The sequence below is a fragment of the Diceros bicornis genome, chromosome 8 (assembly GCF_020826845.1).
Source record: "Diceros bicornis minor isolate mBicDic1 chromosome 8, mDicBic1.mat.cur, whole genome shotgun sequence".
Classification (NCBI taxonomy): Eukaryota; Metazoa; Chordata; class Mammalia; order Perissodactyla; family Rhinocerotidae; genus Diceros; species Diceros bicornis.
In genome coordinates, this window is record NC_080747.1 from 82,247,193 (window position 1) to 82,308,140 (window position 60,948).

At 37.1% G+C, this 60,948-nt stretch overlaps 1 protein-coding gene across 1 annotated transcript; it reads left to right on the forward strand.

Moving 5' to 3' along the window:
- Positions 1–6,617: 6,617 nt before the first annotated feature.
- Positions 6,618–52,681, forward strand: C8H4orf17 (chromosome 8 C4orf17 homolog). Its single transcript, XM_058546467.1, has 9 exons — positions 6,618–6,738; positions 32,855–33,072; positions 38,703–38,903; positions 41,248–41,312; positions 45,944–46,087; positions 48,318–48,399; positions 49,577–49,766; positions 50,724–50,767; positions 52,266–52,681. The coding sequence occupies exons 2-9, from the start codon at positions 32,907–32,909 to the stop codon at positions 52,466–52,468; spliced, it is 1,095 nt and encodes a 364-aa protein (XP_058402450.1). The 5' UTR covers positions 6,618–6,738; positions 32,855–32,906; the 3' UTR covers positions 52,469–52,681.
- Positions 52,682–60,948: the final 8,267 nt, after the last annotated feature.

Genomic DNA, 60,948 nt, shown 5'->3' on the forward strand with positions numbered 1-60,948 from the left:
ATGTACATCTGTAGGCTATCTATTGGGCATTATTTTGGATTTTCACTGCCATTCTGTGATTTATTTGCCTGGATACGACCTTCTTCCATATTGGACACCTTTACTTGCCACGCCCCCTCCTCCTAAGTTTCCTGGGGACCCGGGGAATGCCTGCGATTGGACTTGATTGGTGGTGACCAGCCCGGCCAGGCTGCCACTTGGGCATCTGTACTATACACACCACCTCCCACCCCATCCCCCTGTCAGCTTCACCTTCATTCAGGTGAGGTGGGGAGCATGCAGGAACTTGGAAAATCCCCATCTCTTGCTGAGGGCAACACTGACCCTTTGTGAGTTTTTGAGAAGTAGGTCAATTTCAATGAAATTTACTAACATACAACTAATAGCTTACTTAAAAACAACATATTTAATTTGTAGTTTAGTGCGCCGACTCAAAAGATAATAGTGACAAGGCTTTAATTAAACAAATATTGTGCATATTTTAGTGGTTTGGTAAATTGTGATAGGTTATAGTACACAGAAGTTCATAGTAAAATATAAATGGGTAGTGTTATTCATTTTATTGGAAGACACAGGGATTCAAAAGCATACAGTTGTTCAGTAGGGAACTAGCACCTATTGTTGGAAGGCGGGGTACAGGGCAGGGTTTGTTGAGTTTCGTTTTTTTAATGGAGTTATGGGATGAAGAGATGATTTCTTTCATAGGTAATTGTGTTGGGCGAGAGATGGAAGGTTTGGAATCCCAAAAGAAAATCACGGTGAGATCTCTAAGCTATTTTCAGTGGGTAGGAATTGGCCGCAGTTGAAGGGTGAGCGGAATTGCAGCGCTGCAGTCAACTCTCCTCTCCAGCCCCCACCAGCAATGCAGAGCGCATGCTCCGGAACTTCAATTACAAAAGTTACTCTTACTTTTTTTTTTTCAAAAAACATTTATAGTGTGTTCACCATGTTCCAGATTTGTGCATTATCATATTTAATCCTAAAAATTTCTGAGGCTGGTAGTTTTATTATTTACAATAAACAGATAAGGGAACTGAAGCCTCTGCAGTGAAGTAATTAGGTCCCAAGTCACATAGGTTGGAGCTGGAACGTGAACCCAAGTCTGCCTGCCTCCCAAGCCCATGCTTTTTATCACTGTGTTTTACCATCTCTGTACTGCATAAATTGCCACCTAAGAAGTACCCAAGAAACCGTTTTTTTTGGAAACCACTTGCTTCTAATCCAAGTATGTGTTGTTCCTGTGTGCCCTCTCACAAGAAACAGAAATGACTCAGTGCATAGTGGGTTCAATAGACACCCAATAAGTTTTAGTTGAATTAATGAATAATGATTTTATAACAGCATATTTTGCAATGTGGTATACTTGAAAACTTTTTGGCTGCATATTAATAATTATACATCTCCAGATTTTAGAGTTATTCCTTAATAACCTTAAATGACTTTACTCTTAAGACATAGATCAGATCAGAAGCTACATAGACAACAAATGCAAACACTCTAAATGGCCATGCTTATTCTGTGAGATGTTTCTTTTTTTCCATCTTTCCTCCCTTCATAAATTGTCATTTTTATCAAATTATTTTCTGAATGCTGTAATGAAATGTGTGATGTCATTACGATTACAGATATCAATAGCATGATGTAATGCAACAAATCATTTTATTTAATATACTCAACAAAATATGCTATTTTCAGAGGCAAACACCAGTTAGAGAGGGCACACAGAGATAAAAGAACCTCGAGGTGACCAAGTAGGGGAAGCCCTGTTGGGGTCTGAGACTGCCAGTATGGGAAGAATTTTGGGATGTGGTAAATATGGCATTGACAGATGTGGTTAAACACGGGCTCAGGCTGAGTAGACATTTTGTATAGTCAGGATGGGGATAAGGATCTAGGAGTGAAAGGTTGAGTTATCTTGAATCCTCTTGAGAATATTTCAGATTTGGTTTAAATGGAGGAACAGGAAAAAAATTTAATTGTAATTGGTAAACAGTGCCATGTCAATTCAAACATTCTAGATCTTTTCCTTGAAAGACTTCATGCTCCTTGTCATCAAGGTTTTGAAAGCAGAAATACAATTTTACCGCTGTAATATAAAAATGGAGGCAGTATGCATAAGCTTCTGGAATAACATTTCATTAGCAATGCATTACTATACAGACAAAGTAAGGCCATCCTATTTTGCAAGCCTCTTTGCAGATGCTTTTTAAATAAACTAGTTCCGTATCTAATCTCAGATATGGCCCAATGCTGCAAATAATATTATTCTCATTTTACAGGTGAGGGAGCTGAGGTTCAGGGAGGTTAGGAAAACAGCCTATAACAAAGTAAGTGAAGAAGTTGGGATTTGAACCCAGGAGTTGAGTCCAAGTTTCCTGAATCCAGAGAGCTTTTTCTTTTTCTCCTACACAATCCTATCAAGTACTTCCTCGATAAAGATGATTGTTCAGACATTTATAAAATTATAAACCCAACATTTATTATTCTTGATCACTTTACCCTTTTGATTTCTTCATAGCACTTGTAAAATTTTATATTTGTATTTCTATGTGTCATATATATACATATACATCCCCCCTCTCCCCCAATATACACAATTGATCATTATTTGTGTGCTGGAGCAGAACCAAAGTTTCTTCCTGAGGAAAATTCTGGCCGCCCTTGACCATGTTCTTCCTGTGAGTCACCTCACTTCAGAGATGAGTTGCCTGCTGCCTGGACGTGAGTACCACAGAACTCTTTGGTTTTCACAGTTAGATATGTATCCTGCACCTGCTTGTCTGCCTTCATTGCACATGGACCTGCCCTCAGACAGCACAGCCAACATCAGGGAAAGCAGAAGAATCTCAAGGTAGACAGATAGACTTGTCATACCTTAGTTTTACAATACTTTCTTTTTTGGCCGATAACACTGCTACAATAATTGCAAAATTAATATTTCCTATAAGGACTAAAATGGGTACTGACTCCTATTCTTTGAGTCTTTCCTCCTCCCAGCACTCATCACTCAAAGATTTTTGAAGGTGTTCTTGCACATCAAATCAGCTATGGAAATTTTCAAAACAGGTGTCCTCAAGTTTGAATGCAGTTTAAAAATCCTTGGAGCTACGATTCAGGAAGATTTGCCTGGAAATGAAGACTTTTCTGCATTCTAGACTTAATTACCCCCTCCTTTTTTTCCTAGATGATAAGAGAAACATAAAAGGAACACCTCAAGGTGCTAAAGAAGTGAATGATTAGAAGGGTATCTAACCATCACTTATATAATTTTGTGGCCCATGAGAATACAAATATGTTCACCTAAAGATTTATTAGGCTTGGACTCCTTAATTTGAACATTCTATATTAGAAATACATAAATGTAGAAAAAATAGAAAAAGACTTTATTCAGGTATAAAATGGGAATAAAACGAGAACTAACTACTGTGATAATTTAGAAATAGAGTATCCATAGGTTAGAAATGTAGGAATAGAGATCACCTATGAAAACAAACTGATATATATTGTTATTTCAATTTCAGTTCAAATTCAAGCCCCTTCCTTTTCTTTTTATTCAATGAAGAGTATTATATTAACATGCACCTCTTTCCCTAATGATGCAAGTCAGTTCCTTCGTGAATTTGTTCCATGTGCAACACATGAGTTATCAACAGATCCAGATTAATCTTTTTGGCCATAAAATCAGACACAAGTTTAAGATTACCATCTTCTCTCTCAAAACCTAAAACAAGCAATATCAAAACAAAACGTGCCAAAATATGGAGATATTGTATTGGGTCATATTTTTACGTTACCAGAAGACTAGTTACTAACAAGTCTATTAAGATGTTTTTAGTTTTATAAATATTTAGTTATGTTAGAAAAATAATTTTAATTACATTTCTGTCTTTGTGTAAAATTTTCCTAGACAAACGGCGCTCAAACGTTAGTGGGCATTAAAATGTCCTGGGGTTAGGGTGTATCTTGCTTAAAAGTGCAGATTTCCAGGCTCTGTTCCCTGCAATTTTGACTCAGTAAGTCTGAGGGGTGGAGCCCAGTAAACTACATTTTTAAAGACTTTTACTTGAAGTATAATATGTAAACAGAAAAGTGCCCATATCATTGATAGATGGCTTAACGAGTTTTCACAAAGTGAACCCACATGTGTAAACAGAACCCAATTCAAGAAACAGAATGTTCCCAGTACCCAGAAGCCATGGTGTGCCCTTTCTCGCACTCACCCTTCGCAAAGATAACCATTATGCTCACTTCTGACTCCATAGCTTAGTTTTGTCTCTTTTTGTGTTTTATGTAAATGGAAGATCATACAATTTACATTCTTTTGATTCTGATTTCTCTCACTCGACATGTTTGTGAGATTCATCCATATTGTTGTGTGTAATCATAGATCATTCATTCTCATTGTTGTATAGTAGTCTACTATATGAGTATACCACAATTTTTGTATTCGTTCTATTTTTGTTGGGCATTTGGGTAGTTTCCAATTTCGGCTATTAAAACTGATATTGCTATGAACAGTGCTCTTTGAATTTTTTGGTATATATATATATATATATATATATATATATATGAATATATTTCTTTTGGAGATACACCTGGGAGTGGAGTTTTTGAGGCACAGAGGTACACATATATTCAGGTTTTGTAGATGTTACCAAACAGTTCTCCAAAGTGGTTATACCAATTTATACCCCACCAGCAAAGCATGAGAGACCATTACTCCACATCCTCACAACACTTGGTATTATCTATTTGCTTCATTTTAGCCATCCTGGTGATTGTATAAAAGAAGCTGTATTTTTAACATGCCCCCCTCCCACATAATTCTGATGTGTGGGGGGTGGTGTGGACCACACTTTGAAAAATATTGATCAATTTGTCACATATTAGATATGATTTGTTTCACTTACAACATTCTTTTTTCTCAAGACCAGTCTTGCGTTCTTCAGTTTACCATAATCCACAACACTCCATCTCATTTTATGCTCTACTCACTTCACTCATTTATTGCCATCTCAGCTCCCACAGGCATTTTAATGTCTACTCTTGAAGATTAATGAATCAATCAACAAACTATTAATTTAAAAGCAATTATGTGCAAGACACTATGCTAAGTGCTTCTTGATCTACAAAGAAGTAATATAAAAAGTCTCCTTCCTTAAGAAATTTATAATCTAGTTGGATAGACAAGATATCCATATGAAAAAGCAAATAGCATTAAAAAGAGGAAGTATTCAATGAGCAGCGACTATAGTAAGTGCTTATTTGCAATGTAATTTACTGAACCATTATTTCTAAACTGTCACGTAAAGGAGCTATTGTAACCTACCAGATGGCGAGAGGCCATGTGGCCAAGAACTGAGACACCCACCATCAGCCAGCACCAAGACCCTAGAAATACGCAGCACTGTTGGGTCTTCCAGCCCAGCCCAGCCTCTAGCTGAACATAGCCCCAGTTGAAACTAGCAGACCCTCCCAGTCAACCCACAGAATCATGAGAAAAAAATAACTTGTTCTTGTTTTAAGCCACAAAGTTTTGGGGTGGTTTGTTACGCAGCAGTAAATAACCGAAATACATGCTATCTACCACATCTGATGGTAAGTGCAGAAAGCAAACTGCATCACAGTATTGATAACATGATTCTGTTTTGGAGAAAAGGGCATATTTTTTATATGCATAAAGGAGTCAAATGTGTAGAAAAAGTAGAGGATACAACTATACTACTAATAGTGATTACATCTGGGGAAGAGAATACAATGGTAGCCAGGAGAGTCCTCTCCCTACACCAGCATCACCCAACAAAAATATAATGTGCAACAAAAGCAAGCCATACACGGAATCTCCAATTTTCTATAGCCGTATCATAAAAAGTAAAAAGGAACTGGTGACATTAATTTCAATAGTATGTTTGATCAAACCAGATATATACAAAAATATTACCATTTCAACATGTAATCAAGATAAAAAAGTATTAATCAGATATTGTACATTACACTTACAGCACATCTTAATTCGCACTAGCCATATTTCAAGTGTTCAATAGCCATACGTGGCTAGTGGCTACCACATTGGACAGCACACCTCTATAGTTTCTATATTCTCAATATCCACGAAAAATTTTTTTACAATGAAAATGGACTCCTATATTACTTTTCTAATTAAAAATGAATAAAAAGAATATCAAAAGTAAAAATGGTTTATGCTATTCAATCTGAAAATAAATTTAAAGGCTAGAAGAAAAAAATCAAAATCATCTGTCATCACTATATCCAGAAAAACCACTTTTAACATTTTGGAGAATGTTCTTACAGATCTTTCTCTATAAGGCATATATTACACGTAATATCACTCTTTATTGCAAGTGGTTTTATTTACCCAGTTGTAGGAGAATGCTGCATCTGTCTGTGTTACATGCCCTTGGGTGCCCTGCCTATAGAAAACTGATTATGAAACTTCTGAAGTTTGAGAGAAGATGACGAACTTGAGTCCCTGTGACTAGAAAAGATTTGGAAACTAAGCATTAAAATGTACCCTCTTTTGCTTTTCTCTTTGATTTTTAAGACATCCACAATGTTGTGAGCCTTGATTTTATGTTCCTCTTTGGACTGCTGATTGGTTATTTCCCTTCATTTAATTTTTAGGGATGTGATATTGGAGGGTTGTTTAAACCACTGTATTGACACGTCATGAGGATGGGAGTTGGTGATGAATTCTCTGAACGCTGAGTGCAGCTGAAGGTATGTGGGACTTAGACACTAAAATCTCTCCCTCACATTTCACTGTTTTGGCTTTGTTTGTTTTTTACTTTTTGTGAGGTAGAACAACAATCTGGTTTTTGGGGAGAGATCAATTATGTAGGTTCACATTTATACCAAACAATATTGTCTCCTTATCTCCTTATGTCCAAACATAGAGGCTTCCCATTTTTGTCCATAAAGGAGCAGCACTGGATCAAGTGAAATGTGTTCAAAAAGGAACTGTTCCTAGCATCACATATTTTCCATAACTCTTGTTTCAGGATTCCTGGTCAGAGAAGTTAGGGTAGAGAAGTTAAGGCAGAAAAGGAGAGAGAGAGATCCTTTCATATGAAGACAGTATTTAAATAGGTGGTCACATTTGATCCTGCTTAGCAATCTCTGGCAACCCCACCCCCAATAAAATGATCTCTTTCCATCAGAACTCATCCATTAAAATGATCCCTTTTCATCAGAAAATTACTTACAAATAAAATAAATGTTTGGGAGTGACATCAGCATCATGGTGGAGTGAGCTTTCTTGTAAATTCTCCCCCCATGAGATACAACAAAAAGGACATTCACATACCAACAAAGCACATGCACACAACACAAAAGGACATCAGAAAGACCCATGCAGCCACACATCTAAGAGTGGAGGTGCTGGAGCCCCCGGAAGAAGTGGGGAGAGGTAAGGAGAAATCCTCCCTCTCCCCATCAGATCGGTGACTCCGGTCTGCGTGGCTCCCAGAGAAGGAGGGAGAGGCGGCCCTCTGTGGGACAACTATAGCTCTCCAAGTTCTCTCAGCTTGTGGGAAACTCCCACATGGAGGAGTTGGGACTGTTGTGGGGTGCCGTCAACATCCAGGCACCCCAGGAGAGCAGATAGGGAGGGAAGAACCAGAAGTCCCCCAGGATCAGGCAGGCAAAAGGGAGAGCACCACCCATCCCACAGCCCAGCACTGCAGCTCAGTCAATCAGTGGGAGCAGTGGTGGAGCAGTCCCTGATCACACCGGGCTCAGATTACACAGCTCTTTACCCCCACCCGGTGGTGGCAGGTGAAAACTGCAGCCAGATATTTCCAGGATGAGGAAAAACAAACCAAATAGCAGCAAGCCGATGCAAAAATACATTAAATCACCAGACCATAAGGAAAATGACAAGCACCCAGAAATCAACCCTGAAGGCACAGAAATTCATAATCTAAATGACAGAGAATTCAGAATAGCTATCATAAAAAAGCTCAACGAATTACAGGAAAACACAGATAAACAATTCAATGAGACAAGGAGTTTCTTCACAAAAGAGATTGAAATCTATCTTTCTTTCTTTCTTTCTTTCTTTCTTTCTTTCTTTCTTTCTTTCTTTCTTTCTTTCTTTCTTTCTTTCTTTCTTTCTTTCTTTCTTTCTTTCTTTTCAGTATTGATGCAAATGAAGAACACAATGGAGGAGATAAAGGAGAATCTGGAATCTTTAAAGAACAGAGCTGACAATATGGAGGAAAGAATTAGCATTATAGAGGATAGGAATACAGATATGCTCCAGATGGAGGAGGAGAGAGAACTAAGGCTAAAAAGAAATGAAGAAAGTCTCCAAGAAATATCTTACTCAATTAGGAAATGTAACATAAGAATTATAGGTATTCATGAATGAGAAGAGAGGGAAAAAGGAACAGAGAGTCTATTCAAGGAAATAATAGCTGAGAACTTCCCAAATCTGGGGGAAGGAACAGGAAATACCAGTAAGTGAAGCCAATAGGTCACCTAAATATATCAACAGGGAAAGGTCCTCTCCAAGGCATATAGTAGTAAAGTTGGCAAAAGTCAATGACAAAGAAACAATATTAAGGGCAGCTAGACAAAAACAAAAAACAACATACAAAGCAATTCCCATCAGGCTGTCAGCATATTTCTCAACAGAAACTTTACAGGCTAGGAGAGACTGGAATGATATATTCAAAATCCTGAAAGACAAAAACTTTCAGCCAAGAATACTCTATCCAGTGAAAATATCTTTCAAATATGATGGAGAAATAATACTTTCCCAGACAAAAAAAAGCTAAGGGAGTTCATGGCCACGAGACCCCCACTACAAGGAATGCTCAAGAAGGCCCTCATGGCTGAAAAAAAGAAGAGAAAGGGAATACAAAGCTTGGAGAAAGGAGAAAAATAGGTAGAAAAAATAAGAAAAATAGTAGATCTTTATCAGAATAGGTTAGCAACCACTTAAATACCAAAATCAAAGATCAAAGGAAGGAAAATACCAAAAAGAAATACAACCTCATCACTTTAAACACACACCCACAACACAAGATGGAATAAGTTGTGGCAAGAATAACTTAGAAGGGGAAGAGGAAAGAGATTAAGTTGACTTAGTCTAGGGAAATAAGAGGCCATCAGATAATGGACTATCTCATCCATGAGATTTTTTAATACAAACCTCAAGGTAACCACTAAACAAATAATTAGAACAAAATCACATATGATAAAGAAGAGAAAACTAAAAGAGTCATAAGACACAACAACCAAACTGAATTGGTAGTCCGAAACACATGGGATGAGAAACAAAGGAAATGCAAAAGAACCAGAAAATAAGTGATAGCAACATTAAGCCCTCATATATCAATAATCACTCCAAATGTAAATAGATTGAACTCTCCAATCAAAAGACACAGAGTGGCGAGATGGATTAAAAAGCAAGACCCAACAATATGCTGCCTCCAGGAAACACATCTCAGTTCTAAAGGCAAACACAGGCTCAAAGTGAAAGGATGAAAGACAATACTCCAAGCTAATGGCAAACAAAAGAAAGCAGGTGTTGCCATACTCATATCATACAAAGTAGACTTCAAGATAAAACAGGTGTTGAGAGACAAAGAGGGGCAATATATAATGATAAAAGGGACACTCCACCAAGAAGACATAAATTATAAATATATATGCACCCAACATAGGAGCACCATAGTACATAAAGCAACTATTAACAAACCTAAAAGGAGATATTAACAACAACACAATAACAGTAGAGGATCTTAACACCCCACTTACATCAATGGGTATATCTTCCAGACAGAAAGTCAATAAGGAAATAATGGACTTAAATGAAAAACTAGACAAGATGGACTTAATAGACATATACAGAGCACTCCATCCAAAAACAACTGACTACACATTCTTCTCAAGCACGCATGGAACATTCTCAAGGAGAGACCATATGTTGGGAAACAAGGCAAGTCTCAATAAATTTAAGAAGATTGAAATCATAACAAGCATCTTTTCAGACCATAATGCTATGAAACTAGAAATCAACTACAAGAAAATAACTGGGAAAGTGGCAAAGACAGAGAGATTAAACAACATGCTACTGAACAACAAATGGATCGTTGATGAAATTAGAGGAGAAATCAAAAAATATCTGGCGACAAATGAAAATGAAAATATACCATACCAACTCACATGAGATGTAGCAAAAGTGGTCCTGAGAGGGAAACTCATAGCAATACAGGCCCACCTTAACAAACAAGAAAAAGCCCAAATAGCAACCTTAAATTATGCCTAACAGAACTAGAAAAAGAAGAACAAACAAAGCCCAAGGTCAGCAGAAGGTGAGAAATAACAAAAATTAGAGCAGAAATAAATGAAATTGAGACCAAAAAAAAAAAAAACAGTAGAAAGGATTAATGAAACAAAGAATTGGTTCTTTGGGAAGATAAACAAAATTGACAAACCCTTAGCCAGACTCACTAAGAAAAAAAGAGAAAAGGCTCAAATAAATAAAATTAGAAATGAAAGAGGAGAAATTACAACAGATATCACAGAAATACAAAGGATTATAAGAGAATACTATGAAAAACTATATGCCAACAAATTGGACAATCTAGAAGAAATGGATAAATTCTTAGACGCATACAACCTCCCAAAACTGAACCAAGAAGAAGTAGAGAATCTGAATAGACCAATCACAAGTAAAGGGATTGAAACAGCAATAAAAACCTCCCAAAAAATAAAAGTCCAGGACCAGATGGCTTCTCCAGTGAATTTTACCAAATATTCAAAGAAGATTTAATACCCATCCTTCTCAAACTATTCCAAAAAATAGAGGAAGGTGGAACACTTCCTAACTCATTCTACAAGGCCAACATCACTCTGATACCAAAGCCAGACAAGGACGATTCAAAGAAGGAAAATTATAGGCCAGTATTGCTGACAAACATAGATGCAAAAATCCTCAACAGAATATTGGCAAACAAAATACAGAAATATGTTAAAAAGATCATACACCATGACCAAGTGGGATTTATACCAGGGACACTGGGATGGTTCAACATCTGCAAATCAATCAACATTATTCACCACATTAACAAAACGAGGAATAAAAACTACATGATGATCTCAATAGATGCAGAGAAGGCATTTGACAAGATCCAACATCCATTTATAATAAAAGCTCTTCAATAAAGGGTATAGAAGGAAAGTACCTCAACATAATAAAGGCCATTTATGACAAACCCACAGCCAACATCATACTTAACAGGGAAAAGCTGAAAGCCATTCCTCTGAGAGCAGGAACAAGACAAGGGTGCCCACTCTCACCACTCTTATTCAACATAGCACTGGAAGTTTTGGTCAGAGCAATTAGGCAAGAAAAAGGAATAAAGGGAATCCAAATAGGCAATGAAGAAGTGAAACTCTCACTATTCGCAGACGACATGATTTTATATATAGAAAACCCTAAAGAATCCATTGGAAAACTATTAGAAATAATCAACAACTACAGCAAAGTCGCAGGGTACAAAATCAACCTACAAAAATCAGTTGCATTTCCGTATGCTAATAACAAACTAACAGAAAGAGAGCTCAAAAACATAATACCATTTACAATTGCAACAAGAAGAATAAAATATCTAGGAATAAATCTTACCAAGGAGGTGAAAGACCTATAAAATGAAAACTACAGGACATTATTGAAAGAAATCGAAGATGACAAAGAAATGGAAAGATATCCCATGCACATGGATTGGAAGAATAAACATAGTTAAAATGTCTATATTACCTAAAGCAATCTACAGATTCAATGCAATCCCAATCAGAATCCCAATGACATTCTTCGTGGAAATAGAACAAAGAATACTAAAATTCATATGGGGCAACAAAAGACCCCAAATAGCTAAAGCAATCCTGAGAAAAAAGAACAAATCTGGAGGCATCACAATCCCTGACTTCAAAACATACTACAAAGCAATAGTAATCAAAACAGAGTGGTACTGGTACAAAAACAGACACACAGATCAATGGAACAAAATTGAAAGCCCAGAAATAAAACCACACATAACTGGACAGCTAATCTTCAACAAAGGAGCTAAGAAGATACAACAGAGAAAGGAAAGTCTCTTCAATAAATGGTGCTGGGAAAACTGGACAGCCACATGCAAAAGAATGAAAGTGGACCATCTGCTATTGCCATTCACAAAAATTAACTCAAAATGGATCAAAGACCTGAAGGTGAGACCTGAAACTATAAAACTCCTGGAAGAAAATATAGGAAATACACTATTTGACACTGGTCATAAAGGAATCTTTTTGGATGCCCTGTCTGCCCAGACTAGGGAAACTAAAGAAAAAATAAGCAAGTGGGGCTTTATCAGATTAAAGAGCTTCTACAAGACAAATGAAACCAGGATCAAAATGAATAGAAAACCTACCTGCTGGGAGAAAATATTTGCAAAACATATATCTGACAAGCGATTAATCTCCATAATATATGAACAACTCACACAACTGCATAGCAAAAAAAACAAACAACCCAATTAAAAAATGGGCAGAAGAAATGGGCAGAGGAAAAACAATTCTCCAAAGAAGATATACAGATGGCCAATAGGCATATGAAAAGATGTTCAACATCACTAATTATCAGGGAAATGCAAATCAAAACAACACTAAGATATCACCTCACACCCATTAGAATGGCTGTAATCACCAAGATAAAAAACAACGGAGAGGATGTGGAGAAATGGGAACACTCATACACAGCTGGTGGGAATGCAAACTGGTGCAGCCTCTATGGAAAACAGTATGGAGAGTTCTAAAAAAATTAAAAATAGACATACCGTATGATCCAGCTATCCCACTACTGGGAATCTATCCAACAAACCTGAAATCAACAATCCAAAGAGGCATATGCACCCCTATGTTCATTGCAGCATTATTCACTATAGCAAGAAGTGAAGAAACCCAAAAGTCCCTCAACTGATGATTGGATAAAGAAGATGTGTATATATACATATATATATATATATATATACACACACACACAATGGAATACTACTCAGCCATAAAAAAGACAAAATCATCCCATTTGCAACAACATGGATTGACCTGGAGAGTATTATGTTAAGTGAAATAAGCCAGGAAGAGAAAGACAAACATTGCACGATCTCACTCACATGTGGAATATAAACCAACACACGGACCTAGAAAACTGTATAGTGGTTGCCAGGGGCAAGGCGGTTGGGGGGTGGGCACAAGGGGTGAAGGGAGACATGTATATGGTGACTGGCAAACAATAATGTACAACCAAAATTTCACAATGTTATAAACTATTAAGACATCAATAAAAAAAATAAATGTTCTACACATCTAAAAGATTCCGATGAAATGTCAGTGACTGGGATCAAGTGCAGAGAAAATGCATGCAAAGAATCAAAAGGCAAAAGAAACTACAGAGATAAGGCTCCAATTGTAGACGGCAGTGCTGGAACCAAACCCAACGAACATGGACCGGAAATCTCATTTTGCTTTTCCTTTGCTAAGAGTTGCATCTTCCAACTAATTCAGAGAGTAAGGAAGAGAACTATTTCTTTTGACTTAACTCTGGCCAAGAAGGACAAGTTATTTGGTGATATGATGATGGGAGAGAGTGACGTGTCATCATAGATGACTCCTTCCTAATCACCAAGAAAGCAACTGTCAGCACAATCAGACTTATATTTAAGCTTTAGATGGGCTGCTTTTTAAAAAGAGTTTAAGAAAAAATAGGTCAGAGCCCATACTTAGGCACTCAAAAAAAGAAGTTTAAGAGGGGAGGAATGTTGAAGTAGGAAACTCTGACAATGGATCCACAAATGAGCTCTATGAGGAAGGACAGGGCTCACACCTAATGATGCCAGAGTGGCTGTGCCAGAGCTCTTCAAACAGACTTATCATAGGACAGAACGACAGTGAAAGGAGAGCCCCATGAGCAGGATAGTAAAGAGTCTCCGGACCTGTAAGAGTAGCATCTCAAAGCTAAAGGGGAGAATAGTAACTTGAGGCTTTTATTTAAAAAAAAAAAAAAGAGCTGAGGGCAAATAAGGAGGCTTTTAATGTTTAACGCTATGTCTCAGACAGGAATAAAGGAAGAGAAAAGAGCAGATAAGGAAAGCAGAATTACTCAACTCTTGTTTTTCTTACATCTTTTCAATAAGGAAAAGTATGGTAGATCAACAGTGGATAGATTAAATATTGTTAAGCAAGAGCTGAATCCTAATATAGGCTGAAAATTGATAACACAGCAAGTGGCAGGTTTCAATGCTAGCAAATATATTCTGGGATACTGACAGAATTTGAGCTGTGATTCTTGACAACCTTAGCAAGGAGAGAGGTGCCCAAATCGTGGAAATGAGCAGCTATTACCCCTCTCTCTTAAAGGGCCATGGGCTGCCTGGTCTCGTGTGAGCTTCCCCCTACTGCGGTGTTCATGGAGCAGCAGTGAGGAGAGGATCACTGCTCTCCATAGAGGCTAGATCAGATCGTCTTAAGCCTTCATCAACTGAGGGGCTGCTGAAACCAAATTCCATCAACTATTTTTTTTTAATTGAAATATAATTGACATATTAACAGTATATTAGTTTCAGGTGTATGACATAATGATTTGATATATGTATATATTGCAAAATGATCATCATAATAAGTCTAGTTAACATCCATCACCGTATATAGTTACAAATTTTTTTCTGCTGATGAGAACTTTTAAGATCCACTCCCTTGGCAACTTTCAAATATGCAATACAGTATTATTAACTATAGTCACCATGCTGTACATTGCATCCCCAGGATTTATTTATTTTATAACTGGAAATTTGTACCTTTTGACCAACTTCACCCCTTTCACCAACCCTCCACCTCCTGCCTCTGTTCTCTGTGAGTTCAGTTTTGCTTTTTAGATTCCACATATAAGTGAGATCATACAGTATTTGTCTTTCTCTGTCTGATTTATTTCACTCAGCATAATGTCCTCAAGGTCCATCCATGTTGTCACAAATGAAAGAACTTCCTTCTCTTTTATGGCTGAATAATATTCCATTGTATATATACCATATCTTCTTTATCCATTCATGTGTCAATAGACACTTAGGTTGCTTCCATATCTCGGCTATGGTAAATAATGGTACAATGAAATGGGGGTGCAGATATCTTTCCAAGTTAGTGTTTTCTTTCCTTTGGCTAAATACCCAGAAGTGAAACTGCTGGATCATATGGAAGTTCTATTTTTAATTTTTTGAGGAATCTCCATACTGTTTTTCATAGTGGCTGCACCAATTTACATTTCCACTAAGAGTGCACAAGTGTTCCCTTTTCTCCACATCCTCGCCAACACTCACTATTTCCTGTTTTTTTGATAAATAACCATTCTAACAGGTGTGAGGTGATATTTCATTGTGGTTTTGATTTGCATTTCCTTGATGAGTAGTGATGTTCAGCACCTTTTCATGTACCTGGTGACCATCTGCATGTCTTTGGAAAAATATCTGTTCAGATCCTCTGCTCATTTTTTTTTAATTTTTTGTTTATTGCAGAAACATTGGTTTATAACATTGTATAAATTTCAGGTGTACATCATTATACTTCTATTTCTGCATAGATTACATCACGTTCACCACCCAAATACTAATTATAACCCATCACCACACACATGTGCCGAATTATCCCTTTTGCCCTCCTCCCTCCCTCTTTCTCTCTGGTAACCACCAATCCAATCTCTGTCTCTATGTGTTTGTTTATTGTTATTATTATCTACTACTTAATGAAGGAAATCACGCAGTATTTGACCTTCTCCCTCTGACTTATTTCACTTTGCATAATACCCTCCATGTCCATCCATGTGTCACAAATGGCTGGATTTCATCATTTCTTATGGCTGAGTAGTATTCCATTGTGTATATATACCACATCTTCTTTATCCGTTCGTCCCTTGATGGGCACTTAGGTTGCTTCCAAGTCTTGGCTATTGTGAAGAACACTGCAATGAACACAGGGGTGCATGTATCTTTACACATTGGTGTTTTCAAGTTCTTTGGATAAATACCCAGCAGTGGAATAGCTGGATCATATGGTAGTTCTATCCTTGATTTTTTGAGGAATCTCCATACTGTTTTCCATAGTGGCTGCACCAGTTTGCACTCCCACCACCTCTGCTCATTTTTCATCAGATTTTTTTTTTTTTGCTATTAAGTTGTATGAGTTCTTTATATATTTTAGATATTAACCCCTTATCAGATATATGATTTGCAAATACATTCTCCCATTCTGTAGGTTGCCTTTTAATTTCGTTGATGGTTTCCTTTACTGTGCAGAAGCTTTTAAGTTTGATGTAGTCCCACTTATTTATTTGGCTTTTGCTTTTGGTATCAAATCCAAAAAAATCACTGCCTAGATTAATGTCAAGGAGTCTACCACCTATGTTCCCTGCTTTGTGTTTTTTAAGATTATTTATATGATAACTTATAAAAGGGTAAGGGCTGGATGGTAGTAAAAAGTGATAAATTTTGGAGATGAATAGAATTGGATTTTAAGCCTGGCAATCTCACTTCTTACCTGTGTGACTCTGAATAATTTCTTTAATTGTGTCTTATCTAAATTTACTCACCTATAAAACAAAGTTAAAAATACATACCATCTAGGGTTATTGTGATGATTAGAGATAATACATAAGAATAGCTTAATGCATAAAGAGTAAAGGTACTCAATGAATGTTTATAACTGACTTTATTATCATTATTTTTTTATTATTATTATTTTTTTCTGAGGAAGATTTGCCCTGAGCTAACATCTGTGGCCAGTCTTCCTCTGTTTTGTATATGGGCTGCCGCCACAGCATGGCTGACGAGTGGTGTAGATCCACACCTGGGAACCAAACCAGGGCCACCAAAACAGAGCATGCTGAACTTAACTATTAGGCCACCAGGCCTGGCCTCTGACTTTAATATTTTTAGTGTTATTATAGTTGCTATTATGAAGGAGTTCCATATTTAGGTGAAAGAATTAATTCTACTATCTGAATGGAAGGCTTCCATGATTTATGATAGCAATTTATATGGACGTTCCATACACTTATGTGGGAGTTGTTATCTGTATAGGAGTAGTCCCTCAATTTGAAATGTTTACTAACACATATTCAAAAATTTTATTTATATGATTCTACTAAACCTGTTTTTTGGTTTTTATTCATCACACATCAAGAATTTTTTTTCTTTTATTGAAATATATTTGACATATAACTGTTCAAATTTAAGGTTACAATATATTAATTCAATACATTTTTATATTGTACAGTAGTCTCCCTCTTATCCATGGGGAATATTTTCCAAGATCCGCAGTGGATGCCTGAAACCACAAATAGTACCGAACCCTATATATACTATGTTTTTTCCTATACGTACATACCTATGCTAAATTTTAAATTATAAATTAGAAACAGTAAGAGATTAACAACAAGAACTAATAATAAAGTTGGCTTTGGAGCCATTATTAAGTAAAATAAGGGTTACTTGAACACAAGCACTGGGATACCAGTGATCTGATAAGAGCAACAGTGATCTGAAAACCGAGACGGCTTCTAAGTCACTAACAGGCAGGTAGGGTATATAGCATGGATCCGCTGGACAAAGGGATGATTCACATCCCAGGTGGGATGGAGCAGGATGGCACAAGATTTCATCATGCTACTCAGATTGGCACCCAATTTAAAACTTATAAATTGTTTATTTCTGTAATTTTCCATTTAATATTTTTGGACTGTGGTTGACTGCAGGTAATGGAAATCATGAAAAGCAAAACCGTGGATAAGAGGGGACTACTACAATATGATTGCCATTGTAGAGATAATTAGCACCTCTATCACCTTACATAATAATCTTTTCTTTTCAGTGGTTGGAAACTCTTTACAAGTTAGTTTTATGATTATAATACAATATTGTTGTCTATATTCACTATACTGGGCATTAGATCTTTAGGGCTTATTTACTACTCATTGCAAGTTTGTACCCTTAAACTACATCTGTTGTATGCCCCATCCCCCAGTCCCTGGTAACCATCATTTTACTTTCTGTTTTTACGAGTTTGGCTTTTTTAGGTTCCACATATAAATGATATCATACAGTACTTGTCTCTCTCTTCCTGACGTATGGCACTTAGCCTATATAGGGCCGTAGCCTACGTGCCCTACAGCAACCGTGTGTCCTTCTGATCCCCTTCTGGGCATGTGCTGACCATCTGGGATTTGTAACAATCCAGGGCCTGGCCAACCCGGATCTTAACTTATCTCCTTCAAAGAACATCACCTCTTGAAGGAACACAGAACGCTTCCATGTGAGCTACTGGTCCTGGGAATGCTGGTCATACCAAGGACAGTCCTTCTTGGCAAGCACGTAGTCTTTACTCCCCTGCTTATATAAGCAACCCTGTCTCTGCCTGCAGTGGTGGTGCGCAACTCCATCCAGCTGGCTGCCCCTGGACATTCTCTATATGTAAGTCCTAATAAACCTTATGTCTCGTACGCCATCTCGGGTCTTTTCTTCAGTCTCTGCAACATATCCCACACCTATCGCACAACTGGGCATGTGGCCAGACAGCATAATATGCTCAAGGTCCATCCATGTTGTCAAAAATGGTAGGATGTCCTTCTTCCTGATGGTTGAATAATATTCCATTGTATATTTGTGCCACACCTTCTTTATCCATTCTTCTGTTGATGGGCACTTAGGTTGTTTCCATATCTTGGCTATTGTGAATAATGCTGTAATAAACATGGGAATGCATATATCTCTTTGAAATCCTGTTTTATTTTGAGTATATACCCAGAAGTGGAATTGCTGGATCACATGGTAGATCTATTTTTAACTTTTTGAGGGACCTCCCTATTGTTTTCCATAGTGGATGAACCAGTTTACACTCCCACCAACAGTGTATAAGGGTCCGCTTTTTTCCATATCTTCACCAACACTTGTTATCTCTTGTCCTCTTGATGATAGCCATTCTAATAGGTGTGAGGTGATATTGAGGTTCTGATTTGCATTTCCATGATGATTAGCAATGTTGAGCATCTTTTCATGTACCTGTTGGCCATTTTGATGTCTTCTTTGGAAAAATGTCTATTCAGTTCCTCTGCCCATTTTTTAACTGGATCTTTTGCTATTGAGTTCAATTTGCTATTGAACTCATTTGTATGGGTTCTTTATATATTTTGGATACTAACCTCTTATCTGATATATGGCTTGCAAATATTTTCTCCTATTCTGTAGGTTTTCTTTTTCATTAATTGTTTCTTTTGCTGTGCAGAAGCTTTTAATTTTAATGTAGTCTTATTTGTTGATTTTTGCTTTTGCTGTTTGTGCTTTTGGTGTCACGTCCAGAAAATCATCACCAAGATCAGTGTCAAGGAGCTTCTTCCCTACATTTTCTTCCAAGATTTTTATGGTATCAGGTCTTATGTTTAAGTCTTTGATCCATTTTGAGTTAATTTTTGTGAGTGGTGTAATATAGGGGTCCAATTTCATTGTTCTGCATGTGTTTATCCAGTTTTCCCAGCACTATGAAGAGATTATCCTTTCCCCATTGGGTGTTCTTGGCTCCTTGTTGAATATTAGTTGACCGGTTATATGAAGGTTTAATTCTGGGCACTCTATTGTGTTCCATTGGACTACATGTCTATTTTTACGCCAGTACTATACTGTTTTTATTACTATAGCTTTTTAGCACAGTTTGAAATCAGGAAGTGTGATACTTCCAGCTTTGTTCTTTTTCCTCAGTATTGCTTGACTGTTCAGGGTCCTTTGTAGTTCTATACAAATTTTAGGATCCCTTTTTTCTATTTCTTGAACATTATTTCTTCCAGAAAACCTTATCCTGTGGGTTTTATTATCCTTCTTTAGCCAGTGAAGATCTAACCTAAAGAGAGGTTACATAATTTTATAAGGCCAAACATCTAGTTCAAGCCAGAGCCAGCATTCAAATTCAAGATTGTCTGACTACAAAATCCATGCTCTTAGTCACTAAATGTGCTTCTCTCACAGCTCTTATTCCAGGCTGTAGCTAAGCCTGTTGAATTATTGTATCATCTGCAGCCCTTAATCAAATTCAGCACATCAAAGTAACACCTAATTTTGCATATTGCTTTACCATTTCCAAAGCACTTTTACATCCATCATTGATTTTGGCTGATGCTCTGAATAAATCTGCAGAAATATGAGCAACATTTACTCCCTGCATGGACCAAAGGCTGTGACTATGAGTGTTAGTTCAATAAGCCTGACTTAAAATGCCAACTCCAACAAGGTCTGTGTGACCTTGCACAAGTCCCTGAATCTGTCTAGGTCACAGGTATCTTGCATGTAAGTTAGTATATTAAATAAGGTATGAATGTTATGTACTTTGTTCAGTTGTTGGCAATAGTAAGTACTCAGGAAATATTTAAGTGCCTAGATACATTTCTTTTGTCATTTATATTCAAAAGGGCAGATAACATGTAAGTTGACCATGGCAATTCTATAACTAGGAATCTACCCAAGGGAAATGAAAACATACTTCCATACGAAGATTGGTACACAAAGGTTCATAGCAGTTTTATTCATAATAATCAAAAACTGGAAGCAATCCAAATATCCACCAGCTGGTAAATGGGTAAACAAATTGTGGCATATCCCAACAATGGAATACTACTTAACAATAAAAGGGAGAGGACTATAATATAATCACCAATATAGATGAATCTTCAAAATATTGCACTAAGTAAAAGAAGCCAGATCCAAAAGCTACATGTCACTTGTATAACATTCCCCAAAAGGTAAAATTATAAGGACAGAAAATACATTAGTGTTTGCAAGGCTTTTGGGATGGAGGAAGAGGAATTACCACCAAGGAACATCAAGAAACTTTTGTGGTGATGGACATATTCTATATCTTGATTGTGGTGGTGTTTATATGATTGTATATATTTGTCAAAATTTATTGAACTGTATACCTGTAAATAGAGGAATTTTATTGTATGCAAATTCTACCTCAGATAAATAAAGAAATAATTTAAATTCACAATTACATATCACTAATCACCACCCAAGTTGTCTAAAATGTAAAGACTTATAATACCAAGTGTTTGTAAGGAGATACAGCAACCAGAACTCCCAGTCACCACTGATGGGAATGTAAATTGATACTATCACACTGAGAAACTTTTGGCCTTGAGTACTAAATTAAAGATATACAACCTATGACTAAGCAATCCATTTATACATATGTGTCCAAGAGAAATACAGGCACAAAAATGTTCATAGAAGCCAAGTATATATACAACCCAAGTGTCCATCAACATAAGAATGGATAAATAAATTATGGCATATTCTATAACGGGATACCATATAGAAATGAAGTTCAACCACAACCACTCCCAACAACATGGATGAATTTTACAAACATAATCTGAGCTAAACTCAGATTCAACACAACGACAAAAAGAGGAGAAGGATGTGTGCTTAAGAGCCCACCCACCATGTCTTGCCTGGCCAAAATATAGTTGCAAGAGGCACCTCCAAACCTCTCCCATATGGTTAAAGAACAGCCGTGACACTACTGAACACCTGTTCAGGGAGCAGTTCCCAACCTCCCTGTTTGGCTTTTGTACTCTGCCTGTTCTCTCAAGATCTACTTCAACCCTCCCTACACTGTCAAACTCCATTTTAGACTTAGGCACGTTTACCCCGTGTCTATCTCAAACCCCAAACTGGCTGCAGCATTCCATACCTTTTCCTCCTTATTTGGCAGTATTCCCCGTGCTCTGACTTTAACTCAGATGCTCAGGTCCCTGTCCCTATTTTCTGTTGCTCTCTCCGCAGGGTCAATCTCACCAAAGTAGCCAGAAGAAGGAGGCATTTGGGACTGGGAGAAACTTCTGCCCACTGCTTTAACAAGATTAGTGCAGGCTCACAGCTTACAGAGTAGACCATGGGGGAAGAAGGTAGTAGAATTATAATAATGCAGCCGTGTATTGAGCAGGCTCTGTGCTAGGACGTTGACCACACCGGCCCTCTGCAGCTAAAGCGACAAAATCAGTCCTCACAGACCCCTCTTTTGCTGATGAGAAAATAGACTCAGAGTGGCAAAGTGCTTAAGTCCAAAGTCTCGTGTAGCTGGCAGAGTCAGAGCTCCAATGCATGGTGTCTCACTCCAATGGCCCTGCTCTTTACTGTTTGGAGGTCCTAGTACATGGAGAAAGCTGTAAGTCACACAGAACCCTGCACTGCCCTCAGGAGCACTCTCAGAGCTTCCTGCAGACAGCATTATCCATTCCTACTGCCTGAGCAGAGTCCAGCAGCAGCTCAGTCCACTTGTCAGGGGTAAGAGCCTTCATCTGGAAGCTGATAAAACTTGGTGTAACACCTTTGTGATCAAGGCAAATGATTTCACCTCTCTGAGTGTCAGTTTCCTAATCTCTACCATGTAGATAATAATACTTACTTCCCAAAGTATTTTAAGGATTAGATGCCCTAATGGAGGTAAAAAGTTTGGCACATATTAAGCACCATAAATGGTGGCTATTGACTATGGGTTCTATCTCTTTCCTCTACTGCCTGCTTACTCAGGGGAGCAGACTTGCTCAGCCTAAATCAAGAGGCATGCTCACCCACAACCTCCTCTGCACTTTTCCTTCCCTCCTTTCTCTTTGTCTATTACCAATTGGCTCTTCTACCTCCCAGTCTCCGCTCTACCTCTATTTCTGTCACTGCCAATTCTTTTCCTATCTCTTTCATTCTCTTGTTAAGGCCTTTCCCATTTCTCCCCTTTCAAAATTGACCCCTTCCCCCTGTCTTGTCTCTCTCAGGCTTCTCCCACCTTTCTCCTATTATCAAATTCTTCTCTAGGACATTGCCTTTTCAACCAGCTAACATGCAGTATGTGCTGTGCTGCTATGTGCAAACCACAGCGAGGACTATGAATATGACTAAGGCACAGGCCCTAGTACTCAGAAGCTCACAGTCTCATGTGGGAGAGAGACACACACTCCAATCCTCATCAAGCAATCCCCCTCCCTTTCTCCTGGTCACCAGGTTATATGCCATTTTGTTCAGCCTCTTCCCATTTTGTCACATGACTACTCAAAGCATACCTGTCCTATGTCACATTAATTTTTTATCCTTTCCAAGATCTTAACTAGCTAATCTAATGAGCTAATTTTCTATAGTGTTCTCAGGAGACAGGGTTAGATCAGAGGACTCAGTTCTTCCCTGGGATATTCTCACTTGTCCAAGTAGGGATTATGGATTTTTTAAACAGCTTTATTCACAATAGTCAAGGTACGGAAACAACCTAAATCTAAATGTTCATCGACAGATGAATGGAAAAGAAAATGTGGTATATATACATACAATGGAATATTATTCAACCTTAAAAAGAAGGAAATCCTGCCATATGCAACAACATGGATAAACCTGGAGGATACTATGCTAAGTGAAATCAGTCAATCACAGAAGGACAAATACTGCATGATTTCACTATATGAGGTATCTAAAATAGTCCAACTCACAGAAGCAGAGTAGAATGGTGGTTGCCAGGGGCTGGGGTCAGGAGGAAATGGGGAGTTGTTATTCAATAGTTATAAAAATCAGTTATGAAAGGTGAATAAGATCTAGAGAACTTCTGTACAACATTGTGCCTAGAGTTAACAATACTATAGTGTCCACTTAAAAAATCTGTGAAAAGTATAGATCTCACATTAAGTGTTCTTACCATAAAAACAACAACAACAAGTGGGGGATGAGGAAACTTTTGGAGGTGATTGATATGTCTATTACCTTGATTGTGGTAATCATTTCATGGGTGTCTGCACATGTCCAAACTCATCATATTATATACATTAAATATGTGCAGTTTTTTGTATATCAATTATACTTCATAAACCTGTTTTATAATTTTATTTATTTATTTTTTTCCCCCAAAGTCCCAGTAGATAGTTGTATGTCATAGCTGCACATCCCTCTAGTTGCTGTATGTGGGACGTGACCTCAGCATGCCCGAAGAAGCGGTGCCTGGGTGCGCGCTGGGGATCGGAACACAGGCCGCCAGCAGCGGAGTGCACGCACTTAACCGCTAAGCCACAGGGCGGGGCCCATAAACCTGTTTTAAAAATCCATAATCCCTGCCTTGGACAAGTCATCTCCCAGCTTGTTCATCAAATATTAACTGTCCTAAATGCAACGTGGCATCTTGGATTGGATATCGAAACAGAAAAAGATGACACTAGTGGGAAAACTTTGAAATCCAAATCAAGTCTGGAGTTCAGTTAATGGTAGTGTACCAATGTGGGTTTCTTTGCTTTGACAAAGCTACCATGGTAACAGAAGATGCTAACATTAGGAGAAACTGGATGAGGGTAACCCTGTGTTATCTTTGCAATTTTTCTGTATATCTAAAATTATTCCAAAATAAAAATTAATAAAAATTATTAAATAATTAATGAAAACTTTAAAGATCCACTTTTGACTATCTCCTTACTCTCAAATGAAAACTATAATAAAGATATGAGATTTACAAGCATGTAACCTCATAACAAAATAGGACAGTAGTCTCCCCTTATCCACGGTTTCACTTTTCATGGTTTCAATTACCCACACTCAACCATGGTCCAAAAATATTAAATGGAAAATTATAGGAATAAATAATTCATAAATTTTAAATTGTGCATTGTTCCAAGTAGTGTGATGAAATCTCGTGCTGTCCCACTCCCTCCTGCCCACGATGTGAATCATCGCTTTCTCCCCAGATCCACACTGGATATGCTACTCGCCTGTTAGTTACTGAGTAGATGACTCAATCATCAGATCACTGTCGTGGTATCTCAGGGCTTGTGTTCAAGTAACCTTTATTTTATGTAATAATGGCCCGGAAGGCAACTTTATTATTAGTTATTATTGTTAATCTCTTACTGTTTCTAATTCATAAATTAAACTTCACCATAGGTATGTGTGTATAGGAGAAAACATGGTCTATACAGGGTTCAGCACTATCTGCGGTTTCAGGCGTCCACCGGGGGTCTTGGAACATATGCCCCGCGGGTAAAGGGAGGACTACCGTAATCTACCAGCACTCCTTTGCCAACCGCAGTGCTTTACTGAGCCTCCTCTGCCTCCCTCCATTCAGGGTAATCCACACGCGTGGCACAGAGAAGAAGCTGGACCTACGGGAAATGCTTCAGGTGTCTTCTACAACTTTCCTTCTCAGTATGAAATATATCTATATATAACAAAAAAGAAGAAGTTGTGAGCATAAATGGTTCCCTAATTTAGCCATTGAAACATGAGCACTGGTTTGGGAATTATCTTTAAAAAGATAAAGAAAAAAAGATTTAAAAAAAGTAAATAAAAACTTACTTTTCCTTCAAAGTCCATGCTATCTCACAAATCACTAGATACCAGTCAATCTAAAGATATGTTGTTACTTTCCAGCTCTCCTTTATACAATGCAGAAACCTAGTCATTTAGCTAATATTTAACTGGACACTTGGAGTCTCCTTCGTCCTTAGCCCAACTTCCCTTTCTAGAAAATTGAGAAAGCCTTTATCAAATCTACAGTTTCATAAAGACCTGTTGTAACAGTTGTCAAAGAATCTCTTTCTATTCCAAAGATCAGCTTGAAGTCTCATTATCACAAAGAGGACAATCTTTGTTCCCATTCAGTTTTAAAAGATTGAGGGTCAATAGTTGACAAACAGAATTCATGTGAGAAGCAGAATGATTTTTCAACTGGGGCAAAGTTAAAGGGGCACCAAACCCAGTTCTCTGGAGAAGTGCTGTTCAACAGAACTATAACGTGAGCCACATAAGTAATTTTACATCTTCTGGTAGCCACATGAAAAAGAGGAAAAAGAAATAGGTGAGATTAATATTAAAAACATTTTATTGAACCTGATATATTCAAAATGTTATCATTTGAAAGTGTTATCAATACTAAAAACTATTAATTAGATATTTTACTTTTTTTGTATTAAGTCTTCAGATGCCATATATATTTTACACTTAGAGCTCATCTTTCTCAGTCTAGCCACATTTCAAGTGCTTAAACCCGGTGCAAGGGCCTTACTTAAAAACGTTAAATGTTAAGAAGTTCAGAATAGAATTAGAATACATTTCTAAGCGTCTGTATCACATTTCTCAGTTAATGCTGGTGCATGGGGTTGTAAATAGCTTTAGCTCTACTTTTTGAGTGGAGCTCAAATCATCGCTAGCTGTGTTAGGCAGGCAGGTGTGGTGACAACGCAGGTCTTGCCTCAAACAGCCTTGGGTTAGACAGACCCCTGACAGCATTACCACGTGACCTTGGGAACTTTATTTAGCCTCTCCAAGCCTCAGGTTTGTACTATGGTAAAATGAGAATAATAATATCTAATAAGAACAATATCTACCTCAAAGTTGTGAAAATTAAGAGATAATCCATATAAAGTACTTAACACAGCACTGACTCTGATGTAAAAACAAGCATTTGATACACGCTATTATTATGTTATTATTATCCAGCTGAGTGAAAACCATCTTCTCTGATGCCTGTTGAAATTATTCTTTCTTTTCTCTTTCTTCTCTCTCTTGCATTTAATTCAACTCTATTATACATCCAAAGTGAGAAAGGCCACTGCTGCCACGTGGTTTTCTCAAGCTGTAGAGCTCCGAGAAGAATGGCAGGTGGGGACGTTCTGGAACTCTGATTTCCCTAAAGAATGTTACCATGTTGCTAAGCTATGCAGTGTATCTTAAGAACCAGGGAGCCACCACAGGCTCCTTGGAGTGAGAGTGGGAGAAACTGGAGGGAGACAGCTATCTTCTTTTGGAAGCATTAGACTTTAGGCTGTCTTTGCCAATTAAAAACTCCTAGCTCAAGGGCAGAGATTTAAGGAAATCTCTGAGGCTTGGAGGGTATCAACAGCCTTGAGTTCCTGTCAACCAGATCACCTTCTTTTAAAACTGTCCTCAGGTATAACTTTAAATTCATCATTAAAATAATTTTCAGAATTTTAGTATAATTTAGTTAATGGACCTCAAGTTCATCTTCTTTTCAAGACTTATATAAAGCCAAATAAGTCTGTTTTGAGGAAATCAGGTGTTATGTTTTAAAGTAAACCACCTATTTTTGAGGAGATCATACAAATGAAATATGCTGAGTTTGTGGGATAAAGACATTTATTTTGTGGAAAACATTTAACTTCATTTAATAAATATTTATTGAGCATATACTATGTGACAGGTACTGGGAGTACAGAGGTGGAAAATTGGACTAGATCACTGTCTGCTTGATTATTACATCCTATTGAGAGAAGCAGAAAATAAGCACAGAACTGTAAAAAATAATGTCAGGGAGTGACACACGCTATGAAGACAGCTTAAGGAGGTTGAGGATAGAGAGTGATGGAGGCTGGGATGATGGTGGGAACTACTTTAGAGAAGGGTAAGGAAGCCTTTTGGAGAAAGTCTTGTTTAGAAGAGCAATGAATGAAGCGAGTCAGGAAGCCAGGGGAAGATCTGAGTGGCAAGCATTCCAGGCTAGGGGATCTGCAAATGCAAAATGATTCAGCATTCATCACCTAAGTCATAATCTTTACACCCCCAGGAGTTCATAGGAACTCTCAGCTGTTCATTGATCAGATATTGTATTCTCCTTTTGTAAGCATATATTTTTACATATATGCTATTTGGGACTAAAAATATTAATACTTATTACAAATTTGCATGGTATTTTCTAAGTAACAATGGCCAGAGTTAGGACTAGATGGATGGTTTTTTTTTTTTTTTTTTGGTGAGCAAGATTCTCCCTGAGCTAACATCTGTACCAATCTTCCTCTATTTTGTATGTGGGTTGCTGCCACAGCACGGCTGACCAGTGGTGTAGGTCCGTGCCTGGGATCTGAACCTGCGAACCCCGGCCAATGAAACGGAGCACGCCAAGCTTAATTACTACGCCACGGGGCCGGCCCCAAATAATGCTTTTAAAACCACTTATTTTGAGGGTTTTGTGTCATGTAGTCTAAATAAAATTCAATAGTTTACTAATATATAGGTAGATTCAAGACACTATAGGAAAGGAAATATTGCTACCAGAAGTGCCTACACAGTTCCCTAAATGGTGAATGGTCAATTTAATTAGATTTTCCCACAGTTACCTCTATACAAGTTTTTCTTTTCCTCTTCAGAGTGAAAGCAGAGTGTTAGCATCACTATTAAAATAGAATTATAAATGGAACTGGCTACTTTTACTCAGCAACTCTTTGGGGCATCTCCTCTAAGTCAAGAGCTCTCAGCCTAGGTTTTGCAACACAAAGGCAGTGAAGTGAGACCCCAGGTATTTACTAACAGCAGCTAAAATGTTCATGTTTGCAAATTGTTTAGTTTTTAAAAGGAATTAATACAAAAAAGGGTAAGTCCTCTAACACTGTCTCTGGCATTTAGTTCTTTACCTGATTGGAAAGACTGGAGTTAGAACCTGTTTATACAGCTCTTCTGAGCAACAGTTACTGACACACTATAGTTGTGATGATTGAAATATTTTTTAGTGTTTTGCTTCCCCACAATTTTGGGATACATTCTTTAAAATCTGACCAGATGGTGGGAATGTGTCTTTCATGTGAACATCACCTGTCATGTGTATCACAGTGGGAAAAAAGGCTGAGAACTGCTGCTCTCTACTGTATAGCAAATACCTATTATGCTAAAATATTGGAAACAAGTGTGTGTATTTTTGTTTTCCATGTGTTGTTTTTCTGTTTTTGGGTTTTTAAAAATACACCTATTATTTTTCACAAAACTGTATTTGGGCCATAGTAAATAATCCACAGCACATTTGTAGAAGTAACTGTAACTAAGTTAGTCTATAGAATCCATCCATGATATACATTGACCAGTTTTGCATTGATGTGTTCCTCTAATACTGGCTTAGGAAAATTTTTAGTCACTTCATTACAAAATAATTGTGATTTCTGATTCTCCAATAAAGATAATATTTATCTATCAACAAGTAAATTATTTATTTCCTGGTCTCCACCTCTATTAATTCCTTATTTAAATAATATGTTCTTTTCATATTTCTCTTATCTTTTGGGGGAAAAAAATCTACCCTTTTGTATGAGAATGAACGATTCATTCATTTCTTCTGAGCTTATAAGTCTTAAAAAGTTACAGTCGAGGGGCTGGCCCAGTGGCGTAGTGGTTAAGTTCACACATTGCATTTTGGAAGCCCTGGATTTGCCATTCAGATCCTGGGTGCAGACCTACTCACTGCTCATCAGGCCATGCTGAGGTGGCGTCCCACATAGAAGAGCTAGAGGGACCTACAACTAGGATATACAATTATGTATTGGGGCTTTGGGGAGAAAAAAGAAAAAGAGGAAGATTGGCAACAGATGTTAGCTCAGGGCCAGTCTTCCTCAAAAAAAAAAAAAAAAGCGTTTCTTTCTACAAAAAAAAAAAAGCTACGGTCCAAAATCAATGCTTATTATAAACAGAAATCTTAACAGAGAAACATTATTCCAAACCAATTCATGGACTTTGGAAACATATCCATTAAAATCACTGGGCAATGAACTATCAGTCAATTACAGAGTGCTGAGATCAATACAGGCAACGGGTGAAGACACAGGTGTGGCCATTACTGATAGTAACCAAATGGTTCTTTTTCTTTAGCTTGAGGTAGTTTTTTTCTTTTAATTAATAGACTTTATTTTTTAGAGTAGTTTTTAAGCTTACAGAAAAATTGAGCAGAAAGTACCGGGAGTTCCATATACCCGCCTGCCCAGTTTCACCTATTATCATCATCTTGCATTAGTGTGGTACATTTGTTACAACTGATGAACCTATATTGTGCATTATTAACCAAAGTCCACGGTTTACATTAGAGTTTACTCTGTGTTGTACAGTTCTGTGGGTTCTGACAAATGCACAGTGTCATGTGTCCACTAGTATAGTATAGGTTAGTTTCACCGCCCTAAAAACCCTGTGTTGCACCTATTCATTACTACCCCACTTGCCCTCTGGAACTCCTGTTAACCACTGATCTTTTTATTGTCTCCACGGTTTTGCTTTTCCCAGAATGTCATATAGTTGGAATCATACGGTATGCAGACTTTTCAAACTGACTTCTTTCACTTAACAATATGCATTTAAGGTTCCGCTGTGTCTTTTCATGGCTTGATATCTCATTTCCTTTTAGCGCCTTATAGTATTCCATTGTGTGGATGTAGCACAGTTTATTTATCCGTTCACCTATTGCAGGACACCATGGGTGCTTCCAATATTTATAAATTGTGAATAAACATTCATGTGTAGGTTTCTGTGTGGACATAAGTTTTCAACTCCTTTGGGTAAACACCTAGGAATGTAATTGCTGGATCGTATGGTAAGATTATGTTTAGCTTTGTAAGAAACTGCCCAACTGTCTTCCAAGGTGGCTGTACCAATTTGCATTCCACCAACAATGAATGAGAGTTCCAGTTGCTCCACATTCTCGTCAGCATTTGGTCTTGTCAGTGTTTTGGATTTTAGCCATTCTAATAGATGTATTAGCACTATCTCATTGTTGTTTTAATTTGCAATCCCTAATGACAAATTGATGTTGAGTGTCTTTTCATATGCATGCTTTGCCATCTGATAATATTCTTTAATGAGGTGTTTGTTCAGATCTTTTGTCCAGTTTTTAATTGGGCTATTCGTTTTCTTACTGTTGAGTTTTAAGTGTTCTTTGTATATGTTGGATACAGGCCTTTATCAGATATGTGTTTTGCAAACATGTTCTCCCATGTTGGCTTGTCTTTTCACTCTTTAACAGTGTCTTTCACAGAGCGAAACATAGTTTTGCTTTTCTTCAGGTGTGAGGTAGTTTTATTCTTCCATCATTAGATCACTTGCTAGAACCATTCAAAGTACAACTTTGTCTCAAGTTATTCACTTACTTCATAAGTTTAAATCAGACTTTCAATAGTACATAATGTATATTTTGGATTCTGTAGAATGTTTAATGATATATAGGGATAAAATATTTATGTTTTGCCTTTGTTCCTTTAACAATATTTTGAACCTTCAAATGGAAACAATAAAAGCCACAACATCAGATTATTAAACTTTCTGTAACCCAAGAGAAAGCACCACAGCACCTTTTTAAATATAATAGCAAGATGAATTTCAGACTTCCAGGAGGCACTGCAATTTTCATAAGAGGAGGAGGAAGAATTCTCTGCATTGTTTGCTTGTTAACCTTTTATAGCAGAATTTAAAGTATACACTACCCTTCAAATTTACCTAAGAGAATGGACGTTGGGAGGGCACACATAGTAGAATAGCTAAATATTCCAGCTAACATCTAAGTCAATCCCATCAGGTTTCAGATGAGCAAATCAAAATCTAGGAAAGAAAGCAATTTATCTATGACCACTTTGCTCATTAATGGCAAAGCTGGGACCATAAATCCCATTTTTTAATTCCAGTTCAGTGTCTTTTCTACTCTCCAAATTACCTACTGCACCCTTTTCCCTCAACACAGATAAAAAATGAATTTACTGACTTCCTTGTACAAAAGGTACATAGAAAGAAGAATGAAAGTCTAGAAAGAAGAATGAATAAGTCTAAGGTTTGAGTTACACTAAGAGGTTGGAACTAACTCCTCATTATTCATACGGAGCAATAAGAAAACGTACTTTTCATTGTTAGATAATAGTATTTTCTGAATACAAAATATTTGAATATATTTTATTCAGCCTAGAATAATTTTAGAATTTATGAAAATCAGGTGTTTTGTGGCAACAGGGCTGGTAATTTATATACCATACACTCTGAATATATACCATGAAAAATTTGAACACTGATTCTCTGGTCAAAAAAGATAGTCAATAAACTAAAAATATCCGCCCCAACAAAATCTTGAGATCAATTTCTAGAATGTGTACATATTTTGACACTGCAAATTACTCTGACCAGAAAACCTCCCTGCCATGATTAGAAATAAAATGTCTATTTCCCAATAATGTTATAATGAATAAGATTTCTAAGATAGAAAATATACAACAAACACCAGAAAAAACATCCTTCTTACATTTCAAGGCTAGTATACCATCTTCAAGAAAGTTTAATTGACTCTTTCCTATGTTCCTAACCCAGAAATTTTCTTCCCCACATGATTGTGAATTCCCTAAGAGCAGTAACATTATCTTTTATCCCTTAGGCGTATGCCACTGTAGGTGTTTAATACATGATTGCTGAGTTATTGAGGGAAAATCATTAAATATTACTGAATATTGCAAATAACAACATGCCAAAGGTTCTCCAGTTTATCATCTGTAGACGTAATATAGTTCTTTTGCTATTGGACGTTTTTTCTCCTTCAGGTTTTACCATCCTCTCTGAAGATGATACAAACTTCAGATGCTGGTTTTCTTAAAATGCAATGTGAAAGGTCCTCATTTAAAGTTAATTTAAGGTAAAGCACATTTGTGGTACTGTATTTTAAAGCTATGCTTTTAATTTACTATATCAAAATTGATGATAACCATGCTATGTATTTTTATGTTGGTAAGCCAACAAAGTGACCTTAGATGTAATGAAATACAGAATATATTTTAAGTTTCTCACAAATGTTTTGATTTTTCCAGCGAAAAATTTTTCTGTTCTACCCATGCCTGTAATGATTTCAACATTTACAAAAATTTGGTCTGAAAGCAAAATAGCCTCACATTGCTTTGACAGGAGAGACAATTCAGTGCAAACAATGGAGATGGAGAAACCTTTACTGTGCAAGAAAATGCCAAGAACCCCTTGTCAGAACGCTTGTCATTCTGTGATTTCAGGGTCTGAGCACCTCTGGAAGTGAAGTTAACAAGGCAGACCCCAAGACCTTTCATGGCAACAGCAGAGAGGGGAAACCAACACTCCGTGAACATGAGCCTCAGACCCCCGACGTCTGCTCTTCAGTTTGAGAGCAAAGGCAGCCATTTTATGGCCGGAAGTGGAAGTTGTTTTCTAGTCAGGCACACCCCTCATCCCAGACGGGTCTGCCACATCAAAGGTAAGGTGACTCAATGTCCTAGAATGTCTCTCTCTTCTCTACCTTTGGGCTGCTTGATGACTCTGGTGGGTAAACATAGGGATACTATTCAAAATATTAACCACCGGTGAGGCACAGGCGTTGACTATTGGCACCAGTGCCAGCACTGGAGCCAGAGCAGAGGCCTGCAGGCACTGTCTGAGCTAGGCATTAACCCGTGGATTGCCGGATTGTTAGGAAAGGGTCTGGAAAGGTGCCAAAGGGGCCACTCAGGGAGCTCGGGCAGCAACTGACCAATTGGTATGAAAGTATTTCAATATTTTAACAACCTGCACAGGCATGCTAGCATCTAGTGCCAAATATCAGCCCTGGAGAAGCATATATTTTCCCTCCCTCCCTCTTTCCCTTTCTCTCTTTCTCCTTTCTTTCTCCTCTTTCTTCTCTCCCTCCCTCTCTCTCCCTTTCTCTCTTTCTCCTCTCTTTCTCCTCTTTCTTCTCTCCCTCCTTCTCTCCCTTTCTTCCATCTTTCCTTCCTTCCTCCTTGTCTCCCTCTTTCCATCTTTCCCTCTCTCTTTCCCTCTCTTTTTCTTTGTTTCACATTTTTAGTTTTTATAACGCCATATACTCCTCATTATTTTTTTCTTCTCTCTGAGGCTTCTCCTTCCCAGCTTTTTTCTTTTTTTTTTTTTTTGCTGATTCTGCAGTAAATCTTGGAGTCCCTCACAGCTCACTCCTTGACCATACTCTCTGTAATTATACTGTGACCCTAGTCAAATTTACTCATTTACAAGTTTCAAAAATACCATCTATAGGCCAAATGCTTTCAAATGTATATCTCAGACTCAGGTTCCTTTTCTAAAGTGTAGAGCCGTATATTCAACTGCCTGCTTGACCTAGACATGAAGCCCTGAGGCTTCATGGGCACCTTGAATTTTGCTCTTTGGAACTGAACTCTTGATCTTCCCTCAAAAGTGTGGACCCCCACCTAGTCTACCCCAACTAGTGAAGGGTACTATACGTTTGGGGCCCTTTTTCAACTCCTCTCTCTCCTTCCCTTCCCTTGCAATACTTCACTTGATCTTGTCACTTTTTCTTCTAAATATTTTATAAATGAAGCCACTTCTCTCCACGGCCACTGTTACAGCTCTGTTCCAGACCACTCTTACCTCTTGCTCTGACTATTACTCTTATAATCTGTAGCCTCCTAACTGCTCTACTTCCACCCTCGCCCTCATCTAATCTATTCTCCATAGAAGAACCAGAAAGATCATACTGAAACGTAAATTTCACTCTTAAACATCCTACTCAAAGTCCTTCCGAGGCTTCCATGCCCCTAGGATTATGTTGTGTATCTTGATATAGGCTAAAATGTTCCCTATGACATGGCCTCTGCCTCTTATGCCTCATCTCATGTCAATACCCTCCCCCCATTACACATATGCCATACTGGACTTGTCTAAGTTCCTTGAACATGTAACAAGCCCTTCCCACCTCTGGATTTTCACTCATACTGCTCCATCTAGCTATAAAACTTTTCCCCCCATTATTTGCTATTTCTCATTTTTCAGGTATTGGTTTAAATGTCACTTAAAAGAGACATTTCAGGCTCCACATCCTCAATCTAAATTAGATTTCCTTATGGGATATTCTCATAGTACCCTACATTTTGTTTCAGAGCAGTTGTCTTAGATCAGGTTCTCTGGAAATACACTCTGGGATGGAGATTTGTGTGAAGGTTTATTGGGGACTGCTCTTGGGAACAACCTGTATAAAGAGGCCAGGGAAGCAGGATTGGGCAGAAGTTGATTTGTGATGCAGATACAATAGAGGCCTCAGTCAGTCCCACAAGGAGCAGTAGATGGCTCTGGAAAGGTGTCTCAACTGAGGCAAGAATGTCAGGCCCTTGTAACCCCCATCAACCATTCATTGGTTGAGCTCCCATTGTGCGTGAGAGCTCCTTTCAACTGAGAGCAATTCCCAGAGGAGGACTCAGCATGAGCCATCAGTAGCTGACACCTCGGCAAGTAGGGAGATGAGTGCCTCAGTCCTGAAGGCATGATCCAGGTTGGTGGAAGGTGCACCACAGCACCCACTACAGCAATTATTGCAGCTTATTACTAAATATTTACTTTTATTTGATTAGTATCAAATATCTTCCACTAAACTGTGAGCTCCTTGAAAGTAGGAGGTATGTCTGTTTTGCTCACCTCTTATTTCCATTTCCCAAGGAGTGGCTGCCACATGGGAGGTGCTAGATAAATTCTTGTGGAAGGAAAGATGTTTAAATTATATCCAGATAAAATCATGGAGCCACTAATAGGTTTTAAATAGAATTTATATTCTACCTAAGCTATCTAGTAGTTGTGTGTCCTTGAACAAGTGATTTCATTAAAAAAAAATTCTAGAGGCCCGCCCAGTGATGTAGTGGTTAAGTTAATGGTTAAGGAAATGGCCAAGCACACTCTGCTTTGGCAGCCCAGGGTTCGTGGGTTTGGATCCCAGGCACGGACCTACATACTGCTTATCAAGCCATGCCATGGCGGCATCCCACGGCGGCATCCCACATACAAAATAGAGGAAGACTGGCACAGATGTTAGTTCAGGGCGAATCTTCCTCAAGCAAAAAGAGGAAGATTGGCAACAGATGTTAGCTCAGGGCCAATCTTCCTCACCAAAAAAACAAAATAATAATAATCCTAGCTGTATTATAAAAAGTGGAAGAGGCCTCACTAGAGGTTGGGAGATCAGATAAAAGACTGTCATTCAGATGAGAAGGCATGAGGGATGGGCAGAGAGAAGAGCAGAGAACTGAAGATTGAACTTTGGCAAGAGGTAAGTCCAGATGAGCAGCACAGATAGAACCAGCTGCAGGTTATGCGATAAACATGATTCCAGGAGAATCGCTGGGTGATCATCAAAGACAAATTCCTAAAGGAAATTAGGAAAATGAAAGCCAAGGGAAAGCAAACAGATATTACGATAAAGAAGTCATAGATGGCCTTGGACTCTATTGTCTTGGCAAAATCTGAGGACAGGGTATTTTGTAAACCACATAAGAAAAACATTGCATTTAACTAGAACTTTTTTCTCCTATGAAGGCAAATACTACTAAATGGAGTATAATTTTTTTCTGACTTCAAATATTGGAAAGTACTTGATGTATACCTCTTCCATATTTTATTTCACATTCTGCCTTGAATTATCTTATAGTATAAAACTGTTGGCAGGCAAGGGACTGAATTTTATGTCTTCAAATTCCTTACAATGCCTACCACAAAGCCTTGCTCATAGTAATATATGTTGACAAAGAGATCTTTGTTCAACTGAGTAGAAAATTGTCTTTGGAAATCTTTCAAGGATATCCATGCTAATTCTAGAAAGCTTAGTAAATGGAATTGTATGAGAAAGAGAAACGCAGCAAGCTGCTTCATTTTGACTATCAGCTGCTATGCTAAAAGTCAACATGTGCTTTGAACCCACGCTCAGCACAAGGAAACTACAACTAGTTTCACTAGTTTTACACCAAAGATAATTCTCGTAATCCATTTTACCAACACTCAAATGTTTAGTCTGTGAGATCTAATGTTATTGTCATAGATAAATGCTTAAAATATTAATTCATCAATAAGTTTAGTCAGTCCAAGAAATGCCTATTTAAAGTCTGCGGTAGATATACACACTTTGCTAAGGACACAACATAAGTTAGTTTCTGCTCACAATGTAGTTGGAAGAAACAGGAAGACAAAGAAATAATCATAATACAATGTGATATGTGCAATGATATAAGTGTGCTGAAAATTCAGATGTAGTACAGAGATAGAGAAATCATTGGAGGGGTGTCAGGAATGCACTTCACAGAAGTTCTGATTGAGAGATAATATGATAAACATTAAGAAGAAACAATGAGAAGAACTTGGGCATTTATTCGATTTGGGGGACGGAATAAGAAGTCTAGAATTACTACCAGGTTTTTAGCTTGGTTGACTGGGGGGACAGTGGACCTACCCATTAGTCTTGGGCATATAGGAGGGGAGAACATATGTAGGAGCTAAGACTATAAGCTTCATTTCAAGCATGCTGTACTTGATGTGCTGATGGAACATTCAGGAGGAAATGGTCAAGCAGAGAAATGGATATAAAGATGTACAGCCTAAGGATTGGATGGGGCTATAAAATAGACAGGATAAGAAAGACAAGAGCAGATAAGTTAAAACTATAATGCTATTGCCCAAGAAAGCAAAGAAAACCCAAAAGAACTCTGAAAAACACAGGGAGGGGTAGACAGAGAAAATCCAGTGAAAGAGATAGAAAAGGAATGGCAGAGATGCTGGGGTAGAACCTGGAAAATGTTGTCTCTTGAAAATAGAGAGAAATGATTTTAAAGAAAGAGGGATCAGTAAGTGGAGTCATCCATAGAAAGATCAATGTATACAAAAGATGAAAATTTCCATTTAATTTACAAATTAGTGATCTTTTCACGCTCTATTACATAGAATAGGAAAATCTTGAATTTACAGACATGATTATATTAAAATCTTACATTTGCTTGGCAGAGGTTTGCAAACTGTATTCTGAAGAGTCCTGGAGATCCAGACAGGAGACAAAGATGGAGTACAATGTGCTTGAACAAAGTGCATAGTAGCCAAAGAAGTCTGAGTATCACTACTGTGTAGCAAAAAACATTATATTTATTATGGGATTAAATGAGGCTTTTCTTGTTTCATAATTTGTGCTAAAGCCAAATTGTGAGATCTTCTATGCACGAATTGCTAAGAGGTGACAAAAAAAAAAAAAACTGGCCCTGCCATGGCAGCCATTGCTACCTCCGGGCTCTGCTCTTACTTTAGAGAAGAGTGAGGGTTCATAGAAATGAAAGAGAGTGAGGATTTCTTTGAACAGAGTCATTGGGGTGCTGTGCACTTCCCCTCCCCTCCATGAGGAGCAGCAGTACCTGCGTTCACCTACACCTGCATGGCTTTCCAGGGAACCATTTATAGAGAGTGAAGTGTCTACAGAGAGGGAGACCGAGATCTCACCAGCTAGCTAAATCCTTGCGTATGCTGTTCCTGGTCTGACTACACTGTTTCTGTGGTGCAATGTGGAGACACTATTCTTGGGGTGAACTCATTCTGTATCTTCTATGCTGTGGAGGACACAGGGAATGGTGTCTCTTTCTCTCCTAAAATCTAAATACAAAAGTGGCAGGAGCTGCCTGTATCAGCAGCGGAGACTGGGATCCAATTACTCTCCCACTTGTTACATTGAGACTCTCTGAATGCTTTCAAATCACTAAATCTGATATTAATGAGGCTAACATAATCCTCCTAGTCAGTAGCAAGACTTGTGAAATGAGAGGTCTGTCTGGGATAGAAGCAGATCTACTCTAGTTGACTCTCAGATCAAGATCAAAGATGAGGGCGTGGTTCTCAAAGCTGACAAGATGGCAGGACATTTCAAGGAAGCATGTGTTGCAAACATAATTTGCTACACTGACTTGCAAAGAACGTCCACTCTGCACTGGTTCATACAATTTGAAGTCTGACATCCTATGTACATATAATAATATCTGGTTGGGAAACTGCTGATAATTCAAAGAAAACCTGCCCAAAACCTAATCTGGTTGTTTGGTCTTTTTATCCTCACTCCCCTAGGTTTGAACAACATTCCGATCTGTACTGTGAATGATGATGAGAACTCATTGTGGGGTGTTGGCCAGTTTGACCACTTGGAGAAGGACGAGATGCCATTTGCCAAACGCAGTTACCCACCTAGCACTGCAGCCCTGGAGAGCCCGGTGGGAGAGGTCTCAGCAGCCCCAAACAGTGTCAGTGTGCCCCCACGGCCTCATTCTGGTGGGTCCCTCTCAGCTGATGAAATCTCTCCTGAGGCCTCCTGCAAACCATCACAGGGAAGAAAATCTGTATGATTGCCATATAGCTGCAGTGGTTTTTAAACAGTCATGACATTTTCTCACTGTGAAATAGGTTATGCACTATAAACATTTTTCACTCATTTAATCTCAATTCAGTAGTTCAATAATGTTAATAAATATTATTATTATTAATTGTGCTCAAGACACATTTGGTGTGGTTCTAGTCTCTCATTCCTACGAAAGTAGCTAAGAGGTAGCAAAAACGAATGTTTAGCCAGCATTGATAGGGAAACTACTTCAGATGAAAAGGGAGTCGGGGAGTGCAATAGGGGTGGAAGGTGCACGTTTACCTCGTCCCCACTGGACGGTCAAGTCCCGAAGGTCTGGGCCCCGGGTGACTGCCTTTGGCATTTTTGCTATTCTCAGTATCTCCCTGGGTCCCTGCACAGTGCCTGGTCTTCAGGAAACAATTCAACTAATTAAGTGATTAATGTTTATTGAATTGAAATGAAAAGGGATTAATCAAAAGCACTGCATGACTATAGTTAACAATACTGTACTACATGTTTGAAAGTTGCTGAGTAGATCTTAAAATTTCTCATCATAAGAAAGAAAAAAAAATTTGTCACTATGTGAGGTGATGGATGTTGACTAGACTTACTGTGATAATCATTTCACAATATATACATATATCAAATCATTATGTTGTACCCATTAAACTAAAACAAAACAAAACAAAACAAAAGCACAGTATGGGAAAATCTAAAAGGCAAGGTAAAATAGAAGAAATTCTGGATGGCAGGAATTATATCCAGTTCTCTTTCTCCTGCCCTATTCAATTACATGCTATTCCTAAAGGTTTCAGGAAATTATTTTGGTATAATGTGGTAAAATCTATATCTCTCACAAGATAACCAAAAGAGGATCATTAATGGAGTACTTACCATGGGATTCCATTCTAAGTCTTTACACCTGTGAACTCATTTCAGCCTTTCCAGAGCTCCTCTTCCCACCTTTCCACTAGCATGAAGAATCAAAGCCCACTTATTCCACCTGCTTTCTGGTGTCCCTTCTTACACTGTAAAACTCAGAAACTTGAAAATTACATTTGCAAGAGTCCTTTGAGGGGGTCAGGTGTTGCCACCTGGTAAGATTTATATGGCAGATATGGGGCTGAGGTCATCTTTCTGGTTCTTGTCTGCTATAAAGCATAATTGGAGAAATGGGGTTTTCCTGCTACAACCACCCAGGGCTCAGATTCTGGATTTATAGGTGTCAAAAGGCAAAGTCAGCAGACATGGCGGCTTTCTGATTGCAGCCACAATCCAGTGCCTCATCTGCAGCCTCATGGAGGTTGTGAAGCAGTTGAGGTGGCAGTGGCCTCCTGACTCCCCTTCCTCCCAGCTGTGATGGAGGCTGTGCCCCTTTGGTGGCCCAGCTGTAGGATGTTGTTCTTGAAGGGATTTGTGAAGGTCAAGACCAGAGCTCACGGCTCCAGCCCTTTCAACGGTATTATAAACACCTAATTCCCTGTATTATCTACAATTTTGCTTAAAATAGCTAGAATGGTTTCTGTTTCCTGCAAGTGAATGCTAACTTAATAGATTCACTGCCTACAACTTTGTTCTCACTACTTGGAGAGAGGTGACTTTACACTATTTTTCTATCTTTCTTCAGCTAGAACTAATGAATTCGATTACTATTGGGTATATGCACAAAATCTTTAAAAACTTGTTTTGTTAATTATAGCTTCAGTAAAAAAGATAACCTTATTTACACAGAATATATCTTTAAATTAATGCAAAGCGAAATTAAGCAAATATTTAAGTAGTTTTAGAGTAATTTAAAGAGATTCAGTTAGGTGACTGTATGAATGCGTAGGGTTGAGAGACTGATGAAATGAGTAAAATAAAGGATGTAATTATAACTCAGCGCGCATCTTCTCTTTCTGTCTGCAGGGCAAACAGCACACATACAAACTCCTTAATTAGAGAAAGTGATGGTTATACCGACAGAAAACAGAGAGAAACATGTCTCATATGAAATATGTACTTTTAAAAATCAGTTTACCCAGATCAAGAAAGCTCTTGCAGTGTTTCTTTACATCATCTTCCGGGGCATAGAATTAGTTTTCTAATATAAATATGGTTTTATTTTGTTATTGTAGTACAGTTCTACCTGCAAGTTTTCTAATCTGTATAAGCAGATCCCAGAGTTGACCTTAACTGAAATTCAGATGTACTCTAAACAACTGATGTATGTGTCATGTGGTAGAAATTCTTTTCAGTTTGATCTAAATACATTTTTCCTCCATATCATTTCAGAGCCCTGTAGAAAAATCAAGGAGTGCTTCAAAACTTCCAGTGAGAATCCCTTAGTAATTAAAAAGGTAAAGAAACAACTATTTACAGCGACCTATTTAGTCTGACTTCCATCATTTCCTCTCCTTTCCTTTGCATACCTTTCTGAAAAGGCACATTTCACAATATTTTTAACAGCTTTATTTAAGTATAATTAACATGATATAAAATGAACATATATAAAGTACAATTTGATGAGTTTTGACAGACATATCCACACCTGGGAAGCCACCCCTGAAATCAAGAGAATGAACATATCCAACACTCCCCAAAGTTTTCTCTTGACCTGGCCCTCCCACAGGCACACATTTATCTGTTACTCAAGACTAACATGCAATTTTTAGGATTCTATATAAATGAAATCATATACTGAGTTCTTTTTTTTTAATCTTGTTTCTTTAACTCAGCATAATTATTTTAAGATTCATCCATGTTGTTATGTGCATCAGCAGTTCATTCCTGTTTATTGCTGAGTGGTATTCAATCACATGGGTACCCCACAGTTTGTTTATACATTCACCTGTTGATGGGCATTTAGCTTGTTTCCAATTTTTGACAAAGCTGATTTGAACATTTGTGTACAAGTCTTTGTATGGCTATGTATTTTCTTTTCTCTTGGGTAAATACGTAGGAGTGGAATGATAGGGTCTTATAGTAGGTATATGTTTAAAGGTTTAAGAAGCTGCCGAAGTGTTTTCCAAAGTTGTATGATTTTACATTCCTGCCAGCAATGTACTAGAGTTTCCTTTCCTCCACATCCTGCAAAAACTTAGGATGGTCAGTATTCATAATTTTAGCCAATCTAGTCGGTGTGTAGTGGTATCTCGTTGTGGTTTTAATTTTCATTTCCCTAACAACTAGTGAGGCTGACATCTTTTCATGCTCTTACTTGCCATCCATATATGTTTTTGTGTGAAGTGTATGTTCAAATCTTTTGCCCACTTTTTAAATTGGGTTGTTGGTCTTTTCGTCATGAAGTTTTAAAAGTTCTTTACATATCCTAGATATAATTCTTTCATCACATATACATTTTGCAAATATCTTCTTCCAGTTTAAGCTTACTTTTTTTTGTAACAGTGTCTTTTGAAGAACCAAAATTTATAATTTTGATGAAGCCCAAATTTTTAATCTGTTATAGTTTCAAATCCACATGCTGTTCCTCTCTCTACTGTGTCTTATTGCAATGGCTAACCTCTAGTGCCATGTTGAATAGAAGTGATGAGAGCAGACATCCTTGCCTTGCACCTGATCATAGGGGGAAGAATTCACACTTTCACCATGAAGTATGACGTTAGTCTACTTTATTCAGAAATGCCCTTAATATGGCTGAGGAAGTTCCTTTCCATTCCTAGCACTCTGAGAGTTTATATCAGAAATGGAGGTTGGATTTTGCCAAATGCTTTTTCTGCATCCATTTGAGAATGATCATATGATTTTTGTTTTTTAGTCTGTCAATACGGTGAACTGCATTGGTCAACTTCCAAAAGTTAAACTAACCTTGCATTGCTGGGAAATAAAACCCACTTGGTCATGGTGTGTTATCCTTTTTTTATATTAAATTTCATAAAATATTGTTTAGCATTCTTGTGTCTCTGTTCATAAGGAATATTTGTCTGTAGTTTACTTGTAATGTCTTTTCTGGTTTTGGTATCAGCATAATACTGGCTTAATAGAAAAAGTTGGGAATTCCTCTTTAATAATCTCAGAGATTTTATACAGAATTGGTATTATTCCTTCCTTAATAGAATTCTTCAGTGAAGCCATCTGGGCCTGGAGTTTTCTTTGAGTCAAGGCTTTTAACAACAAATTCAGTTACTTATTTTCATAAATATAGGCCATTCAGGTTATCTATTTCTTCTTTAGTGAGCTTTGGTACTTTGTCTTTTTCAAGGAATTTGTGCATTTTATCCAAGTTCTTGAATTTACTGATATAAAGTCATTCACAAAATGTCCTTTTAATGATTACATGCTCTGTAGAGAGGTTCTCTCTGTCATTCCTGATATTGGTAATTTGTGTCTTCCTTTTTTCCTGATGTGTCTAGCTAGAGGTCTAGTAGTTTTATTGATCTTAAAGAATCAGCTTTTCTTTTCAGTGATGATCGCTATTGTTTTCATTTTCTGTTTTTATTTCATCAATTTTGGTTCAAGTCTTTATATAAGATGACAGCTTAGGTTATTGATATGAGACATTTTTCCTTTCTAATATAAGCATGTATTAACTTGCTTATATTTAATTTCTTATTTGACCCATGAATTACTTAAAATTGTTATTCAATTTCCAAATATTTGGGGATTTTTTAAGATATCCTTATGTGATTGATTTCCAACTTCATTCCATTGTAGTTGAAACATACTTTGTATACTTTGAAACGTTTTAAATTTATTGAGACTGCTTATATGGCCCAGAATATTGTTGACTTTGATAAATTTTCCATGTACCCATGAAAAGAATACTCACTCTGTTGTTGTTGGGTAGAATGTAACAGAAATATCAATAGGTCAAGTTTGTTGATACTGTCATTTAAGTCTTCTATAGTCTTACTGATTTGCTGTCTAGTTTTCTATCAATTATTGAGAGAGAGGTGTTGAAATTTCTGACGAAAACTGTGGATTTCTATATTTCTCTTTTCATTTCTATTAGTTTTTAATCATGTATCTTGAAGCTCTCTTATTAGAAGTATAACTATTTAGGTTTGTTATGTCCTCTTGATGAAATGACTCTTTTACCACTATAAAATTACTATCTTCAACCCTGACAACATTATTTGCTTTGAAATCTATTTCATTATAGAACCGTTCAAGTTTTCTATTTCTTCTTGAATTGATTTTTGTAATATATTCTTTTTCTAAAAATTACTTGTTTCATTTAAACATTCAAATTTATTGATAATGTTATACATAATATCCACATATTCTTTTTTAAATGTCTGCAGGATCTGTAAGATGTATCATTTTACATATCAGTTTTATTAATTTGTGTCTGTTTTTCTTGATCAGTCTCAACAGTTTGTCAATTTTATTAGTGTGACAAAGAACTAATTATTTTGAGGTTTTTTTTGATCCTCTATGTTGTATATTTCTTTTCTGTATTGTTAATTTAGGTTGTTATCTTTTTCCTCTTTCCAGTCACATACTTTATTTTTGGTTCTTTTTCTAACTTCTTTTATCTTTCTAATGTGTGTATATTTTAAAGCTATAAATTTCCCTCTGAGGATTGCTTTAGTTGCTTTCATAATTTTCACTATGTAACATTTTCATGAGCATTAAGTTAAAATTTTTTCTAATTCACATTTATAATTTCTTCTTTGACTCATGACTTAATTGCTGAAAATTATATATGAAAAATTATTTGTAGGAATCTGAAGCTCATGATAAATGGACTTGGTTCCAGAGAGAACTTGTGCTTGCTTCTCTAGGAACACAGAGGCTCTACCAGCCTAGACCAACTTAAATCAAGTTCACACCCTGATCGCAGGCCACATATTCTTCAAAGACTGTTGCACTTCTAGGTCACCATCACCTTCGCCTTGTGGGGATAGCCCTTTGTTGGCCCTTCTTTGGGTCCTGAGCTTTGATTCCTGTCTTCCAGGACCTTGAAGGCTTTCAAAATGAAGGTTTTCATTCTCTAGGATCAGACAATGACTTCAGGGCAAAAATGGCTACTGCACTGCTACATCTCAGGCTTCCCATTTCCCCTTCATTTTTCACCTATTAATTCCTATCTTATTTACTCCTTGACAGTTTTGATTTTTTTTTTCAATTATAATTTGTCTTTATAGTTGTGTTTGGTGGTAGGGTTGAACAAAAAAATATATATATTGCTATTCCCCAAAACAAGAAGTCTACATAATACACTTTAACAGAAGAATGCGCCTATATATAATATCGCTTTATTTTCACTAAATGTCAGTAGTTAAATATTATTCTATCAATTCCAATCATCACAGTCTCTGGTTGTTGACACATTCAGCCACTAGCTTCTGTGTCTCTTTATATATCACTCACTTCTGAAGGTTAAAAAGCCTTTCTTGGAATAGGCACACAGATCTAAGGCTTCTATAACTCTTCTTGGACTTAAATCTCCTATAACTTTTTCTAAAAAAATTGTAAACAGTACATTTACCACCCACAACAAAAGATCGCCTTTCTATTTCCTCTTCCAGCTAACGAAGGGAAGCAAATTAGTTTACCTCCTTAGTTCTCTAGCTCTCAGCTGCCATTTAGCAGAGCAAGGAAGCAGCAGTTCACATCATGTAGTCTGTTCACAGAAACAGCATAAAACCTCTTGGCTGTCCTCTTCCAGTCATAAAAGAGAACACTTCCCAACTCAACAGAAATCTCATGTGTCATGAGTGGGTTCTTATTTGGAGCAGCAAGATAAATAAAAGTTACACATTAAACATTGAAAAATTATCTTTATGTTTAACCAAGGGTTTAAAATGCTTTCACAAAAAGTAAATAATATATCACTATTTGTTCTGTTTTCAAATGCAAATATTTGCTAATTAGGTTTTAAGGGAGGATTAAAACTAACCTCCTTTTTACTTTCACGTATGTTTCTCATTTAGCTACAATACTTCTCATTCATTTTACATTCAATTTTTATAGAAAATATAAGTGGATGCCAATGCATATTGATTATATTGTACCTTTGATTTAGGAAGAAATTAAGGAAAAAAATTCACCGTCACCTCCAAAGCCATGCTCTACTTCTGGCTCCTGTTCTTCAGAGGTGATAAGTACCAAGACCGACGGCAAAGAGAACACCGTTTGCATACCAAACTACCTGGATCAGGAAATCAAAGTAAGAGGCAGGTTTATTAGATCTATCACTTGGGAACAGCATAAACATACAAAAAAATCACATCACTAGCATCCTTAAAACTCTTTAATTGTTCCCCTTTGACATCTGAATTAATTTAAAACTACTTTGTCTGAAACGCAAGGTCTGCTCCTGTCTTTATTTCCAGTCTTACTTCTCCCTAGAATCCTGTCATTCTTACAGAAACACAATCTTTGGTTTAGACATAATGAAAAGCTTGGTGTTCGCTTAACAAACTCATCCTTCTTCTTCCCATGTCTGTCTTTATCATCTTCCTAATGCTTGAGAGGCTCTGCCTCCATCTTCTTGCCATTACCTGATATTTCCGTCACATACTTTAAGGCAGAGATTCCTCTAATCGACATTCATCTCTCCTCTTACCCGTGAAAAACTGTTTCCTCAAACCTTGTCTGCCTGGGGTTATAAACTTAGTTATAGTAATAGTAGTATGTCATATCAGACTACTGGAAGGTTGTCTCCAGCCACAGTTATTTCTGAGAAGGACATATAATCAAGAATCAATCAATCAGCTGATGTTTGTCATCTGCCATTCTTTGTTTTCCTTCTCTAGATCCTTTTAGTAACCCCCACATTGACTCACTGTAAGACCCACTGCAATGAATTAAGGGTCAAAATATTGTAATGATGACTCTGATGGCGGTTTTAAATAAGTATCTGTAGTAGCAATTAAAAATAACAAAGCATGTTGTAAGGATTATCACTGAATAATCCTGATAAAGAACGATTTTAAAAGTAAAGCATAACAGTGGTGTTGGGTATAATAATTTATGCTGATGATTAAAATTGGGAAGGAGAATAAAAGGAAAAGAGGAGAAGAAGGGAGAGTATCTGCGGACTTGACTTGTGTTTATACACTTCCTGCCAATTCTGGCTAAAGTCTTTATATTATACGGAGTCTTCAGAACTACTGTCCACCTCACCCACCACACTCTGGCACCACTGATTTTTCTGGACTTGGCTCATTCCCACCCTTAGGGGCTTTCTCCTACCAAGAATTCTCTTCTCCTTGATCCTCTCAGTGGTTACCTTCTTCTCATTAAGGTCCCAGTTTAAATATCACTTATTCAGAAATACTTTTATGACCACCCAGTCTAAAGTAGCTCTCTATCCAGTCACTCTCCATCTCATTACCCTTCGTTATTTTTTGCATAGCACACGCCACATCTGATATGGTTACCTGTATGTATTTATTTCAGTATTGTCTCTGCCTCCCCACCCCACTCGCACTAAAATTTAAGTCTTATAAGATCTCTTACTTGTCTGTCTTTGTTACTGCTTTATCTCTAGTGCCTAGAGAAGTGCTAGGAATCTAGCAATTATTAAATAAGTATTTATTGAATGTTGAATACATAAATTAAAAAGAAAAATTCTGCTAAGATCAAAGTGGAACTGTAGAAGATCAGCTAACCACACAGGCCTTCAACTCAACCAAAACATGAGCTGAGTGCAGTTTTAGTGAGGCTACCTTGCTTCCTTGGGCACATCAACAGACCAGCATGATCCTACAGAACTGGTCTTGTGGACATCTGCTAAAGAGCCCTCCTCTCAAAAGCATCTTCCACCTTACAGATATTGACTTAACTGGACACCAATTGACACAAAATCCACTAACGTGTAGACTCTGAAGGAAGGGATCTTGACTGTCTTATCACAACTAATTCCTTTCACTAATTCCTAATTAGTGAATCACTTTGCTTGAAAAATATTAACTGGCACACACAGCATGGCATTTTATCAAATAGTTGTTAGCAATTTGTTAAATAAATGAAAGAAGAGGGAGTAAAGAGAGAAAATAGGTCTTATCAAGATTTTTTGGCTTGTATACATGAGTCCTAAACATAGAGCTCATCTGGAAGATCCCCATTAGAACCCCATGGTGCAGTGGGAAAGGATCAATTCCCCAAGAGAAGAAAAGTGAATTGCTCCTCCAGAAGATTTTGATACTGAACAGACAAAACAAGAGAAAAACTGCATAGCCTAACCTAAACTACTACTTGTATTGGAGATATTGTTTTGTTAAGATTCCACTGTGTATTATTTGAAATCTGGCTCCCAAGTTAAATCCCAATTAACTTAATTGAGCATCGTGCACAGAGTGACATTTGGGAAGATGAGATTGTGGAGCAAGTAAAGGGAACCTTATAAGCCTGTACCGTTTTGCTCACCATGTAACTCTAATATTCTCTGTCAGATTCTGGCCAAGCTCTGTAACATTTTACGTACTGATTCTCTGGCAGAAGTTCTACAGTGGCTGCTTCATGCAAGTTCAAAAGGTGAGATTAAAATAAGCATTTGCAAACACTGAGCTCAGTTTATTGTCAGCAACTAGGAATGTGCCAATATTTGAAGTTTTCTACCTTGGATTTGCAAAGATAATGTTGCAATATTATGTGCCTAGTGTTTCAGTTTCAGAGTCTTTGCAGTCCTCTAAATCCAACTGCATGAAAGCTGGTCATTCAATGACCCAAAATTTGGTATGTCCCAAACTGAACTTCTTTGGGTGACGCGAAACACTTGTGTCCAGGGCCGGTTTGTGTTTCTCCTCCTAGGTCCACACACCCAGGGCTCTCCCTGAACCCAGAACCAGTTTCCTTCTTGGGTATGGATGGCAGTAGTACAGCCTTCCAAGTTCCAGATTCTAACAGCTCTGCCAATTCCCCACCAAAACCATCAACTTAGTCATCTCCCGGCTCCTTTAGGCCCCTCCTGGCCTGTTCCATGAAAACATATGCCAGTTCCAGTGGGACAACCATAAGTAGCAGAGAGCAGCTATCCTCAAACCTAGGTGGTCATCAGACTACTGTGGCAAAACTTCTGAGGTGGCTGGGGCCTGAGATTTTGCATTTCTAACAGTTCCCAGGTGATGCTGATAATGCTGCTTTGGGGACACTTTGAGACTGCACTAATCAAAGTTGGGAGATACCAGTGTGTTAGGGACAGAGTAATGTTTTAAATGGGGAGCATTTTGGAAACAGTACCTTACCCTAGGAATTCAAGACGACTTGGCAGGCAATTGAGAAATATTTGGGGGTAAGGAGTCTTTAGTTATTCTCTATTTTTCTTTTCCTTTTTTAAAAATGTAACTTAAAAAAAAATTACACAAGTAATAAGTGCTTATTGTTGGGGGAGAAAAAAACAGATGAACCAGAAAAAAAAAAAAACCAAAAGAAGAACAATAATCAGGAAAATTATCATAGACCTCATTTCAGTGAATACTTTGGTGTAAATCTTTCCAGATATACTTGTAACTATTTAGTATTTAACTATTGGTCTGTATTTTAATGAGATCATATTGTACTTATTATTTCGTACAGGTATCCTTTTTTTAGCCTACCTAGAACACAGATTACCAGCCTTTCACACCAGAGTGCTGGATAAAAGAACTAATCCTATGTTTCTAACCAACATGATAATTATAACCTTCATTCCCCCCTCTTTTTTTCAAATCAGAAAAAGAGTGGGTCTCAGCTTTGATTCATGCTGAGCTGGCTGAGATCAACTTGTTGACTCACCAGCGAAGAAACACCTCAGCAGAACCAGCAGCAGAGACTGGGAAGCCACCCAAAGTCAAATCACCCCCAAATTCACCCACAAAATCAGAAGCGCTGACCAGACCTAGAGAAAGACCTCAGCTGGCCAGGTAGGCAGACACAATGGCCACCTAGAGGCCATGTGGTCCATAAAGACTTTCAATTCTCTTCTTCTTACCTTTCAAAACACTAAACATGCTGAGGTTTTAAGTCTCCTCTTTATTCAGTAAATGACAACAGTGTGTATTTGTTTTCTTTCATTTTCGTAAATGTAATATGAGAGTTGTTCTAAATCCTATTGTTTAGAGCATGTTGGCAGGGCTATGTCTTCCTTTCCTTCTGCTAAGGGCAAAGCAAGAGCAGCCATATAGGAATCTAAGAAAATGCAGGGTTTTTTTAGTTTACGTAAAAATGGAAGCAGTAAAAGAAACTAAAATTGTATTGTTATTGTATATTTTGTTAATTGCACATCACACAGGTATCACATTTTGTGTGTAGAACAATGCAAGATTAAAATAAATTGCTTCACTTAATTTTCTCTAACACATTCCTGGGGGCTGCCGGGGGGAACAATAACTATTACGGGGATTGGAAATTATTTCAGTAGAAATTTTTCTTAAACCTTGTAATTTCAATGACAGAAGAAAATACACATTTATGTACAACATCAGGGTGAAAGAATGTGGTAAGATGTTATTTAAGCTGGGAGAGAAAATCTTGTTGCTTTAAAATTAAATGTTCGATAAAGCTTAAATTCAGAGAAAATAAATATTCAAAACATACAGTATGTAATTTTAGAAAGTATTAAGACAGAGGAGAATTTTGTATTGTAATTTATCTCCCTCTTAAGGTTTCCACACAATTGGAGACTGGGAGATAGTCAGGGTCAGTCTGTCTATCTTGAGTAATATATGAGGTACTGTTTATATATTTACTCAAAGTCAGAAGAATTGTCATTGGAAAGTACATTTAATACTGTCTGCATTGAAAAACAAAGAAATTTTTTTGTATAGAAAATACTTGTTTGTATCTGTGAATTTCATTTTCTCTTTCTCCAACTGATTTAGAGTGTCAAGTCAAGGATCTGAAGGAAATAAGGAAGTGCCAAAAGGTTAAGTACAGTTTGTGATAATTACTGAGTTGGTATAAGGAAACCAGTAAGCATCTAACCAGTTAGGGACACAGATATTAAGGATCTACGGCTTTAAAGGCAGTATATACAATAGTGATTTCCAGCCACTCTTAAGGCGCAGCATCTGCTGAATTGCTCATAGAGATAAATTTGACATAAAGTTAACTTTGTTTTGAAAGGCAAAGTGCCTCATCAGGGACAGACACTCCTTGAGAAGCAAGACAGCAGGACAGCAGGGCAGCAGGAACTCTAGGTTTGGTCACGCCAATCCAGCAACAGGAGAAGCCCTGCATTGACCTCACAAAAGGACAATGATCTCAGAGTTTTGCTTCTGCACAGCTTAACGGTCATTGAGCTAAATGATTTTCACTAGCAACAGAGTCAACCAGAGAAAACAGTAAAATGGCAATTGGCCACAAGCAGATGCCCCACGGGACAGCTGAAATATAATAGAGAATAGCAGTTTTGTGTCCGCACCAAAGGTCCAGCCCCAGCCTACAACTTGGACCAAGAAAAACCAAGAATTGTGGAAAGTCCTACTTTGGTGCAGAATAGCCCAAGTGAAATGTCCCTGTGGGTTTGGCAGCTCCTAGCTTTAAAATAGGCACAGCAACAATGACACTAGAGCCACAACCATGAAGTTCGTCTACAAAAACAGAAGCCTGTCTTGTTATTTCTACAAGTTCCCCTTCTACCAGGAACGATATGGTAATCAGTTAGAGCTCCTTGAGGTCACTCTAGACCCCAGCAAGTTCCGTGGGGGTTAACCAGACTCAAAAGAGGTTCTATTTGCTAACAGGCAATAATAAATGTAGTTTAGAAATTAGAAAATACTCTCTTACTCTGACGCTCCAAGGATGCTCTATTGTACCTGACTTCTCCTAACAAACTCTTCACCCTAGGACTATAACACATGGCACTGATGGTTCCTATTACTCATTTATGTCTTACCTATAGGCCCCAAATATATTTTACCCTGTCTAGATATTTGGAAAATTTTGTATAAGAATCCCCAAATCATACCCCTTTGTCTCCAGTGTTGATATTCAGCATCTCTACAAATCCTTATTTCTCCTTGGGTGTAACCATGTAGGCCTTGAGAAAGTCTTATGAGTACAACTGTTTTAACCTGCTTGTCTATTTTCTTTTTTGTCTATCAGGACCATAGACCCTTCTCCTTTCTCTCACTGGTCCCATGCTTGCCCATCACCTTTAGCAGCTCTAAATCATTCCTACCAAAATAATGTTTGATTCTAAGAGGGAAAAAATATATCCTTCATTTTATGGAACAAATAACTCATTAAAGATGAGCAGGTGCTAAGAAAGAAACATGAGAATAGATTCCTTTATGAATTTTGGGTATATTTGATTCACCTAAACTTCATATAGTGTTTGTATGTTGTTTGCTACCAAAACATGGCAGAAGCTATATTTGATGTCTCAACTATGGTCTTATTTAGATTTTTTTCTATTTCAGAGGCTGGGCACAAGCCTCCATTGTTTATAAGAAGAAATAAGATGAAAATACCTGTTGCAGAATATTTCAGCAAACCAAAGTCTCCTCCCAGGCCTAAAACTCAGGAGAGCATACCAACAAAGCCAGTTTCAGCAAGGAGTATACAACAAGGATACAGTCTCTCTCCCCAGAGAGCATTTTATCCTGTAACATACCAAAGGTAGAGATTCTGGACTGGGCTAAGCCTTTCACGAACATGCTTCACTTTGTTACAAAATCAAATTATTTAAAAAAAAATAATTTGGTATGGAGGAATCAATAGCTCCTCCATATAGTGGCACAGGTAAATCTCAAAGCACCTGTATATAATACTTCTAAATAAATGCCAATGGAGACAATATTTCTATTTGCAGTTAATTTTAATGCCATGTGTAAAAAGAAATGTTGATTTACATACTACATTTCCAGTCTTGCACTATTAGTATTATTACATAAGCATAGGGCCCTGATACTAGAAAAATCATCCGTAATCAGAATTAGGCAGTTTTAATTTGACACCTACCCCAAACTCTGATAGAGAAAAACAAAACAAAACCCAGAATTTTAACATCTGAGCTACTTTCTGCAACCCACAGTGTTTCAGTGTTGTTGGACTATTGGAAAAACACTCACCTCCCTCCAAAAAAGAAAAGATAATAAAAATTATCCCTAACTTATGATCCAGAAAGGAGCTAGTTTCCACTCATGGCAAATGGTGAATGATATTAACGAATTTCCTAATATTGAAAGTTTTGTATTTTTAAAAGAAATCACTCTTGGGCCATGACTATTATTCTTTCAGTGTATTACTCGATTCTATCTACTAATTAGCCAATCTTTTTTTTAGAATGTTTGTATTGATATTCAAAAAAGATACTATAAATTGTGTATGTGTGTGTATGCGTGTATGCACACGATCTTAATGATAACATTTATATTGTACTTCCTGTGTGTCAGGAATCACTCTAAACACTTTATTTTTTTTATTTATTTATTTTTTTGTGAGGAAGACCAGCCCTGAGCTAACATCCGATGCCAATCCTCCTCTTTTTAGCTAAGGAAGACTGGCCCTGGGCTAACATCCGTGCCCATCTTCCTCTACTTTATATGGGATGCCGTCACAGCATGGCTTAACAAGCGGTGCGTTGGTGCGCGCCCGGGATCCGAACCAGCAAACCCCAGGCCGTCACAGCAGAGCGTGTGCACTTAACTGCTTGCGCCACCGGGCTGGCCCCTAAACACTTTAGATACAGTAACATTTAATTTTCACAATAACTATTTGAGGTAGCCACTACTGTTATTCTCATTCTTTTTTAAATAAAAAAACGGAGATACAGAGAGTTGTACTCACTGGAACGGGATCAACAGTTGTAATAAATGTCATCATGCGAATACAATAGAGGTTTATTTCTCACACAAACATCCAAAGCGTGTGTTTTCAGTCAGCAGATGATTTCACATTATTTGGTGATTCAGAGGCCCAGGATCCTTCTATCTTGTGGCTCAACCACCACCTACGGTTTCACTGTTAACTGCATCCTGCTGGCAAAAGAGGAAAAAGAGAGTGGAAGAAAGTATTAATTTCCTAAAGCTGCTGTAATAAATTACCACAAACTTAGTGGTTTAAACCAACACAAATTTAATCTCTTACAATTCTAGGGGCAGAATTCCGAAAATGGATGGGCTAAAATCAAGGTGTTGGCAAGCCTGCATTCCTTTTGGAGGCTTTAGGAGAGAATATGTTTCCTTGCCTTTTCCAGCTTCTAGAAGTTACCCACACATCTTGGCGCATGACTCCCTTCTATCTTTAAAGCCTGCATTGGCCAGTGAGTCTTTCTCACCACACATCACTCTGATACTGACTCTCCTGCCCCACTCTTCCACTGTAAAGAATGTTGTGATTACACTGGGTCTGCCTGTTACCCAGGTTATCCAACATAATCTTATTTTAAGGTCAGATGATTAACAATTTAATTCTCCCCCTTACTGTGTAACATCACAGGTTCCAGGGATTAGGATCTTTGTGGGGGCATTATTCTGCCTTACACAAGGAGGGTAAGTCTTAGCCTTGAAATGGGAAACATCACTTCTGGTCACGTTCCATGGTTGAGAACTAGCCTAGCTGAAAGGGGGCTTATAAAATTCTTAAGTAGGAATCATATCCCAGCTACAACTATATTCTATGGAAAAGAAAAGTGGATTTTGATGGACAGTTAACTCTGACACAAAGGTTTAGTGACTGGCTCAAAGTGTGGCTGGAATCTATATGCTTAATGACTAGACATTACTGATATTATCAAGACCATGCTCCACTTCATAAAATTAATGTCAAAGCTTTCTCTCTCTTTTTCCTGTTAAGGAGAGGTTGCAACAGCATTGCAGATTCCTTCTCCTTGGAAACTTAGTAAAATTCACCTATCAGATCATGTAGGTTTGGTGTTTTGAGGGTGTTAGCCCTTTGACAACTTTATTCTTCTATGATAACGGGTGTGTTTACATTTTCTGTATTTTGGAGGATCAATTTAAGAGATTTTTATTTTCTTAGAAAATTAATCATTTTATCCAGGTTTCCAAATTTATTTTCAGAGTTGAGACAAATTTGTCTCATAATTCTTCTAAATTCCTCACTATGTTTATTCTGCAATCTCATTTTTATGTATTTGTAATTTTTTTGATTCAGTTAGCTAATGGCTTTTTACATTTTACTATGACTTCCAAAAAACCAGATCTTGAGCTGCCCTAATGACCTAGTGGGTAAAGTTCAGCACTCTCACCGCTTCGGTGGCCCAGGTTCATTTCCCGGTTGCTGAACCACACCACCCATCTGTCAGTTGCCATGCTGTGGCAATGGCTCACACAGAAGAACTAGACTATATGACCATGCACTGGGGTTTTGGGGAGAAAAAAAAAGAAGAAGATTGGCAACAGATGTTAGCTCAGGGTGAATCCTCCCCTGCAAAAAAAAAAAAAAAGAAAGAAACAAACTCAAAAGGAAGATAAACTATTCCTGTTTAACCTCTTAAAAATAAAAAAGATCTTGGATTTAGTGCTATGTTCTACAATATTCCTACTTCTTGTTTTATAAGTGAATATTAATATTAATAAATTATTATTTATTAATAATTTTTATTATTTATTTCTTTATTTCTCTTTAGTTTCTTTAGGTTCATTACGGTTCTAATGTCTCTAGTTGAATGTTTTTTAATATAGTTATATTCAGTCATTCTCATTTATTAGCATAAGTTTTTAAGGTGGGATTTATACCAGGAATGCAATGATGGTTCAATATACGAAAATCAATCAATGCAATACCCCACATTAATAAAATGAAGGACAAAAATCACACCATCATCTCAATTAATGCAGAAAAAGCACTTGACAAAATTCAACACTCTTTTGTGATAAAAACATTCAACAAACAAGGAAAAGAAGGAAACTATCTCAACATAATAAAAACCATATATGAAAAGCCCCACAGCTAACATACTCAATGGGGGAAAGACTGAAAGCTTTTCCTCTAAGATCAGGAACAAGGCAAGGATGCCCACTCTCACCACTTCTATTCAATATAGTACTGGAAGTTTGAGCCAAAGCCCAACAGAAAAAGAAATAAAAGGCAAGCAAATTGGAAAAGAAAGGGAAGAAGATAATTAAAATGATCTCTGTTTGCAAATGACAGGATCTTATACATAGAAAACTCTAAAGATTCCAGAAAAAAGCCAGTTAGAACTAATAAACAAATTCAGCAAAGTTGATGATTCAAAATCAACACTCAAAAATCAGTTGCATTCCTATACACTAACAATGACAAATTCAAAAAGGAAATTAAGATAAAAATCCCATTTTCTATAGCATCGAAAGAGATAGAATATTTAGGAATAAACTTAACTAAGGAAGTGAGAACTTGTACACTGACAACTACAAAACATTGCTAAGAGAAATCAAAGAAGAAACAAATAAATGGAAAAACATCCCACACTCACACATTGAAAGACAATATTGTTAAAATGTCCATACTACCCAAAGATATCTACAGATTCAATGCAATTCCTATGAAAATCCCAATGACACTCCCTGCAGAAATATTTAAAAAACTTCTAAAATTTGTATGGAATCTCAAGTGACCCTGAATAACCAAAACAATCTTGAAAATATAGAACAAAGTTGGAAGCCTCACACTCCCTGATTTCAAAACATACTACAAAGCAACAGTAATTAAGATAGTGTGGTACTGGCATAAAGATAGACATATGGATCAATGCAGCAGAATAGAGAGCCCAGAAATAAACCCTTGCAGATATGGGCAAATGATCTTCAACACAGGTGCCAAGACTACACAATGGGGAAAGGACAGTCTCTTCAACAATTGGTGTTGGGAAAACTGGACAGCCACACACTGAAGAATGAAGTTACCTTATATCCTATACAAAATTAATTCAAACTTGATTAAAGACCTGAATATAAGACCTAAAACTACTAAACTCCTAGAAGAAAACATAGGGAAAAAACTTTAGGACATCAGATTGGGCAATGATTTCTTGGATATGACACCAAAAACACAAGCAACAAAATAAAAGATAAATGGGACTCCACCAAACTTTAAAACTTCGTGTCAAATGAAACAGTCAGCATAGTGAAAAGGCAACCTATGGAATGGGAGAAAATATTTGCAAATCAACGTTTGACAAGGGGTTAATACCTAGAACATATAGGGAACTTCTACAACTCAATGACATAAAAACAACCCAACTTAAAAATGGGCAAAGAACTTGAATAGACATTTCTCCAAAGAAGGTATACAAATGGCCAATAAGCACATGAAAAGACGCTCAATGTAACTATCGTTAGGGAAATGCAATCAAAACCACAATGGGATATCACCTCACGCCCATCAGGATGGCCACTATCAAAAGAACAGAAATTAAGTGTTAGCAAGGATGTGGAGAAGTTGGAATCCTTGTGTATTGTTGGTGGGAATGTAAAATGGTACAGCCATTATGAAAAACAGTATAGAGTTTCCTCAAAAAATTAAAAATAGAATTACCATAGAATCCAGAATCCTACTTTTCGGTATATATCCAAAAGAATTGAAAGCAGGATCTCAAAGAGATGTTTGCACACCCATGTTCATCACAACACTATTCAAAATAGCCAAGAGGTGGAAGCAATCCAAATGTCCATTGACAGATGAATGGATAAAGAAAATGTGGTATATACATAAAATGGAATATTATGCAGCCTTAAGAAAGAAGGAAATCCTGTCACATGCTATAACATGGATGAACCTTGAGAACATTATGCTAAGTGAAGTAAGTCAAGCACAAAAGGACAAATACTTATGATTCCACCATATGAAGCATCTAAAATAGTCAAAAGCATAGAAACAGAAAGTAGAAAGGTGATTGCCAAGGACTTGGAGGAGGGGGAATTAGTGTTTAATGTGTATAGAGTTTCAGGGTTGCATGATGAATAAGTTCTAGGGATCTGTTGCACAACAATGTGAATATACTTAACACTACTGAACTGTATACTTAAAAATAGTGAAGGTGGTAAATTTAATGTTTTTTTTTTACTATAATATTAAAAAAAACATAAATGGGAAAATACATGACTTGAACAGCACAGTTAACAAGCTTCATAAAATGAGTGTTCCCTCATTTTTACTTCTCCACAAAAAGTCCGTGTAAGATGGATGTTTTTGCTTATGGTATGTCTCACAGATATGCCTATGGAACATTTGGTCCTAGATTTTAAAATACTATATCAACATAGTTAGAATTATAAAACTCTTTGGGGTTTTAAATATTTTTTCTTGAGTTATTTTTGGCAATTTTTATAACTTAATCATTTCATATAAACTTTCAAATGTATTGACATAAAGTATTTTATAATATCCACTTGTTTCCAACTTAATATCTCCATTATTCATTTCTGTTTTATTCATACATACCTTCTCTCTTAAAATTTTTTTGCTTAGTCAGAGGTTAATCTATTTTATTAGTCCTTTCAAAGAGTTGATTTTTGCCTTGAGCCTCTTTACTGTGTTTCTTTTACTTTTCATTATTGCTGCTTTTATCTTTCTTATTTCCCCTTTCAATTTCAAACTTATTCCGCTGTTCTTTTTTAACTTGTTAAATTAAATGCAAGGCTTGATAATGCTAGTCTTTCTTCTTTTTTGAATTTAAGCAATTTAGGTTACAAATTTTCCTCTAAATGTTGCTTTACTTACATGTCACAAGTTTTAATACATATTGTTTCATTAAATTTACTGTTAAATATTTTCTAATTTTCATTGTTTTCTCCTGTGACCCACAAGTTGTTTAGAAGACCTTTTTTAAAATTCTAATTCCCAAATATATGATGTTTTTCCAACTTGTTATATTTTTAAATTATTTATAGTTTAATTGCATTGTGGTCAAATAATGTGATCTATAAAAATGATCAATCCTTTGATTTTCTTGAGGGTAGCTTTGAGGCTTAGTCAATTCCATAAATGGTTCCATGACTTTAAAAAATGTGGATTTTAAAACTGTTGGACACAAAGTTGTAGATATATCCACAAAACCAAGCTTATTAATTATACTATTCAAATCTTATATATCCTAATTTTTCTTTGTGCTTGATTTATCAACTATAAAGATGTGTATTGAAATTTTCCAAGTATTACAGATGTTGCAGTTCTGTGGTCTTTGTAATTTTTTACCATTTTGATTCATATATTTTGAAGTGATATGTGAACATAGTTTAGAATCTTATAATTAAGTCATGACCAACTTTATCTCTAACACTGCTTTTTACTATAAAGACCAGCTGACATTAAAGAAACAAGTTCTAGGTGGTAAGGACTTCCTTCCATCCTACAAGTTTATTTTCTACTTTAACATATCGGTACCAGAGAAGTTGCCTATATTATTTCCACTTTTGGAACTTATTTTCCATTGTGGTCTAATTTATAGACACTTTTATGAACATTCCTTGGGCATTGGAAAACTTTCAGCCTACAGAACTTGACCTATCAATTATATGTATTACTAATTATAGCATCTAAATCTCCCATATATTTATCTTTTGTCCACTTGAGCTGTCATGGGCTGGGAAGCATAAATCAGTTTCCTTATACTAATGCATTTCTTACTATTTCATGCAATTCCTGAAGTTTTTCCTCAATGAATTTGAATGCTGTGCTATTTGGTGCATAGATATTCTTTTTTTTATTTTATTTTTTTTATTTTTAAATTTTTTGTTTATTGCAGCAACATTGGTTTATAACATTGTATAAATTTCAGGTGTACATCATTATACTTCTATTTCTGCATAGATTACATCATGTTCACCACCCAAATACTAATTACAACCCATCACCACACACGTGCCAAATTATCCCTTTCGCCCTCCTCCCTCCCCTCTTCCCCTCTGGTAACCACCAATCCATTCTCTGTCTCTATGTGTTTGTTTATTGTTGATATTATCTACTACTTAATGAAGGAAATCATATGGTATTTGACCTTCTCCCTCTGACTTATTTCACTTTGCATAATACCCTCAACGTCCATCCATGTCGTCACAAATGGCTGGATTTCATTGTTTCTTATGGCTAAGTAGTATTCCATTGTGTATATATACCACATCGTCTTTATCCATTCGTCCCTTGATGGGCACTTAGGTTGCTTCCAAGTCTTGGCTATTGTGAATAACGCTGCAATGAACACAGGGGTGCATGTATCTTTATGCATTGGTGTTTTCATGTTCTTTGGATAGATACCCAGCAGTGGAATAGCTGGATCATACGGTAGCTCTCTCCTTGATTTTTTGAGGAATCTCCATACTGTTTTCCACAGTGGCTGCACCAGTTTGCTCTCCCACCAGCAGTGTGTGAGTGTTCCCTTCTATCCACATCCTCTCCAACACATGTTGTTTCCTGTCTTGTTAATTATAGCCATTCTGATGGGCGTGAGGTGATATCTCATTGTAGTTTTGATTTGCATTTCCCTGATAGTTAATGATTTTGAACATCTTTTCATGTGTCTGTCGGCCATCTGTATATCTTCTTTGGAGAAATGTCTGTTCAGGTCTTTTGCCCATTTTTTAATTGGGTTGTTAGTTTTTTTTGTTGTTGGGATGCATGAGTTCTTTATATATTTTGGAGATTAAGCCCTTATCAGATGTATGGTTTGCAAATATCTTCTCCCAATTGTTAGGTTGTCTTTTTGTTTTGTTGGTGGATTCTTTTGCTGTGCAGAAGCTTTTTAGTTTGATGTAGTCCCATTTGTTTATTTTTTCTATTGTTTCTCTTGCCGGGTCAGACATGGTGCTTGAAAATATGTTGCTAAGACCGATGTTGAAGAGTGTACTGCCTATGTTTTCTTCTAGAAGTTTCATAGTTTCAAGTCTTACATTCAAGTCTTTAATCCATTTGGAGTTAATTTTTGTGTATGGTGTAAGGTAAGGGTCTACTTTCATTTTTTTACATGTGGCTATCCAGTTTTCCCAACACCATTTGTTGAAGAGATTTTCTTTTCTCCATTGTATGTTCTTGACTCCTTTGTCAAAGATTAGCTGTCTGTAGATGTGTGGGTTTATTTCTGGGCTTTCGATTCTATTCCATTGATCTGTGTGTCTGTTTTTGTACCAGTACCATGCTGTTTTGGTTACCATATCATTGTAG

Bases quoted from the DNA above. Each gene is read 5' to 3' on its own strand.
- C8H4orf17 (XM_058546467.1), top strand. From the start codon at position 32,907: ATGGCAACAGCAGAGAGGGGAAACCAACACTCCGTGAACATGAGCCTC. The intron at 48,400-49,576 runs GTGAGATTAAAA...TTTTCAAATCAG, and splicing joins GCTTCATGCAAGTTCAAAAG to AAAAAGAGTGGGTCTCAGCT. The intron at 49,767-50,723 runs GTAGGCAGACAC...CAACTGATTTAG, and splicing joins GAAAGACCTCAGCTGGCCAG to AGTGTCAAGTCAAGGATCTG.